Consider the following 72,089-nt stretch of genomic DNA (forward strand, 5'->3'; position numbering starts at 1 on the left):
CCCTGGACCAACTGAGACCCCAGAACTCAACCCTGAATTTATGGAACCAGAAAGCTTTAACTTTCCACATACAGTATAGCTCTGTGTGGTGTCCTTATGCCCTCTAGTGTTCAACACAAGTACGTGCATTTATTTCACAGATCTCTGACTGTTAACTCCTCTTGTTTTTCACCCAGTGCTGGTGTTGGATATTTCCCACCAGGAAGCAATAAATCACTCACAAACATCAATAACAGCAGTAAAGGGTCATTGTCCATTCATTCACCTGCAGGTTTGGTGATGTGTATAAAGAGAACAGCTTCATAACTCATCATCACATCACACATCTACCTGATACCTGACATAAGACCTACATTGCTCTCTCGCTCTCTCTCTCTCTCTCTCTCTCTCTCTCTCTCTCTCTCTCTCTCTCTCTCTCTCTCTGCATTGCTATAAAACTTTACATATAATTCATTCTGTAATAAGATTGTTTTGACTTCAAATAACACCTTTTTGTTATTTATCTTTTTTGTATCAGAGGATTATCCAACAATTATCATCATCGTCAACTTCATCATGAAGTCCCTCCTCATCCTCGGTGTTCTCCTCTGTGTTACTCTCTGTGTGAGATCTGCTGCAAGTAAGACAGTTAAATTGTAACACATTGACTGTCTCTAATATTCACTTATACAGCTTAGATGCAACACATACTTGGTTCAGACACCATATGATGATGTGACAGACAAAGTCAGTCATAAATATCTGTAATTATCATAAGAAGCAAACAATACTTTTTTAACTTTTAGATGACATGCTTATTGATTTATTCTTCTGTTTTATAGCGGGCTGGTCCCATCATAACTGTGCTAAGTTGGACATCCATCTGTATGAGGAGTCCAGACTCCAGACACCTGCTGATGACGAGGAATGTGTGTTACTGTATGTGTATGACCTCTTTATTGAGCTGCAGTGACTTCCTTGACAAGTCTAAACAGTAGGTATTACCATTATTATTGTTCTCACAAAAATATGCCTTCTGTCTTGGAAGTTGAAATGATCCATTCAAATGTTGTAAAAAGATAATGTGTACAGTTGTGTTGCTAACCACACCAAAAACAATGGAATGGTATTATTTGAATGTCACTTGAAACAATAAATAATTATTTAGGCTACCATTCTGAAATGCAGTTATCATTCATGTACTATACATTTTAAACTAAAGGTGTGCCTACAGACAACCGTTTCTGTAAGTATAAACACAGGTGGACACAGTTAAACAAACAGAGACCTCACAAGACATCATACTCACACATTGACATTTTCAAATCAAGATTTCATGCTGAATCTGCCAGCCGAACAAACCAACTAAATAGATTTGCATTTGCAAAATGTGTACCGGACGGTGTGATTATACAAGCATGTTTTAACAGTAAATGAGAGATGTTCCCTTTAATAAAGTTTACCTCGTAGGTTTTGCAACAATAACAAGATCAACTGTGATGGTTTCATGCCATTTTATTAGACAATGCAATACAAAATAATCCAAGCCACTACAATGCATTTCTATTGTAAGCATATTTATATATAAAGAGCTATCAGCTGGACTATCAGACAGCGAGACAGTCAGTGTCATGGAGCAAAGTGTTCATCTTTGACATTCTTTCTGATAAAGTGCTAATACAGTAGGAGAAATAATTAAACAGTATTGATATGTGCTGTTGGCCACTGTACAGCACTAACATATGAGGTCAATTAAATAACCTGCTGAATTCAGTAGAACCACACATTTTCCAACAAGCTAAGCCCATACAGTATGTGATATGGCAGCTGAGCTATGATCATACTTTCACTGGTCAAGCGGAAGTGAGAAGTTCAAAATCTACAACACAAACAAATATCAATCCACTGCAGCATATTCTCACCCCCAAGTAGTCAGACACCTGACACCCTGTCAAGGACCCAGTTAAATTGTAGAGAGTAAAGTATAGACAAGTATAGACAAGTATAGTATAGTATAGACAAGAAACAACTGTGATAATTACTGTAAGTAAAGCAATAACTTTGTTATTCATTGGATACTGCATTGTTCACTCACTACTTTGTCCACTGCTAACACTTTCTCTGCTGCTTTTAACAGCAACTCCCCCCCTGCCTCCCCTAATTTTTCCAGCGCTTTCCTTATGAATGATCCCACTTTTTCCATTATTTCTTTTGCAACTTCCAAGGAGAAAAGGAAGGGGTTTGACAGCTCAGCTTGTGCTCTTGATTCTGCTTCAATCCTTTTCATTTCTTCTAATGGAACCACTCCTGGATGTCTTAACTGTAGCTGTCCCATCTTCTCTTGAAGAATTCTCGCCGTCTCTCCCCCTATTGCTCTCTCTGCATTTTGGAACATCTCATTGGTTTAGTGGCTTTCTCCGTTCTTCAGCACCATGGTCTTGATTTTCTCCAGCAGCTCAGTGACCTGAGAGCGATCCTTGGATTTGTTGTTGAAGACATGATAGCGTCCATCAACTTTCCTGACAATTCTTTTAGTTTTGGAGTTAATTCCAAAATCTCTTCAATCGCTTGATCTTCATCTTCAAGATCATCGCCACCAGTGAAGAGAATCATGGTGTATTTAGTCGACATTTCACCAAATAGCTGCCGAATAATTTCCACAGCTTTCTGCTCCTCTTCTGTGAATCTTCCTAGTTTGAGCACAACCAGGAACACGTGGGGACCAGGAGCAGCAAAACAAATGCACTGTTTGATTTCTTGGATGGTTTGCTCATGGGTGAACTTAGTGTCAAACAAGCCGGGCGTGTCAACAACAGAGACCTTTCTACCATTCACTTCACCTCTGACCTTCTTACAGCTCTCTGTCACAGATTGACCTCCAAGCTTGAAATTAAAAGCTTTATGACCCAGGATGGTGTTTGCACTTCTGCTTTTTCCAGTTCCCGTCTTCCCAACCATCACAATTCGAAGGTCTTCATCATTTATTATGAGAGCTAGTGGATTGAAATGATATGGTTATGTGTAGCCTAATAAACATTTGTAAAACAAACAAACAAAACAAAACATTGACATTAATTACATTTTTCATTTTCTGTTTGCCTGTTTGGATAAAAGAAAAAAAAACATACAAGTATATTTCCTGGCAAGATACATACCTACTACTCCCTTCTCGCTTCTTGAATCTGCATTCATGACTGCACTCATGACTGGTTTTAGGTTGTTTCTTACTTCAGAGAGAGAGAGAGGGGGGGGGGGGTCAATTGAGTACCATCAGGGGCGTCACAAGGGGGGGGGGGGGGGGGGGGGGTGGGACTGAGTTACTAGGGCTCGCACTGCGAGCCTGTAGATCTTCTATTTTTCATGAAAATGTATGCAAATCCTTGAATATATGTATTTCTTAAGCGAACATTTGTAACTAAAATTTTACGTCTGAGGGGGTCCCTGGAACTAAATATTTTGAGGTGGGGGTCCGTGGCCAAATATATATCATTTTGGGGGTCCTTCACATCACCACTGACATTCCTTCAAAGACTTGCACACATTTTAAAGAATTTTCTAAAATATCTATTTTTCAATAGTTAAAAGACAAAATAACGCAGTGAATCCTTGTACCCAGGGCCCAGAATTTGGTGTGATACCCCTGGTGCCATGCATCATATCTATAGATCTGTGATCTCATTATGATTTCAGTAAGAATTGACAGGTTAAATGTATTGATTTATTGGTTAGCCTATTTCTCTTCACACACAACACATCTGGCCGTAACTTTGGAATTGACTGATGTGATTCATCAAACTAGAAAAAAGCTGCAAATGTATTGAAACATGTACTTTATTTGTATACATGTAGGCTAGGTTGTAATTGGGAAAAGCAGACGAGTTATTAAATAATGTGTTGTGAATGCAGAGTGTTATATAATTAACAGAACAAAGTTATTAACCATTTACGAAACATTTGTTTGGGTCTGGCATTTACAGTAATGCCTTGACCAGGCCACTTGTGATAATAATACAAAAAAGTCTGACTTTATTTGAATCACATGTTCATATATCAGTTCATTTTATTTCAGCATCAATTCATTAATTAACATTGTTAAAAGCCTCATCTCTAATATTCTGAATCCTGAGTTATAAGTCAAGTGAATGGGCTTTATACTAATATGAAGTCATGTTGCAAGCTCTCTGTTCTACATCAAAACACCTTTACAGTGAGGCATGCACACACAGACACACACACGCACACACACACGCGCGCACGCACGCACCCACGCACGCACACACACACACACACACACACACACACACACACACACACACACACACATACACACACACACACACACACACACACACACACACACACACACACACACACACACACACACACACACACACACACACACACGCACACACACACACACACACACATAATGTGGGACACATAATCTAACATGAATACAGATGGGGAAGGTATAGCAACCTCCAAAAGTAATGAAGGTTTACCTGCACCGATATTCCAAAATGAGAAAACATTGGGACACTCCCAAACCATATGAAAGAAGGTACCAAGGAATCAATTATCCATGGCAAGGATATTAGTTATTACTTAAAGTTGTTATATTATTGTAATGACACATTATTATGTCCTGCAAATGCATTTCTTTCACCCGTTTCTTTCCCTGCTTTGCTTTTAAAAATGTTATGGAGAACAAAGCTTATTTTTGCAGAAACTAGCAAAAATAGCTGATCTACATCTACATCGCGTGAAGTTCTGAAATGGCACATCTGTATACAGTGAGGTCTCAGTATCTTACCTGTTTCAATATTGAAGTCCTAATGTAGGCTACTTCTGGAGACTTAAAGGAATTATTCAGACGGGCTATGAAGTTCCACAAATAAGGACCGCACTGGCATCCCTAGTTGTCTGTGGTCTCCATCCTTTTATAGCTTACATTTTGGGATCCCTTCAGTGGGAGGAGTCAGAGGTCTGCAGTTTCGGTGGATAAGATCTGATATACCGGTTACACCGGTAGGCCAAATGTATAATGTTTCAAAGATTGCTTTGTGAACATGCACGGTGCATCATTATCAGACTTTTAACCTTCAGCTTTTGTTTGTTGTTTGTTGAGATGAAGCAACAGTGTTGTTAAAGTTCAATATCATTTTGGATCCAAAATTGTCATATCTTGGCCTTGACTTTTATGTTGATGATGTCCTCAATAATACTTTTTTTCTAGCAAATAAACAACAAATTAGCTGAATATTTTTTTTTTATGTTTTCGTTTTAAATTATTATCACAATAATTACAGATGTTACATCAGTCTTAAGAATATGACACATTGATGAACTACCGTACTGTTGGTATGAACTACACAATATCTTCCTCATCAGAACAAATGAAATATCCATTTAAATGAGAAAGGCTTTGGATATTGTTGTGATTCCATGTGCAGGTGTGTTGTAAGTGGGCTAAACTTGACAGTCAAAACAGATACATGATAATTGAATAATGGAATGCACAATGCATTAAACATACCGGCTGAGGACAGTGTTACTTGAGGACAGGAGGGGAACAGGTTCTACCAGTTCTAGTTTTCTGGCAAGGTATCTTTAATAGTTGAAAAACGTTGTGATTAGATCAATAAGATATATCGTTGTTGTAAAGCCCTGCTTCATCACACAAGGCCGTCGCACAAAAGTAGTGAAAACAGCAGATCTACAAGCACACAACGCCTCGTGTGTGTGCTTGTAGATCGGCTGTTTTCACTAGTTTAAATCATTTTTAAAATGATGAATGCAAAACGAACGGATTTTGGACATACAAAGTTTCCACCCGACAACGATATATATATATATATATATATATATATATATATAGGGAAGCAGAAGGACCCATGCAGGTTAGATTCTGGGCTCTAGCAATGTGTCGAGATGTGCTTGAACAAGACCCTTCAGCCCCCGCAGCACCCATTCCACTTTCAAAAAAACCTTTTGGTCATTTTATCGCCTAATCAAGCTTTTAAGAACACCCTGAACAGTTTTTAATTTGCTTGATTCAATATTTAGATATTTCATATTTTCAGGTAACTTTATTTTACGATATCTCCTGCTGACAAAATGTATGGCGTTAGTAAATCACAATGACATTCAGTATTAGCTCTGTTCGCATCCAGCATTAGTCCCCCACATGTCTGCAGAAATAGAGAATGACACTGAATAAGAGTATTTTTATTGCAATATGTTGGTGATATATCCTTCAGTATCTGTGCCAGGGTTCCAGGGAGTGTGCGTCCACTAGATGGCTCTGGACAGCTTGTGAGGACTGCACAGTAAAACCAAATGTGCTGTGCTGATGTAGGCATCAAATAAGGTTGTGTTAATCAGATATTTCACGATTATACTAAGATATTTCGCCCTTTCGGCCTGGTGCAGACATTGACAGGCCTGGATGATGCTATAATTCGGGCGCTCGGGCACAGTTATGAAAATGTCCTGCTATTGTTCATATGGTTCATTTTAAGTCCTACAGTATGCTTACACAGTATAGCTAGCTGTGTGCGTGTGTGTGGGTGTGCACGTGCGTGCACATGTGCGTGCGTGCATGCGTGCGTGCGTGTGCGTGTACAATACAATTCCAATTTCGATAAGAAACATCTTCAAAATGAAAACAAAAAAAAGAGATTGATTGATTGATTGATTGATTACTTTATTAACAGTTTGCCAAAAAAGGCATGTAGCACAGGTTTATACAAAAGAATTACCCAATTATAAGGCTTGTTTCCTCTAAGGTACTGTAAGAACTTTTGAACAACAGAGATGGGAAGTAATGTAGTAGTTGAATGAGTATTTCTACTTTTACCAAAGTCAAATTTTACACAAGCAACTGTACGTTTATGTTTTGTTTTACATTTAAACCAGTTGTTCCCAAACATTTCAGCCCGTGACCCAAAAGAAAAATCTGATGTCTGCCCGGGACCCAAACTAGTGAAAATAGCACTGTGAGCTTGTATATCATATATATTTTCACTTCCGCTTAAAAGTTACATTTGTGGAACTTATGGAATTTATTTTAATTGCTTACATCTTATCTATGAAATTCTAAAAATAAACAAAAAACAATGGGGGGTTATTTACTCGTGACCCACACAAATCAGTCCGTGACCCATGCACAATTGGGTCCTGACCCACTACTTGGTATACAGTAATTTATACTTTTCTTGGCTCTCTGTTACATCAGCAACTGTAGCCCCTACTGCAGCCCCTACTTTTCCCCCAATCTGCTTGCCTTTGGTCAACCCGACCAAACCTCCAACTACTCCACCAACTAGTGTACCAACTGGGCCAAAAAGACTTCCAATAGCTGCCCCAGATGCAGCACCAGCCACAGGGCCAGCACAAGCCCCATAAGATTCACCAGTACGCCGTCCAAAACCAATGAATCTGTTTCTTCTCTCAGCTATATATCTTGCCTCTTCCTTCATTCTCTCAACATCTTCTCTCTCTTTCCTCAACTTTTCCGTCTCTCTAGCTAATCTTTCTTTTGTTTCATCTTGTTCTTTTTTCTTTTTGTCATATTCTTCCTTCAGTTTATTCTCCTTTTTACGTCTCTCTTCCTCTGCTCTCTCTTTTTCTTTACCTTGTTCTTTTTTCATTTTTTCATAATCTTCCCTCTCTTTCCTCAACTTTTCCATCTCTCTAGCTAATCTTTCTTTTGCTTCATCATGTTCTTTTATCACTTTGTCATATTTGTCCTCAATTTCTTTCTCCTTTTTACGTCTCTTCTCTTCCTTTTCTCTAAGGATTCTCTTTGTCTCTTCCTCTATTGCTCTCTCTGCCTCTTGGAACATCTCAGTGGTGTAGTGGCTTCCTCCATTATCCACCACCATGCAGTTGATTTTCTCCATCAGCTCAGTGACCTGAGAGGGATCCATGGTTTCATTGTTGAAGACATGATAGCGACCTTCACATTTGCTGATTAGTTCTTGTAATTTGGGACTTTTCAAAAAATCTCCAACTGGTTTACCCTCGAGCTGGTCTCCACCAGTGAAGAGAATCATGGTGTATTTATTTGACATTTGGCCAAATAGCTTCTCAATCATTTCCACAGATTCCTGCTCCTCTTTTGTGAATTTACCCAGTTTGATCACAGTCAGGAACACATGTGGACCAGGAGCAGCAAAACAAATGCACTGTTTGATCTCTTTACAGGTTTCATCTGTGCTAAACTCTGTGTCAAACAATCCTGGTGTGTCAACAACAGAGACCTTTCTACCAGCCACTACACCTTTAAACTTATCACAGCATGTTGTGCAAGATTCAGACGAAAACTCAGATTTAAAAGCTTCAGAACCCAAGATGGTGTTTCCAGTGGCGCTCTTTCCAGCTCCAGTCTTCCCAACCATCACGATCCGAACTTCCTCATCATTCATTATGAGAGCTGAAGGATTAAAAATGATATGAGCGTGAATGCTAAGCAGCTGAGCTTTCAAATAAACACACACACACACACACACACGCACGCACGCACGCACGCACGCACGCACGCACGCACGCACGTACGCACACACACACACACACACACACACACACACACACACACACACACACACACACACACTTGTCTTGGAAAAACTAAAGTCTTTATCAATATACCTTCATGCCCTTTTTTCTTTCTTGAATCTGCACTCATGTCTGTTTTTTTTTCTTACTCTGTTTTGAGAGAGAGAGAGAGAGAGAGAGAGAGAGAGAGAGAGGAGTATTATGTTACAGTTTTTTTTCAATTGACACAAAAAGCAAAAATTAGGCACAATTTTCACAACCTTTACTTCTGTCCCCAATCGCTTGACTCAATTTGTTACTACTTTAGATTTCCTTATCATATTAGACTCTGACTTTCCTTCTTTACCCTCTGATGTCAATTTCACATCACCTTGTTGTCAAAACACAACACACAATTTTCAGGTTTGCACACACTTCTCACATAAAATCTCAAAGCATCAATCCACAACACACAAATATTCAAATCTCTAAACTTTCGGGTCTGGCGTCAATTACACATCACCCTGTTGTCTAAAAAACACACACAATGTTCAGTTGTTGCACAACTGAACATTGAGACAGGAACCGGAGGCAGAGATGGGCACAAAATACAAAAAAATATTTTAAATACAAAGGTACAAATACCAGGATACTGACAGTATCCTGGTCAGTATTAGACCAAGTACTGACCAGTTTCTTTCAAAATATTTTTGTGTTTTTTGTGCCCATGCATCTCTGACCAGAGGCATGATGCCTAAATCTACTGTACAGTAAATCAAAACTTGTTTTGGATGCATATTTGTGTGCTGTTTTATGTTTGACTATGAAAAAGGTAGGCCTACACTGAGTCATTTTACAAAAGGAGAAATATCTTATTCTCCAGAGCCATGCATGGTCATTCTTATGGTGTGTTCCATTTCGACAATTGTGTTTTCAATTTTGCTCTTCAGTGTTCTGTACATGCTTGGTAGTGTTCAGCCAAAAGCTTATTGTGTTTATTCAATGAATGGTATGTGTGTGTCATGTGAAAATATGTCTGTGTTTACCAAATGAAAACACAAGTTCCATTTTGTGAACATGATAAGAGATTTGATGGCAAAGAGTTGTTTTGCAAAGGGATGCCAGGGTACTGTTTGGAGTTTTGAAAAAAACGTACAGTTTTGAAAAACGTGTTTTAGCAATCGAAAAAAACTGTAACAACATACGTGCATGCATTATGAGGACAATATAGCAGGTTTTTCAAATGACCACATCGGGTAGCAAGCAGACAATCAGAAGCTCAAAACGGCATATTGGGTAAAGGCAAGACCGGCCCGCGGAAGCTTCTGATTGCCAGTGATTGGCTGCTTGCCACCCCTTGTGGTCATGTGATCCAAGATGGCCATGATTTGAATATGGCTAATAGTGTCAGTTTGCTTGCCTTCAGTTCTGGGTGCCTGACACAGTGCCCTGCCAGCCTCCACCTTCTCTCTCTGACCTTGTCCGTGACCCAAGGTAGGTCCGAGGTCCACAGTAATGCATTAAGGGCCGATTCATACTCCACTTTTAGAGATAAATGTATTTCGATTCGGGGAGTCACAAAATCTCGGTGGCACTGCTTCCGCGCATCGCCACGCGCTGAAAGTGAAAGTGAATTTGGCACAGTGGCCATTGTGCAGGACTCTGCCACAGCGTGGGAACTATTGCTGCAGGTGTTCCAGCACCCCATGGGGAAGTTTTCATTGTTTTATTTAAATAAGAAAAGAACAAATCAAACATAGCAAAAATATGTTGCCTGTTGTTTTCGTTTTTTATTTATTCATTTATATATATTTTATATATATATATGTTACAGTATGTTCAAGAAACCAGTAAAAGTTGTCAAGGAGCACTCGTTTTGACGTTCACCACACACTAATCACCACCAGATGGCGACGTCAGCCACTGCTCTGCCATTCACCAGAGTGTATATAAGAGAGTTACGTCACGCTTTGAACTCGCCGCAGACCGGAAGTGTTTACTCTTTATTTACTAGCCTAGCCTAGCCTAGCCTAGCCTAGCCATTAGCTCCATTGTAGTCACTTGGACAGGGCGTTTAACGTGCGCTTGCCCAGGCCTTACGGCCTGGGCATAAATATAACGATTGCATTCACCACGGCTTCGTAACTCGCGCGGCGCTCCGCCGGCCGCGCGGCCCTGGCCCGCTCTTCGCGGCCACTCGCGCCTGCGGCGCTCGGGGGCGAAGAGCAGGACCAAGGTCCGCTGGCCTTCGCGCGGCTTGGGGCTTCGTGGACCCAGGGGGGCCTCGTAACTCGTTTGGGCTTCGTGGATACAGGGGGGCTTCGGTAGCCGCTCGCAGTGTCGTGGACAATAGAGCGGCGCACCGCCTGGAGTACGTTGTTGTGGCGACCGCTTGCTCCGCCCCGTGCCGCACCACGAGTGCTCCGCGTCTCGAATGTGCTGTTTCTCTAATATACTATGACATATATATATATATATATATATTTCCATTATAAAATGGATTAAAAAATGATAAAAAAATATTAGGCCTATTATTTTTAAGGCCTTATAGCAGAATCATGCTTAGGGCCCCCATGGGCCCAGAAACGGCTCTGCATTTGTCTTAAAGTGGAGTATGAATCGGCCTTTGAATGGCATTTCTTAGAAAGACCTCCTATAATTATGAGACACAGACTGAGCTTTTTTATTTTATTTTTTAGTGAGGACCAATTATATTAATATAGGTTTTTTATGATTAGCCTGTAGATGAGGAAACTTCAGTCTGAAATCAGGCTAATTGTTTTTACCACATTTTAATCGTGCCAATGCCGATTGTTTTTCGATAGTTCACCCAAAAAACTATTGATTACTCACCACCTTGGAGACATGAATTAACGCATTGTTTTGTTTTTCAGTTTTTGTTCTTTTCCTGTCACATTACTAAGCCAATAATTTGATGAACAACGGTAATTCCCTATGGAGACATAAAGAGCCTGCTTTGTTCTCTATGGAGACACAAAGAGTCTCCTTAAATTATTGTTTTAGGAATGCAACAAAAACCAAAACATATCCATGAATTCAATTGTCCATGGGGTGAGTAATTGATTGGGGTAAACTACCCCTTTCAAGACAATGTTATTCATGGTATTCCTGACAGACAGACAAACATGTGGTGAATCATGAATCAGGACATGCATTGATGGTATATGGTACAACTTGGCTGAGATGTATGAGAAGTCGTTTAGGCAAAAATTGAATAGTCAACTTGTATATAAGTTGACTATTCATAGAAAAGTCAACATGTATGCATAGTACATGTATGTATAGAAGTATACATACATATTATCGGTACTTCACTTGCACATGCATAGATACATACTTCACTTGTACATACAGTAGGCTACATACTTTACTTCATGTGACTCACCTGAAGACAGGAAAAGGAGGCCTGATGATGAGACGATCCTGCTGATTGTTGTGGTGGTTCTTTAACTGTGTTTGGAGAGCAGGGAGAGATCAGTGGGATAAGTAATTAAAGGAAGTTAGAGAGTAATGGTAGCTACAATAGATACAGTATAAATACATAGATAGACCCTCATGCAGAAATATGGAGATAACAGGTTCTGCCCGACAGTATACAGTACAGTACGGTATGTGGCCCTCTGGAGTGAGCATGGAAATACTGTATAGTCGGCCTCTCTATTATCAAAGTTGCCCACTCCATTGATGCCATTTTAAGAGCAGCAGTTTTGCCACACATCTGTAGAGATGGGTATGGCTGCAGGCATGGAGACACCTCCCTCAGCAGATCTTTCTTGTCAGATCTTTCGTCTCAGAACGGAAGTACCGCTGCAGCTTGCTGGTCGGTAGACCCAACTACTTGACTCTACTGCCCCCTAGTGCTTCGGTGACGTGTGCAGACGTTGTAGTGACTTGACAGGGCGTTTATCGTGCGCTTGCCCAGGCCTTACGGCCTGGGCATAAATATAACGATTGCATTCACCACGGCTTCGTAACTCGCGCGGCGCTCCGCCGGCCGCGCGGCCCTGGCCCGCTCTTCGCGGCCACTCGCGCCTGCGGCGCTCGGGGGCGAAGAGCAGGACCAAGGTCCGCTGGCCTTCGCTCCGCTTGCAGTGTCGTGGACACTCGAGCGGCTCCGCCTGGCGCTAAGGCTGCCACTGGGAGCAGTAAGATTGTTGACCCTGTAGACTTGCCGTTGTACCTGAGACGAAAGATCTGACAAGAAAGATCTGCTGAGGGAGGTGTCTCCATGCCTGCAGCCATACACTCTTGCATCTGTATGATACTGAAATGGCCCCTCCTTGACACACAAGGATGTAAAAAATGACCAAATGTGCTCACACGTCACACGTCACACTTTTTCCCTGCTTATATCTCCGCACCCGTTGACCCGATCCATGCCAGATTTTACACACACACTCCTTGCCTGCCAAACTACAACCTCCAAGGACCCCCGGAGCCCCAGGGACCCCCAGGTCCCTGGGGTACCCCCAGATGTAAAAAATGACCAAATGTGCAAAATTGACCAAATGACCACCCCAACGGGGCTGCTCACGGGGAATTCCCGGGGACCACCGACTCCTGGTGCTCCAGAACGGATGCAAAAGTGGTGGCGCCCCCAGTGGAGGACCCCCTGCCACTGCAGCGCACATAAAATGCCGTAACTCGGGCTAGGAGCATCCGGGAGAGCCGGGGCCGGTACCTATTCGTCCGCCAAGGCAACGCGGAGACCCCACCCCTCATTTCTCACATGGCCCTATTGTAGCGCCACCTTCAGGCCGATTTTTAAAACACATTTTCGGACACTGCTCCTACAGTTTTTGCCCTCAAATCACGAATATCACTACACAGCATGTCTACACTCATGTCATCAACATGGATCAGGAAGATTTTGGAAAAACAAATGCCCTATTTTTGGAGATAAGCCACCTACGGTCGCTTATCTCCCGATTAGGGAGTCTTACTGGTTTAATTTAATATTTTTTCTTTACTTTTATGCAATGTAACACTTTTAGATTTGTGTCAAATATGGTTTCTTACATATAAAATCTATACTATAATTTTGCGAATGTCTGTCTGAGTGAGTGAGTGTCTGTCTGTATGAAACAGCGTTTCTCCTCGGTGGCTGGAGCAATTGATCTGAAATCGCATCACCATCAGCATATGAACACACCTGACATAACTGTGAAGCCCGTTTGTCACTTTCACAAATCGTATGCTGTATAATAGCATTTTTATGGTGTATCTATATCTATTTACACTGAAAAAAATGATCCTGATGTCCAGTAGATGTAACATAATTAAATATTTTAAAAGTTACAATAACAAATCAAGTTTGTTCGTTTACATAATATGTCCAGTATTATGTGAATTACCACTTGTTGAAAATACAAGAAAGGGTGCATTTATTCCTCAAATATATTTATTTACTTAAAACCAACCAATCTTGTTCAGTACACAAACTCAACTAATACAATGTTGTAATATCTACAGCCAAACTAACAATCAAAACATATTAATTTCTAAGGCCAAATGAACGTTTGTATAATTTACGACCCTGAAACACGTGATCTCCAACTGCTTCTCAAGAAGTCACGCCCCTTCCAAAAAGTTTGGACTGGAGAGAAGAATGAGAGGACTGCGCGATCGCCATTACACCTCGACAGAGCTACTGCATGCGTTTTATAACTACAAGGTAAGGATTAAATTAGCTTACAAGCTTTGCATTTGATTGAGGTTCAGTTCCGCGAGTGTTTTTAGGATAGTTTTTTTCTGGAAACAGCGGTGGCATGTTCTAGCTATTAGAAGAAAAGTCAACGCAAGCGAGCAGCTTGTAGTCGAGTCAAATGATTGCACCGCGGCTGAATTTGGTTCTATAACCAGGCATAGTGTCGACAAGAGTCGTCTAAATGTCATTGTTTTGCTGTGGGTATAACGTTGAATTGTTTTTGACGAGGGTAAGTTAATTACTTTGTAGTTTTTGCGCCTAAATCCCATGCCTTGTGTTATGTAAGTGTGACTTATAATGTCACGCAGCGTGGGTGTGTATTCTTTTTTTTCGTGTCTTAAAAACGATTTCTTCGTGGAATGTAATGGTCTGTGAGTTTAACCAAAGATTTGGGAAGTGTATGATATACTGTTGTGTGTGTGGAAAAGACTGGACACGCACGTGTTTCAAAGTCAGTCAGAACATGCACTAACTTCATTCTCTTGTCACAATACTTCCTTGTCTAGCCCGCGCTTTGCACGTAATGTCAGCATCCCATAATAACTACACAAACACTAACACAGCGTGACCCACGTTATTAGAACAATACATTTAAGCAGGGGTAAAAGTGAGTGTCTGTAGTGCTTGTATTGCGACCACTTTCACCCCAGAATTATAGATTTACCTCTGTGGGAGGCATGCATACTGTTTGTAGGCTATTGGGCTTCAAATGTACTAATTCATGGGTTGCATTTGTAGTCCTACAGGCCATGTTGAGGACCAACACAGGTATAGATATTGGCATATTTTTAGAACATGGGTTCTATGCCATTCAGACAAATTGAAACACCTGTGTTGCTCAACATGGGTGTGAAGGACAACGTTGGAAAGCCTTGAATATGCTGGTTAGGGGGTTGAGGATATGTATTTCTAATTGATTGTATTCTCTATTCTCATCCATTGATAACTAACTATGTATGATGTCATTTTAAAACATGTGTTTATGTTCATATTTCTGATAATTGTAAAAGCATTTAACCCACTTAGAACGGGTACACATTCTTGTGTATCATTATTTTATGCTTTAACTATTGTAAAATAGCAGATACAGGCTCACAGTGTGGCACCGACTGCCACGCTGCGAGCTTGTAGATCTGCTATTTTTGAAAAATTGTAAAAATTTGAATTTTGACCCGGTTCCATAAGTGTCTTTTGAATCCTTCTAAGGTTTTTTGAAAAACCTATGTTTCTATGTCAGCAATCTGGCCAGCCATCGTCAAAGAAAAGGTCCTTTTCACTTAAATGGAGCTCAGTTAGTCTGTTCTTGAGAGACTTGTTAGTGGTGCTCAAACCTTTTCATTTGAAGCCATCCTAGTTTAGTGCACCCTTTTCTCACCCTTGTGTTGAAATCTTTGCCCAGAATGGCCAGTCATGAGGTTTAACGAAGTATGTATGATTTTACTCTGTCCACCCAGATCGCTGAAGCCCACCCGGTCTCCCTGTGGTCCCCTTAGAGACAGCCAGGGCACCACCCATCCAGTCGCAGTCCACGGTCACCAGAGACGGGTACAACAGAAGCCTAGCACACGTACTCTAACACAACCGTTTGACTTTAATGTAGGGCTGTCACGAAATTACATCTGTTTGGCTTTTAGGCTTTGAAGTTGCACATAACCTAAATATAAAAAGAAATTACTGACATATTTGACAACTTCAAAAAGAACATTGATAGTGGAAATGGCTGATCAGTTTAACGCTGACTGCTGACTCTGTTCTAATGGAACCCAAGGGACCTTTTGGGTTCATTGGTTCCATTTGAACACTGTCAGAGTTACAGACTTGTATGGAACAATTTAGACCCCCTAAAGGAACACACAGAGTCCTCAGTGGAATCCTCTTTGAGAACCACTTTCTGTGTTCAAAACTCTTTGCCCAGATGTCATGAGGTTTAACAAAGTATGTATGATTTTACTCTGTCCACCCAGATCGCTGAAGCCCACCCGGTCTCCTGTGGTCCCCTTAGAGACAGCCAGGGCACCACCCATCAGTCGCAGTCCGCGGTCACCAGACAGGTACAACAGAAGCCTAGCACACGTACTCTAACACAACCGTTTGACTTTAATGTAGGGCTGTCACGAAATTACATCTGTTTGGCTTTTAGGCTTTGAAGTTGCACATAACCTAAATATAAAAAGAAATTACTGACATATTTGACAACTTCCAAAAGAACATTGATAGTGGAAATGGCTGATCAGTTTAACGCTGACTGCTGACTCTGTTCTAATGGAACCCAAGGGACCTTTTGGGTTCATTTGGTTCCATTTGAACACTGTCAGAGTTACAGACTTGTATGGAACAATTTAGACCCCTAAAGGAACCACAGAGTCCTCAGTGGGAATCCTCTTTGCAAAACTCTTTGCCCAGATGTCATGAGGTTTAACAAAGTATGTATGATTTTACTCTGTCCACCCAGATCGCTGAAGCCACCCGGTCTCCCTGTGGTCCCCTTAGAGACAGCCAGGGCACCACCCATCCAGTCGCAGTCGCGGTCACCAGACAGGTACAACAGAAGCCTAGCACACGTACTCTAACACAACCGTTTGACTTTAATGTAGGGCTGTCACGAAATTACATCTGTTTGGCTTTTAGGCTTTGAAGTTGCACATAACCTAAATATAAAAAGAAATTACTGACATATTTGACAACTTCAAAAGAACATTGATAGTGGAAATGGCTGATCAGTTTAACGCTGACTGCTGACTCTGTTCTAATGGAACCAAGGGACCTTTTGGGTTCATTTGGTTCCTATGTCTTGCTTGTTTTCCTTGGCCAGTTTCTAATTGATTTGTCTTTCTCCATCTTCAGATCGAGGAAGAGTTCCGGAGGATCACCCTCAAACCTCTGCAGTCAACATTCTTGAGGAACTTGGACCTATACACACCAAAGCTACTGAGTCTTTTCAGGAGTAAGGGGGGAGCTGTTGGAAAGAAACTCGGCGGACACTTGAGGTGTTGGATAGGGCAAGTACTTGCAATAGTGTAGTGGTTATTTGTATCATGTATTTATGGTGTCTGCACTTCTGGGTTCTGATGTCAGTACTCTGGTTCTGATGTCTGTACATTCTCATTTCATGTGTTTGTAGGACCACAGCATTGAGTCTCGCAGGGAAACGGTTATCAGAGGCCTCATTCTGTTCCTTGGGGAGAAGACGGAGGAGTTGTTCAAGGACTACAGGGTAAAAAAAAACTCGATGGTTTAAAGGCCTAGCCCAGCGATACTCAAACTCAGGCCCGCGGACAACTCCTGCAGCACAATTTTGACTGGCCCACCCTTTAATGTCCTTGAAGTCACGCATCAACAAGCTTTAAACTGAGCAGATTGGACCTTGCGTTCCAGAAATAATGGCAAAACAGAACGATATCAACCCAGACAAATAGCTGACAAATTACATTAGTTTGTTTAGTGTTTGTGTGGAATATGCTAATTGCACAGAATTATTAAAAAGAGAAAATGTTGCAAATTACTTTGATTACAAATTGTGTCACTGACAGAATATAAATGAAAGCCATAAAATAATGCACATTGCACTTGTCTTAAGTTATGTGGAAGTAAAGCTATCAAGTTTGTCATTTTATCAACTGGCCCGTGGCCCCTTGACACTTTTGTAATTCTCATAGCAAATAAGACCAGGTTAAAAATGTATGTTTGCTCCCTTAACCCTCAAAGTCCAGGAACGTGCCTGAGTTGTTAGATTTGAACCACTTTAACCATTATTTTATGCTTTAACTATTGAAAAATAGAAGATATACAAGCTCAGATATACAAGATTGTAATCTGCTATTTTTGAAAAATCGGGAAAATGTGTGCGAGTCTTTGAATATCTTTGACCCGATCTTTGACCCAACTTCTAAAACCTTCCTCTAAATCAGTGGTGCTCAAACCTTTTCTTGTCAAGGACCCCCAAAATTACAGGTATTTGGCCGCAGACTCCCATCTCAAAATATGTTGTTCCAGTGACCCCCAGAAGCAAATTTGAGTTACAAATGTTCGCTTTTAAATAGATATATTCAAAAATCTTGATATACAAGCTCACAGTGCGGTACAGAGTGCCGCGCTGCGAGCTTGTAGATCTGCTATTTTTCAATAGTTAAAGCATTAAATAATTCTAGGCCTAAATGGGTTAAAGGAGTAGTTCACTCCCAAAATGACTTTTTTTCTATTGATTACTGAGCCCTATGTCTAGGCTGAAGTGTCGCATGTAGCTCTTATTGGCCAACCATGATAGATCCAGACACCAGGCACAAGCCAACGCTCATTCACCTCGCAGGCCTGGCTCTTGTCACTCTCCATTATTTAAAGACATTTGAAATAAGTGAAAATAGGGCAAGTTAAGTCAAAACCAAAACTTCTACCAAGTTTAAGTGTGCTTTAAATGCCATTACAGTGATGACCCTTTGCTCTTTGGACTGTACACAACAGTACTCTTTTTCTTTTTCTTACTTCTTTGTAACTTGTAACCTTAAACTGCTGTGCTGCCTCTGAGCAACTGAATTTCCCCCTTGTCTGTCTGTCTGTCTGTCTGTCTGTCTGTCTGTCTGTCTGTCTGTCTGTCTGTCTGTCTGTCTGTGATGACAAGTGCTCCTTCATATTAGCACATTCTCACGGTTGTCTCTATTTCACAAGTATTCGATGACAACGATGCTGCCGAGGTCCGGGAGGCCGTCGATAAGATGATTCTGAAGATCTTTGTTGTCAGCCGGGGCGCAGACGGTAGAGACAAATCGGCGGGTATCGCCATCGAGGGAGCAGAGGTCCTCTTCGTCAATGACGTGACAACGGCGTGCACATGCCTGATGGGCCTCATGTACGCGTTGGAACTCAGTTACCCGAAGCAGTTGAAGTTCACGTTCGAGGTCTTCCAGAAGATCTTTCTGGAGCTGGACGCAAAGAAGAATGTGTCTTCCAAGGTCTATGATTTAAATCTCAAATTAAAGGACTAGGCCAGCCGTCAGGGCTATAGTTCCAAATCTATTTCTAAGTGTTCTTAAGGTCAGTAGGGCCTAATTTTTTCATGGAGGCTAGCCCTCAGGGCTAGTTCCAACATTTCATTGCTAAAGGTCAGTAGGGCCTATTGTTTTCTCATCTTCTAAAGGTCAGTAGGGCCTAATTTTTTCTTGGAGGCTTGCCCCCAGGGCTAGTTCCAACATATCCACATGCATCTAAAGGTCAGTAGGGCCTAATTTTTTTCATGGAGGCTAGCCTGAAGGCTGACTCCATTACCTCATTGACCAATATTTTATCATTTTAAGGCAGCTGTTGCTTGTTCTAAAAAAAAATGCAGATATCAGCCAATGCAACTTTTCCATTTGCATTACAGTTGCACAATCTCTATTTTATTTTTATTAATTTGTGGCTGCACTTTAAGTTTGAATATAATTGTTTGTTCCTATATTTTATTGTTTATGCACTCGTTGCACTGATGTGTAAAGCATCTCAAATATATATTTTCACTTGAATGTATTTTTTTTTTTTTTTGCTTTAACAAAGCAGAGTTCTGCACTGTATAGCTGTCCTGATGGTTCGGAATAAATGTTATTAAACCTGACTCATTCTGGTGGTGTTCATAAGACAATATAAGCATTTACAGTATTTTCAGAAATGGCATATAATTACAATTTAAAAAAATAAGTTATTCTTTAAAATGTATATTAATATAAAATTAATTCATTTTATTATACTTGTAGATTTTACTTGAATATTCTTGTAGAATTTACGAATGCAGACTTTACTTGAAATTTCTTGTATTATTTACTGTGACTTAAACATTGTAGAATTTACTGGACAATTCTAATGGATTTTACTGCCTTAAAATTTACTTGAAAACTCTTGTAGATTTTACTGGAGAAGATAAGTTGGCTACTTAAACAAATTAAGTATTTGATACAAGACATATTCTAGTATAATTTACATAATTCAGTGATGCAATTGGTTGCATGGATTTTTTTTTGTAAATGGGAAGAGACATTTTTCTCAGTGTAGCCTACAGTACCTTTTGTGACCACACATGTTAAGGGAGGGGCGCTGTTGTTCAGGCCATGCACAATCACACACAAACCCACACACACACACACACACACACACACGGGGGGGGGGGGGGGGAGTGTGTGTGCAGGCGGGCGGGCGGGCGGGGGGGGGGGGGGGGGGGGGGGGGGGGGTTAGCCATTAAACGAAACGGGTATTTCTTACATTGATGCTCCTACATATTATCATGCAAGCACCAGTTAAAGTTACTTTCCATCCCTCATATACTGTATGCACAGTGCACATCCCATAACCCACACACTGCACATCATTTTGGAGCTCATATCTTTGAACGGGTAAGGGCTAGTGTTTATTGATTTATTATCACTGTACAGTGAGATTACAATGAAAAGGGTATGCAGGATACAGGATCTTGCTAGTTGTTTGGTATTCACCACTTCATAGGACAATGATGAAACACATCAAACATATGATTTTGTGAATGTCTGTGAATTGATCTGAAATCGCATCACCATTAGCATATGAACACACCTGATATAACTGTGAAGCCCGTTTGTCACTTTCACAAATCATATGCTGTATATTAGCATTTTATGGTGTATCTATATCTATTCTGCATCTAGCATGAGGCATATCTATTCTGCATCTAGCATGAGGCAACATGTTTAACCAGCTCTGTGTGTGTGTGTGTGTGTGTGTGTGTGTGTGTGTGTGTGTGTGTGTGTGTGTGTGTGTGTGTGTGTGTGTGTGTGTGTGTGTGTGTGCAGGCGGGTGGGCGGGCGGGCGGGGTGGGGGGGTTGGGGGGGGAGGGGTGTCTGGCCCTGTTACAGATGTTGTCCAAAAATCATGCAGATCGGTACACAGTATCTCTATAGCCATTAAACGAAACGGGTATTTATTACATTGATGCTCCTACATATTATCATGCAAGCACCAGTTAAAGTTACTTTCCATCCCTCATATACTGTGTGCACAGTGCACATCCCATAACCCACACACTGCACATCATTTCAGAGCTCATATCTTTGAACGGGTAAGAGCTAGTTGCTTTAAGTTTTACATATGGATTCAAGGCAGACTTGTTTCAAAATAATATACATTTATTTTGTCATTGCTATCAGGCAAAAAGCCTCCGTATGTCCATGTTCAACTTTTTGTGTTTGTTTGTAAATTAATGTCTCCATCATACAACAGACACAGAATTAGCAAAAAGCTGTCTAGAACAGTGTTTTCCAAACTTTTCAGGTTGAGACCCAGAAGAGAGATTAGACGTTTGCCCGGGACCCAAACTAGTGAAAACAGCAGAACTACAAGCACACAAGAGTTTGTAGATCGTCTCTTTTCACTACTTATTAATTGTTGTTATTTTGTATTTATGTCATTTCTTAGATCTGTTTGATTGTTTGTTTTATTGTAGATCTCTCCCTCTGAGTGTGTGTGTGTGTGTGTGTGTGTGTGTGTGTGTGTGTGTGTGTGTGTGTGTGTGTGTGTGTCTATGAATACCTACAGTAGCGTTAGCACTGCTCAATTATGGACACAGGGCTAGCAGCATCACTTATAGGCTACTTGCCACCATCTTCTTTGTTGCTGTCAAAGCCAGCAAAAGAATATGCGTCTGTGTATATGCATAGCTGGGACACAACATTTTAAATGAATACAGATGGGGAAGGTGTAATGAAAGCGATATAAACTATATTCCAAAATGGGGAAACTTCCAGACAATCACAAACCATATGAAAGAAGGTACCAAGGAATCAATTATCCATGGCAAGGATATTAGTTACGGTATTAATTATAGTGGTTATATTATTGTTATAAGACATTATGAATATGTTCATGTCCATATACAGATTATGATGCATATAAGTTTACCGTACAGGTGTGTACTGTGTAAGGTGTAAGGTGTCTGTCAGTATCTACCTTTCAGTGTTGAAATCCTGATGTAGGTCTGGAGAGACAGAGGAAGGATAAAGACAGGCTATGAAGTTTCACCAAAAAGGACCAGCTGCTCACTGACTCTGGTTGTCTGTTGTCTCCATCCTTTTATGGCTTACATTTTGGGATCCCTTCAGTGGGAGGAGGCAGAGATCTGCCATTTCCTAAGAAACGAAACTTAAGAAGTCAGAGCATTTCTTATAAATGCTGTCAGTGGATAAGATCTGATACCAGTTACACCGGTGGGCCAAATGTAGAACGTTTCAAAGATTACTTTGAAGCTTGGGGGAGGGGTTGGAAAAACAAACAAAAGAAGAAAACTGTTGCTTACAGTATAAAGTGAAAGTATGCAGCTGCCTGCCTTGGTACTATGGTAACACAATGTTTAATGTTCCATATTACACACAAGGCCACTTGAGTCAAAGTTTGTTCAATTGGAAAAACAAACACTGTATGATTTTAAGACCAGTGTGGTTGTCTTGATGTTGTCTTGCAGTTGTGTGAATGTGTTGGTGGTGCATCGCCTTTATTTTGTGTTTTGTGGAGTCCACATATGGCATATGTGGACTCCAAAAAAACAAGGCTCCAAACAAGGCTAAAACAAGGCTCCAAACAAACTAATTAGGCTTCTGCTTAACATTCCATCTCGGGCTCACCTTACCGCTAGTCACTTTCTAAGCGTGGGGTGGCTCACGGTAGTTGGCAGAGAACAACTGGTGTACAAGATACACTTGACTACACCTCTAGGATATTCACAATGGCAACACCAGAGGCAGCTCCACAGATCACGTCCAACCCAGATTTGGCAAAAAAAAATGCGTTCTGAACTTCTCTGCTAAAATGTGGAACACCCTACCGAAGGCCTTAAAGGAGTGTAAATCCCTACCTTTAAACAGCACTGAAAAGCCACTTAGAGGCGACTGTTACTAGAAACTGGTAAAAGAAAACAAAGCCTTTCCTTAACTCCCCCTGACCTTTCTATTGTAACCATTTATTTTGCATTGTGTTTTAACACTTTTTCTTCTGCATAGAAGTGTGTTTTATTTGTCTGTCATTCTATGTTATGAGTTAAAAAAGGACCCTCATTTAATCAAGCCCAAAATATTTTTTGAGGTATCCTTTTAGTTGACCTTGTACCAGTGAACTCTGCTGTCATGAAACTGTATATATGCAAACTCTAATAAAGTCTTCAATCAATCAATCAATCAATCACTCAATCAATCAATCAATCAATCAATCAATGTTGATGTACTGTTGGCGAATCTTTGCCCGAATGTTTGCCTATTTTTGCTGAATCGCCTTATATGGATGCTCATAGGGTTCATGTGGTTAGAAATGTCTACCTCCTCCATCCTGTATGAGAGCAGGGCTACAAGCCAAGCACAAACATTTCCTGCTGCCTCAGATGCACCCGCTTGATGTGCTTGAAGTTAATAAAGTGTTAAACTATATGCATGGAAAATACTAAGCAACTGAATGGCAAGGAAATGTCATCAGAAACTATTTGTATTGCCTGGACCAAGGGTCTTTTATTTCCTCTATGAAAAGGGAGAGGGCTATACACCAACCTAAGTAATTTCCATCTGGTGTACTGTCATTGGTCTCAGTTGACAACAGCAATATACTGTATACATGTTTGGCCTATATAGGCAGGGCCGTTTTTAGCTATAGGCGGACTAGGCGGTCGCCTAGAGCGCCAGCCTAGAGGGGGCGCCGTGGGGGCGCCGAAATGGAGGGAGTGGACCCAAACCAGCCCAAAACCGACCCAAAACCGACTAAATTCACGGCAAAACCCGCAAAAAAGCGCGCGCGGTAGTGGGGGGCGCATTCGAGAGAGCTCGCCTAGAGCGCCGATTAGGCGCGCTACGGCCCTGTATATAGGCAAGGAAAGGCAATGCAAATGTATTTGTATACTAGCACCTTTCAACAGAAAGGCAATTCAATGTGCTTTACATTTCTACATTGCAATGATATATATATATATATATATATATATATATATATATATATATATACATACAATTACAGTGCAGAAGAGAAAGAATACAAAAAAAGAAGAATAACTCAATAAAAGGCAGCGGCAAACAGAAAGGTATTTTGTTATGATCTAAAAGAAATAAGAATCTATTACTTCTATGACTTTTGTCTACAACTTACAATTTAGGCATTTAGCAGACACTTTTAATCCAAAGCTCACAGTAAGCAGGTAATACATCAGTACAATAAGCAAAGTAATATGTCTAGAAAAAATATCTGTGACCGACATTTTTTATCTGTATCTTACCATCCACTTGAATGGAAACAGATATTTTTCATCTGTTTATCTGGCCCAGTGGGAATGGGCCTTTACAGGGACAAGGACGGAATGGTTGGCAGCGCTCAAATGGGGACAAAGACAGACAGATACAGAGACATTTGCAAGTGTGATTCGTGTCACGGCAACCACACTCGCAATTTCCAATTGCAATAAAATTTAAACAGGACAAGGTACATTAAGACATTTAGGCTAAAAGGATAACACAAAAAAATTCTACTACAAAGTTACTTTCTTTAAATCATCCTAATATGTGCACATGCACCCCATATTCTAAATTATGCACATATGTTCGAACAGGTAAGGACTTTAAAAAGTTGATGGGGCCAACCTTTGACATCAGTCATCTTTGACGTCAGTTGTCGACTATGACATAGATCTGACACATTTATGGCATGTCTATGACTGATGATCCCACATTTTGGCACAGTTTCAGCCCAGCTCGAGCGCAATTGATTAGATATAAAGTTAAATACATTACTATAGAAAACTACTGTGCAGTTATACACAGTCAGAGTACTTCAACTACACTGGCCTCCAAGGCCAGCATATGACATCAGTACTACAATGTTAAATTGATGAGGGATATCTGGGATATCCATACACATGGACATTCATAAAAGGGACAGACAGACAGACAGACAGACAGACAGACAGACAGACAGACAGACAGACAGACAGACAGACAGTTAAAGAATTAACATTTGTGATTTAATTGATACACCTAAATTCACACTAGAGGTCTTCGGACCTGCCCGAGATCCGAAATTACCCGCGATCCGAACCGCCCCGAGCCGGGTAACGGGGCCGTTTTCGAGCTTTTACCGCGGGGCGGGCCGGGGCCGGGGCCGTCTGCCCCGGTTCCCCGGGTATCTCCTGTTACCCGAGTGGAGCCGAGACAGGCCGAGATTGAAGTGAAAGCGAACGCAACAACTGCACCAAATAGATAACGCCACACGATGGCACTAAAGATGCAGCATGTAATCTGTTGCATTGGTTGTGAGAACTGAGAAGTATAACTCACTCAGTCACAACAACACTGACTGTATCAGTTGGATTGTTATTATTATCAAAGATATTAACGTAACGTTTTGGTTAACGGTTTACAATGGAGTTGTCATTGCGTGTTGTCATGCTCTGCAGAGCAAAATGGACACTCAAAGCAGAAAGATATAATGAACAACACATGCGACAGAAAACGATAGCATTAGCATTGGCTAGCCAAAGAAGAAGGAATAAAAACATGGATTTATTTGTATTTACAAACTATCCGCATTGACTTACTGGTCTGGGAAAAGATCATCTTTTGGTGAGAGGCACAGCGCCGCTGACAGCAACAGCAGCACCGTGGCGACGTTAGGTAAGAAATATGTCTGATACAACTCTTAATATAATAACGTTGGCATTCTTTCATTTCGGGGCGACAGGTTCGGGTCTCGGATCTCCCGTTCTGCTCGGGTTTCGGATCCAATTTTTCTAATAACAGGCGGGGCCGTTCGGATCGGATCCATCACGTCTCGGGGCTGATCGGGTAACGGTTCTCAAATTCCAAATGATAGACGGGGCCATATGGGTCCGGGTCCATTTCCCCCGGGTCCTTTTGGGTTCGGGTAGTTCAAATTGGACCCGTGAAGACCTCTAATTCACACTGGCATGGGCCTCCCTTGACTCAAAAGACAGACATGTAAAAGTATGTACCATATGGCAGTGGCACTGCAGGTGAAAGCGGACTGGGATCGTCCTGCCGAAGTAGGCCTACTGTGAAATGGAAGTGAAAATCCCCCGATGGGGGCCTTGGGCACTGTTGTAGATTAGAACACAGGAGATGGAGAACATAGGACCCTGGGAACGTAGTGACACCTCACAGAACAGATGGACAAGACGGCTGCCATTAAACAAACAAACAAACAAACAAACAACACCACACAAACAACAGGCTCATTTTATGTTACATTATTTTCGTCCTTACCCCTTATCCCTAAACTCTTTTGCAATTTTTTACTATTTTGAAAGATATATATTTTTTTAATATTTCAAATAGCTGACCTACAAGCTCACAACGTGTCGATGTACATTGGCTATTTGAAGTATTTTAAAATGTTTTTTCAAAATAGTAAAAACGGCAAAGAAGTTTAGGGGTTTAGGGTTTAGCATGGATGAAAATATGAACTTTGGTGTATAAAAAGGAAAAAAGGAGGGAACCAATTATAGAGCCTGGGGGACCCGAGTCGACCAAGTATATAGTGTTAAAGTCATTAGGAAACAGGAAACAGGCTTATACCAGACATCATTCTCCCATCTTTGACATTGACTAGTGCACTGGATATCAACATTGGGTCCTGTCACGCATCACAGCGTGACAGTTCCCACCCCGTAACAATGGTAGAACAGACACACGTGCCGCTTGAACGGGTCCAAAATCATGTAGGCAAAGGTCTGCTCCTGGTCTCGTCTCGCCGGGTAACAGCGGCCGGACGCGTCGTGAGCGCAGACTTTGAGCACCGTGGAAGCGACGCCGATTTCCTTGGTGTCCGGGTCCTTCTTCACGCTCACGAGGTCTTTGTAGATGAGCTTTGCCGTGTCAATGTAGGGAGAGATGAGGTCTTCGTACTGGCACAGCTCCCCTCCCAGACACAGGTGCTTGAAGAGGCGGAAGAGGAACTCGGCGCGCTCCTCTCGCCCGACAATGTGGTAATTTTCGCTGTCCTCGTCCTCAAGCATCCACCTGAGCTCGTCGTAGTCGGGGTAGACCTCGTGGTAGTACTTGAGCACGTGTCCAGAGGACCTCACGTTCTCGCTGGCGTAGAGCGGGTCGAACAGCTCCGTGGACACCTTGGTGCACGGCACCGTCTCCACCTCCACGGACACCACAGGGCCGTCGAGGGGAACCCAGGCTCCGGCCTCCATCTTCTTCAGGCTGGCCACCACGATGGGGTCTTTGAAAAAGTCCCCCGCGAAGTCTTTGCTGTTGTAAGGGTAGAACCTCTGGTCAAAGCTGTAGCACTGAGCCGATATCCTCCCCAACATGGACCATTTCAGGAATAATTGTAAAGTGTCTTTGTCTTGTAGGAAGGAGAAGGTCTTTTCTAGAGGAGTGAAGGAGAACTTTTGCTCAAATGTGCACGTCACTTCGGCCATTTGTAGTATTGTTACTTTGTTTCAAAAAGGTCTAAAGTACAACAGAAGTTAAATACCAGGGAAGAGAGCATTCCTCGACTCAGACCTTATCGCCAGGATCAACTAAGCTTATAGCTTATCACCAGCATGACTCACACCATCCTTCCTAGACGATTTTGACATCTTGTTACTAATCTGTCGGTAGATAATGCCGGTCTTATATAAGGGTCATTTGTGTACGGTGTGATGTCATACTGATGTCAGCAGTGTGATGTCATACTGATGCGGAGATATGAGCAGGGCAAAGGTGTGACGTGTGACGTGTGACCGACGGACGGACGGACGGACGGACGGCCGGTGGAGGTTTTGATACTAAACTGCGACCTGACGGTCGCAATAAAATGCTTGCAGCCAGGTATCCACAAAGTCTTACATTGTCATGGCTTTGTCATGGCTTCCCTTGTATTTCACCAACACCATGTCTCACCATGGCAACGGATGCCAAAGACTGATGACATCACCAGCTGTAAACATTGCAGGTCATGTGACCTGCTGCAGTCCAATGGTCCAATCAGTGGGGGTGGGAGGGGGTATCTTCCTCACAAAGCTCGGATCAAGTGACACATACAATAGAAACAAACTGTGTCACACACCAGTAGGCAGAAGGCAGCAAGTGAACCAAATGATGGGGTAACATATATACACATAACAATGTCAGATAGGCCGTATGTCAGAATATACCACTCTGTTCAATGTTTTGGTTTCATGTCAACCCCATGCAGTCTGCCAAATATGAACAAAATGAACTTGCTTTGTTGGGATTCAACTTACTTAATAAGTAACTGATTAAAGGACTACTTTAGCCTATATGACATTCCAGTCGTTTGTGTCCCATTTCACGCAAATATCCATTTTAGCTGTTTTATGTGTCACTCGCTCATGCAAGTGAGTGTATTGAAATGTTGCAGTGGCATGATCCACAGACAGTGGTAAGTGTGGGCTTGCTTTAGCTATAGCCTACCCAATGTCTATTTATTCTTTATTCCTCCACCTTTTTGGCATCCTAATACTTCCACATTCTTTGAGCTAGAAATGTATATTAGTGCTTGGGCTTGAGCTGATTCCATCTGAGGAGGGATGTGTACATTTTCTACTGTACATAATATACTTTGTGCTTTTTTTCAGCGAGCCCGCATGCAGTTTCTGAATGGGCCCAGGTCTAAAGGTCAGGTGGCCCTCCAGAACCCTGGACCAACTGAGACCCCAGAACTCAACCCTGAATTTATGGAACCAGAAAGCTTTAACTTTCCACATACAGTATGCTTTGTGTGGTGTCCTTATGTCCTCTAGTGTTCAACACAAGTACGTGCATTTATTTCACAGATCTCTGAAGCCATGGCAGAGAAAGGCTCTAACTGTTAACTCCTCTTGTTTTCACCCAGTGCTGATGTTGGATATTTCCCACCAGGAAGCAATAAATCACTCACAAACATCAATAACAGCAGTAAAGGGTCATTGTCCATTCATTCACCTGCAGGTTTGGTGATGTGTATAAAGAGAACAGCTTCATAACTCATCATCACATCACACATCTACCTGATACCTGACATAAGACCTACATTGCGCTCTCTCTCTCTCTCTCTCTCTCTCTCTCTCTCTCTCTCTCTCTCTCTCTCTCTCTCTCTCTCTCTCTCTCTCTCTCTATCTCTCTCTCTCTCTCTCTCTCTGCATTGCTATAACACTTTACATATAATTCATTCTGTAATAAGATTGTTTTGACTTCAAATAACACCTTTTTGTTATTTATCTTTTTTGTATCAGAGGATTATCCAACAATTATCATCATCGTCAACTTCATCATGAAGTCTCTCCTCATCCTCGGTGTTCTCCTCTGTGTTGCTCTCTGTGTGAGATCTGCAGCAAGTAAGACAGTTACAGTAAATTGTAACACATTGACTGTCTCTAATATTCACTTATACAGCTTAGATGCAACACATACTTGGTTCAGACACCATATGATGATGTGACAGACATGGTCAGTCATAAATATCTGTAATTATCATAAGAAGCAAACAATACTTTTTTAACTTTTAGATGACATGCTTATTGATTTATTCTTCTGTTTTATAGCGGACTGGTCCCATCATAACTGTGCTAAGTTGGACATCCATCTGTATGAGGAGTCCAGACTCCAGACACCTGCTGATGATGAGGAATGTGTGTTACTGTATGTGTATGACTTCTTTATTGAGCTGCAGTGACTTCCTTGACAAGTCTAAACAGTAGGTATTACCATTATTATTGTTCTCACAAAAATATGCCTTCTGTCTTGGAAGATGATCCATTCAAATGTTGTAAAAAGATAATGTGTACAGTTGTGTTGCTAACCACACCAAAAACATTGGAATGGTATTATTTGAATGTCACTTGAAACAATAAATAATTATTTAGGCTACCATTCTGAAATGCAGTTATCATTCATGTACTATACATTTTAAACTAAAGGTGTGCCTACAGACAACAGTTTCTGTAAGTATAAACACAGGTGGACACAGGTAAACAAACAGAGACCTCACAAGACATCATATTCACACATTGACATTTTCAAAACAAGATTTCATGCTGAATCTGCCAGCCGAACAAACCAACTAAATAGATTTGCATTTGCAAAATGTGTACCGGACGGTGTGATTATACAAGTATGTTTTAACAGTAAAATGAGAGACGTTCCATTTAATAAAGTTTACCTCGTAGGTTTTGCAACAATAACAAGATCAACTGTGATGGTTTCATGCCATTTTATTAGACAATGCAATACAAAATAATCCAAGCCACTACAATGCATTTCTATTGTAAGCATAGGTAAAGAGCTATCAGCAGGACTATCAGCGAGACAGTCAGTGTCATGGAGCAAAGTGTTCATCTTTGACATTCTTTCTGATAAAGTGCTAATACAGTAGGAGAAATAATTAAACAGTATTGATATGTGCTGTTGGCCACTGTACAGCACTAACATATGAGGTCAATTAAATAACCTGCTGAATTCAGTAGAATATGGCAGCTGAGCTATGATGGATTGGATGGATTTCTTCATTTGGATATATCTTGCTGAAGCTTTGTTATTCATTGGATACTGCATTGTTCACTCACTACTTTGTCCACTGCTGCTGTTAACACTTTCTCTGCTGCTTTTAACAGCAACTCCCCCCCTGCCTCCCCTAATTTTTCCAGCGCTTTCCCTATGAATGATCCCACTTTTTCCATTATTTCTTTTGCAACTTCCAAGGAGAAAAGGAAGGGGTTTGACAGCTCAGCTTGTGCTCTTGATTCTGCTTCAATCCTTTTCATTTCTTCTAATGGAACCACTCCTGGATGTCTTAACTGTAGCTGTCCCATCTTCTCTTGAAGAATTCTCGCCGTCTCTCCCCCTATTGCTCTCTCTGCATTTTGGAACATCTCATTGGTGTCATACCCGAGGGAAGTAGGGGTGCTGGAGGTGCGGCCGCACCCCCTCCCCCAGGTCCCACCGCACCCCCTACCGCCCCTCCCCAAGGGGGTTGGGAGGAAAATAAAAATAAATATTCATATAATAAGAAAATTGCACCAGTGGCATGTAGGGGCTATTGGCTGCTACTTCTATTTCCAGGACAATTTCAAAATAAACATGTTGAATGATCGATTGTATAGATGAAAACGTTAAAATAAAGACTTTTGTTTTGAAATGCGCTTCTGTGCAGAGAGGAAATAGCTTTCACAGGACGCCCCTTTAACGGTCGGCCACCTCTCTCTCGTCCGTGCGCACCGTGCGTCATCATGGACTCGTAGTGAGATAAACAACACGGGCATAAAAGGAATATAAACAGAACACCAAGACAAGACCATGTAGGCTATGAAGGCATTAAACATCGTCCTCTGCTCCTCTCATCCTCATACCTGGTGAGTCGTGGCTTAGAGTTAGAGTAATGATGGATGCTAATGCTGCTGGCTAATGGCTACACTGTTTGGGCTAGTGGCTATGGTGAAGCAGAACCACTGTTTCCAAACACTGTCTCCCGAGCGAGAAAGCCTGGTGGGCGAGGTTACTGGTGTCGGGACCGATGCGTGGGTCGCGTCGTCACGGACACATTGTATGGGTCCTGAAAATAGCCGATCTAGAAGTTCACAACGCAGCGCGAAGGCGGCGAAGCGACTAGTCGTGAGCTTGTAGATCTGCTATTTTCACTACTCTACTATTGGGTCCCCTAACGTTTAGTTTCTCTTGGTTCACGGGCTAAAACGTTTGGGAACCATCATGCTTGCTGTAGTAGACAGTAATGTAAAGTAACTATGTAGATTAACTGAAAAGCTTTTGGAACTGAATGATTATAATATATGAAACTGGTGTTGTCTGTCTGTTGGTATCAAGAAATCCATCTACTATAGACTGGCTGGTGCATGTGGAGAGGTAAAGGGAAAGTGTAGTGTGCCGTTCCCGATTGTGTTACATTTAGCAAAAAAATAAACTGCAGAAAGCGATAATTTTCGGCGCGCGCTGTACGCGCGCGTCACGTGCACGCGTGCATGAGGAGCGCGTGACAGCACCCCCTACGGTAAAATAGTTCCCGCGGCTATGATTGGTGTAGTGGCTTTCTCCGTTCTTCAGCACCATGGTCTTGATTTTCTCCAGCAGCTCAGTGACCTGAGAGCGATCCTTGGATTTGTTGTTGAAGACATGATAGCGTCCATCAACTTTCCTGACCAATTCTTTTAGTTTTGGAGTTAATTCCAAAATCTCTTCAATCGTCTGATCTTCGTCTTCAAGATCATCGCCACCAGTGAAGAGAATCATGGTGTATTTAGTCGACATTTCACCAAATAGCTGCCGAATAATTTCCACAGCTTTCTGCTCCTCTTCTGTGAATCTTCCTAGTTTGAGCACAACCAGGAACACGTGGGGACCAGGAGCAGCAAAACAAATGCACTGTTTGATTTCTTGGATGGTTTGCTCATGGGTGAACTTGGTGTCAAACAAGCCGGGCGTGTCAACAACAGAGACCTTTCTACCATTCACTTCACCTCTGACCTTCTTACAGCTCTCTGTCACAGATTGACCTCCAAGCTTGAAATTAAAAGCTTTATGACCCAGGATGGTGTTTGCACTTCTGCTTTTTCCAGTTCCCGTCTTCCCAACCATCACAATTCGAAGGTCTTCATCATTTATTATGAGAGCTAGTGGATTGAAATGATATGGTTATGTGTAGCCTAATAAACATTTGTAAAACAAACAAACAAAACAAAACATTGACATTAATTACATTTTTCATTTTCTGTTTGCCTGTTTGGATAAAAGAAAAAAAAACATAAAAGTATATTTCCTAGCAAGATACATACCTACTACTCCCTTCTCGCTTCTTGAATCTGCATTCATGACTGCACTCATGACTGGTTTTAGGTTGTTTCTTACTTCAGAGAGAGAGAGGGGGGGGGGGGGGCAATTGAGTACCATCAGGGGCGTCACAAGGGGGGGGGGGGGGGGGGGGGGAGTGGGACTGAGTTACTAGGGCTCGCACTGCGAGCCTGTAGATCTTCAATTTTTCATGAAAATGTATGCAAATCCTTGAATATATGTATTTCTTAAGCGAACATTTGTAACTAAAATGTTACGTCTGAGGGGGTCCCTGGAACTAAATATTTTGAGTTGGGGGTCCGTGGCCAAATATATATCATTTTGGGGGTCCTTCACATCACCACTGACATTCCTTCAAAGACTTGCACACATTTTAACGAATTTTCAAAAATATCTATTTTTCAATAGTTAAAAGACAAAATAACGCAGTGAATCCTTGTACCCAGGGCCCAGAATTTGGTGTGATACCCCTGGTGCCATGCATCATATCTATAGATCTGTGATCTCATTATGATTTCAGTAAGAATTGACAGGTTAAATGTATTGATTTATTGGTTAGCCTATTTCTCTTCACACACAACACATCTGGCCGTAACTTTGGAATTGACTGATTCATCAAACTAGAAAAAAGCTGCAAGTGTATTGAAACATGTACTTTATTTGTATACATGTAGGCTAGGTTAATTGGGAAAAGCAGACGAGTCATTAAATAATGTGTTGTGAATGCAGTGTTATATAATTAACAGAACAAAGTTATTAACCATTTACCACACATTTGCTTGGGTCTGGCATTTAATGCCTTGACCAGGCCACTTGTGATAATAATACAAAAAAGTCTGACTTTATTTGAATCACTTGTTCATATATCAGTTCATTTTATTTCAGCATCAATTCATTCATTAACATTGTTAAAAGCCTCATCTCTAATATACTGAATCCTGAGTTATAGGTCAAGTGAATGGGCTTTATACTAATATGAAGTCATGTTGCAAGCTCTCTCTGTCCTACATCAAAACACCTTTACCGTGAGGCATGCACACACACACACACACACACACACACACACACACACACACACACACACACACACACACACACACACACACACACACACACACACAAACGCACACGCGCGCGCGCGCGCACACACACACACACACACACACACACACACACACACACACACACACACACACACACACAAACACACACACACACACACAATGTGGGACACATAATTTAACATGAACACAGATGGGGAATGTGTACTATATCAACCTCCAAAAGTAATGAAGGTTTACTCTGCACCGATATTCCAAAATGAGGAAACATTGGGACACTCCCAAACCATATGAAAGAAGGTACCAAGGAATCAATTATCCATGGCAAGGATATTAGTTATTACTTAAAGTTGTTATATTATTGTAATGACACATTATTATGTCCTGCAAATGCATTTCTTGCACAGAGGCGTCAATTGGGTATGGCAAGCTATGGCGGCTGCCATACCTTTGCTACAGAGGGGAAATAATAAAATGTTCTTTTCATGGTGCCTGTTGCTAAGGTATGGCAACATGACTGGTGTCTTAAGACACCAGTCATGTTGCCATACCTTAGCCTTTTCTGAACTGACGCCGCTGTTCTTGCACCGGTTTCTTTCACTGCTTTGCTTTTCTAATTTTTATGGAGAACAGAGCTTATTTTTTCAGAAACTAGCAAAAATAGCTGATCTACAATCTGCATTTTCTGCAAATCCCCTGAAAATCTTACCAATGGCAGGACGCGTGAAGTTTATAAATGGCACATCTGTATACAGTGAGCTCTCAGTATCTTACCTGTTTCAATATTGAAGTCCTAATGTAGGCTAGTTCTGGAGACATAAAGGAATTATTCAGACGGGCTATGAAGTTCCACAAACAAGGACCTCACTGGCCTCCTTAGTTGTCTGTGGTCTCCATCCTTTTATAGCTTACATTTTGGGATCCCTTCAGTGGGAGGAGTCAGAGGTCTGCAGTTTCGGTGGATAAGATCTGATATACCGGTTACACCGGTAGGCCAAATGTATAATGTTTCAAAGATTGCTTTGTGAACATGCACGGTGCATCATTATCAGACTTTTAACCTTCAGCTTTTGTTTGTTGTTTGTTGAGATGAAGCAACAGTGTTGTTAAAGTTCAATATCATTTTGGATCCAAAATTGTCATATCTTGGCCTTGACTTTTATGTTGATGATGTCCTCAATAATACTTTTTTTTCTAGCAAATAAACAACAAATTAGCCGAATATTTTTTTTTTATGTTTTCGTTTTAAATTATTATCACAATAATTACAGATGTTACATCAGTCTTAATATTCCAAGAATATGACATATTGATGAACTACCGTACTGTTGGTATGAACTACACAATATCTTCCTCATCAGAACAAATTAAATATCCCTTTAAATGAGAAAGGCTTTGGATATTGTTGTGATTCCATGTGCAGGTGTGTTGTAAGTGGGCTAAACTTGACAGTCAAAACAGATACATGATAATTGAATAATGGAATGCACAATGCATTAAACATACCGGCTGAGGACAGTGTTACTTGAGGACAGGAGGGGAACAGGTTCTACCAGTTCTAGTTTTCTGGCAAGGTATCTTTAATAGTTGAAAAACGTTGTGATTAGATCAATAAGAGCTATATATCATTGTTGTAAAGCCCTGCTTCATCACACAAGGTCGTCGCACAAAAGTAGTGAAAACAGCAGATCTACAAGCACACAACGCCTCGTGTGTGTGCTTGTAGATCGGCTGTTTTCACTAGTTTAAATCATTTTTAAAATGATGAATGCAAAACGAACGGATTTTGGACATACAAAGTTTCCACCCGACAACGATATATATATATATAAATATATATATATATATATATATATATATATATATATATAGGGAAGCAGAAGGACCCATGCAGGTTAGATTCTGGGCTCTAGCAATGTGTCGAGATGTGCCTGAACAAGACCCTTCAGCCCCTGCAGCACCCATTGCACTTGTTATATTTCATTAAAGGGATATTCCACTTTCAAAAAAACCTTTTGGTCATTTTATCGCCTAATCAAGCTTTTAAGAACACCCTGAACAGTTTTTAATTTGCTTGATTCAATATTTAGATATTTCATATTTTCATGTAACTTTATTTTACGATATCTCCTATATGTGTCCTGCTATTGTTCATATGGCTCATTTTAAGTCCTACAGTATGCTTACACAGTATAGCTAGCTGTGTGCGTGGGTGTGCGCGTGCGTGCACATGTGCGTGCATGCATGCGTGCGTGCGTGTGCGTGTACAATACAATTCCAATTTCGATAAGAAACATCTTCAAAATGAAAAAAAAAAAAAAAAAGAGATTGATTGATTGATTACTTTATTAACAGTTTGCCAAAAAAGGCATGTACCGGTAGCACAGGTTTATACAAAAGAATTACCCAATTATAAGGCTTGTTTCCTCTAAGGTACTGTAAGAACTTTTGAACAACAGAGATGGGAAGTAATGTAGTAGTTGAATGAGTATTTCTACTTTTACCAAAGTCAAATTTTACACAAGCAACTGTACGTTTATGTTTTGTTTTACATTTAAACCAGTTGTTCCCAAACATTTCAGCCCGTGACCCAAAAGAAAAATCTGATGTCTGCCCGGGACCCAAACTAGTGAAAATAGCACTGTGAGCTTGTATATCATGTATATTTTCACTTCCGCTTAAAAGTTACATTTGTGGAACTTATGGAATTTATTTTAATTGCTTACATCTTATCTATGACTATGAAATTCTAAAAATAAACAAAAAACAATGGGGGGTTATTTACTCGTGACCCACACAAATCAGTCCGTGACCCATGCACAATTGGGTCCTGACTCCTGACCCACTACTTGGTTTACAGTAATTTATGCTTTTCTTGGCTCTCTGTTACATCAGCAACTGTAGCCCCTACTGCAGCCCCTACTTCTCCCCCAATCTGCTTGCCTTTGGTCAACCCGACCAAACCTCCAACTACTCCACCAACTAGTGTACCAACTGGGCCAAAAAAACTTCCAATAGCTGACCCAGATGCAGCGCCAGCCACAGGGCCAGCAAAAGCCCCAACAGCTTCACCAGTACGCCGTCCAAAACCAATGAATCTGTTTCTTCTCTCAGCTATATATCTTGCCTCTTCCTTCATTCTCTCAACATCTTCTCTCTCTTTCCTCAACTTTTCCGTCTCTCTAGCTAATCTTTCTTTTGTTTCATCTTGTTCTTTTTTCTTTTTGTCATATTCTTCCTTCAGTTTATTCTCCTTTTTACGTCTCTCTTCCTCTGCTCTCTCTTTTTCTTTACCTTGTTCTTTTTTCATTTTTTCACAATCTTCCCTCTCTTTCCTCAACTTTTCCATCTCTCTGGCTAATCTTTCTTTTGCTTCATCATGTTCTTTTTTCACTTTTTCATATTTGTCCTCAATTTCTTTCTCCTTTTTACGTCTCTTCTCTTCCTTTTCTCTAAGGATTCTCTGTGTCTCTTCCTCTATTGCTCTCTCTGCCTCTTGGAACATCTCAGTGGTGTAGTGGCTTCCTCCATTATCCACCACCATGCTGTTGATTTTCTCCATCAGCACAGTGACCTGAGAGGGATCTGTGGTTTTGTTGTTGAAGACATGATAGCGACCTTCACATTTGCTGATTAGTTCTTGTAATTTGGAACTTTTCAAAAAATCTCCAACTGGTTTACCCTCGAGCAGGTCTCCACCAGTGAAGAGAATCATGGTGTATTTATTTGACATTTGGCCAAATAGCTTCTCAATCATTTCCACAGATTCCTGCTCCTCTTTTGTGAATTTACCCAGTTTGATCACAGTCAGGAACACATGTGGACCAGGAGCAGCAAAACAAATGCACTGTTTGATCTCTTTACAGGTTTCATCTGTGCTAAACTCTGTGTCAAACAATCCTGGTGTGTCAACAACAGAGACCTTTCTACCAGCCACTACACCTTTAAACTTATCACAGCATGTTGTGCAAGATTCAGATGAAAACTCAGATTTAAAAGCTTCAGAACCCAAGATGGTGTTTCCAGTGGCGCTCTTTCCAGCTCCAGTCTTCCCAACCATCACAATCCGAACTTCTTCATCATTCATTATGAGAGCTGGAGGATTAAAAATGATATGAGCATAAATGCTAAGCAGCTGAGCTTTCAAATAAAGAAACACGCACGCACGCACGCACGCACGCACGCACGCACGCACGCACGCACGCACACACACACACACACACACACACACACACACACACACACACACACACACACAAATATTGCTTGTCTTGGAAAAACTAAAGTCTCTGTCAATATACCTTCTGGCCCTTTCTTCTTGTTTCTTGTATCTGCACTCATGTCTGCTTTGTTTTTTTCGTACTCTGTTTTCAGAGAGAAAGAAAGAGATAGAGAGAGAGCGAGAGAGGGGGGGGTATGTTAACAACATACTGTATGTGCATGCATTAGGAGGACAATATAGCAGGTTTTTCCATCACATAATCAAATGAGCTGCGATGGACTCCTTAGGCAGGGGAGTCATGCTATGCATTGTTACGTCTTTTGTACAGGTATACATAAGACTAGCGATTCCTTTTGCCAGAGTGTATATAGCCCACTGGTTCCCAAGCACTGGGTCGGGATATATTTTTATGAGTCCCTTATTTTTTTCGTTTCCTGAATTTTCTCTTTAATTATTATTATTTCAAAACATTTTCAAAACACATTTTCATGATTAAAAAGTAATATTTATGAAATTGTAATTTCATGAATAAATAGCCGATCTACAAGCTCTACAAGCTGTAAGATTTTAGATCCTCTATTTTCACTAGTTTGGGTCCTGTGCAAATGTCTTCTCTTTTGGGTCACAGGCTAAAACGTTTGGGAACCACTGGCCAACTCGGGACTCCTGGACCACTGCACACTCCTATCTGACATCAGGTTCTTGAGCTCTACAATGTTGTTAAACTGTTGCGCCGCAGTGCATTTAGGTGGTGTGCTTCTTGCCCCTCCTGGCTTTGCCCTGGGTTGGCTCCAATAGAGTTAATGTGATTGCCTCTAGTTCTATTCTGGGTGCCTGATGCAGCCCTGCCAGCCTCAACCTTCTCTCTCTCTGACCTTGTCTGTGACCCGAGGTAGGTCCCCATAGACGTCCACAGTAATGCTATAAAGGCCGATTCATACTCCACTTTCAGAGACAATTTTATTTTGGTTTAGTTCGGGGAGTGACACATTTTTTTTTAAATTACTATTATTTTCATTCGTTTTAGTGAGGACCAATTATATGAATACAGGTTTTTATTATTATCCTGTAGATGAGGACGCTTCAGTCTGAAAGTGTGGCCACTTATTTTTACCACTTTTTAGTGGTGCCAATGTCAATTCATTTTTGGATAGTTCACCCAAAAAACTGTTGATTACTCACCACTTTAGAGAATTAATATATTGTTTTTCTTTATTTTTCCTGTCACATTACTAAGCCAATAATTTGATGACCAGCAGTAATTCCCTATGAAGACACAAAGAGCCTGCTTTGTTCTCTAAGGAGACACAAAGAGTCTCCTTAAATTATTGGTTTAGGAATGCAACAAAAACATATCCATGAATTCAATTGTCCATGATGGGGTGAGTAATTGATAGGGGGAAAAACATAATGTTGGGGGTAAACTACCCCTTTCAATACAATGTTATTCATGGTATTCCTGACAGACAGACAAACATGTGGTGAATCATGACTATTGCAGGACATTTGACATGGATTGATGATGATGATGTATGGTACAACTTGGCTGAGATGTATGAGAAGTCGTTTAGTCAACTTGTATACAAGTAAGTTGACTATTCATAGAATAGTCAACATGTATGTACCTGTACATTGTATAGTATACATACACGTACAGTATACTTCTCTTGCACATCCATACATTATACATATCGGTACTTCACTTGCACATGCATACATACATACTTCACTTGTACATACATAATTTACTTTAACAGCTTCTCATAGAGATGCAGTCATTCACCTGAAGACAGGAAAAGGAGGCCTGATTGTTGTGGTGGTTCTTTAACTGTGTTTGGAGAGCAGGGAGAGATCAGTGGGATACCGGTAAGTAATTAAAGGAAGTTAGAGAGTAATGGTAACTACAATATATACAGTATAAATACATAGAACATACATGGGCAACTGTATGGCGGCCCGTGGGCCACATGCGGCCCTCAACCTTACTTGAAGGACAACTTTAGTTTTTTACAACAAGGGTTCATATTTTAGATCGTAAATAAATAATAAAAAAGATGAGTGTTAAAATTATTTCATTTACTTCTTTCTATTGTTTTAGAGATTCTTATTTCAGTGGTTGGGGGCATGCCTACATGTGGCTAAATACTGTATGTCATTTTTTGTTTGTTTAGCACGGTAAATGTGATAAAACAATAGAACGAAGCAAATTAAAACATTTTAACACTCACTTTTTCTTTTCTCTAATTACAAACTAAAATATGAACCCTTGTAAAAGTTGTCCTTTAATGCTTAATGCAGGTTAATATCGGAGTACAGATACCGGTATATTGATTTCAGCTGTTACAATTCCAAACATGCAAACATGACCCCCTCCAATTACTTCAGTCTATATTAGTAGCAACTAGCAATTCAACAATAGCTGATCTGTTAATTTGAGACTTTTTATTTTACGTTTACCTATAATCACATGCCCAAAATAGCTAGGGCATGGGCGTGGATTGAGTGTAGAAAATAATGCAGAAAATAAAATAACTGAATTTGAGGTTAATGCAAACACTAGAGGATGGAAACAGACATCAGCTGGGTCCCCAAATGACACACCAGTGTTGAGAATTAGGCAAATTGTGGTGATTTCAATTGAAATGTGTGTTACAGATGAAAATGTATTGATTTATTATCACTGTACAGTACAGTGAGGTTACATTGAAAAGGGTATACTTACATAAAATACTTGAATGCAGGACCTTGCTAGTTGTTTGGTATTCACCACTTCATAGGACACTGATGAAACACATAGCATTAAGTTATACACATGGATTCAAGGCAGACTTGTTTCACAATAATATTTAAAAGCAAATACGCAAAAAGTTTTAGACATTTAAACTTAATTAATAAATTATTGGCAAGATATTATTTTTGTGACCGATAAAGGAATTAGTTCAATACCATACTTGTTCAACACTTTCAGATGAATTTCTATTTTGAATTGGAAAATGACTTCAAAATGCCAACTATGGACAATTGAATGAATTGGTATTATCACCCATTAAAGAGGTTAAGTCACACATTTCCATAATTACATTACAAGAGGTGTCAGTATCTTACCTGCTTCAATATTGAAATCCTGATGTAGGTCTGGAGAGACAGAGGAATAAAGACAAGCTACAAAGCTGCATCAAGTGAGGACACATCTCTGGTGTCCATCATTTTATAGAGCACAGTCTGTCGTTCCTTTGATAGGGGGAGTCAGAGATCTACGTATGTTTGACAAGAAGTGGGACCATTTCTTGTAAAGGGTGTGAGCGAATCATGTGACCTGATGAAGCAAAGTGTGTGTGTCTCTGTGTGTGTGTGTGTGTGTGTGTGTGTGCGTGCGTGCGTGCGTGCGTGCGTGCGTGCGTGCGTGCGTGCGTGTGTGTGTGTGCGTGCATGCGTGTGTGAGTTCATGCGTGCGTGCGTGTGTGTGTGCGTGCACTCATGTGCGTTTGTGTAATGACACAGGAATAAAAGTGAAAGTTCAATGACTGCCATCAATCTGCTAAATCACAAAGAGAACAATCTGTCATACTGATAACAAATATACCGGTATGCTTGTTTTCAAAGTCCATAACATTATACCGCTCGTTAATTAGTAGGCCTTCACAACGAAACCAAACGATAGAGATATTAAACTCTTATCTGAGAAGATTAACAAGATTAAGAAACACCTATGTATACAGGCCCTAGAGTCAGAGTATTAAAGTTCCTGTCTACCACCATGGAGACTTGGGGTTTGAAGGAAGTAAATTGTATGTCTATTGTCTAAATCAGTTTGCTTTTGTTTTTCAAAGGGTTTTATACAAATTTCCAGAATGACAACAGTTGTAACTAGAACTGCACTCTGTCGAGGTGCCAACTTGCACCTTACACTCAAGCAAGCCACACATGGCCTACTTGTGCGCAGGCAGAGCGCGCCATGAGGTGTGTGCTGCTGGCCTCATGTCCCTAATGTCTTCGCCCGTTAATGAAGACATTCTGGGAAAACTGCAAGTGTGGTTGCACTGATGTGAGTTGTGAGGAATCCAATGGGAAATGAATTCTGTCTTACCATTAATGCATGACCAAAAGCTTTACAACCCGGTTAACATCACCCAAAAGGTTTACAAAAAACAGATTCACTTTGCTGGCAAAAGAATCTCAGACCGATTACAATAGTGTGTTGCCTATAGCAATTAGCAACGACACTAATAATGTAGGTATTACAACTCATAGGGCTATATTTTGATTGTCTTAAAGCTCCACTGACACGCCCCGAAATTATCATAGTATTATACAGTAGGTCACATGGTCTATCTGAAAACACCATAAATCTATGGAAAACACTCAGAATCAAAATATCCCATCGCCCGCAGCGCAGCCCCCTCCACTCTCTAATGCGGCCGGGCCGGGGAGCTCATTGAATCCATAGGAGGAGACGCTGCCGGTCGGGGAGGAGGAGGAGAAGAGAGACAGACAGATAGTTTCAGAACCGCTGTTAAAAGGGTTTCTCCTCGGTCAGAAACAGCCTGTCTTTGCTCTCCCCGTTTTCTTCGAGTGTGTGTGTGTGTGTGTGTGTGTGTGTGTGTGTGTGTGTGTGTGTGTGTGTGTGTGTGTGTGTGTGTGTGTGTGTGTGTGTGTGTGTGTGTGTGTGTGGCTGGCTAATTAATTTGATTGGCTTATCACGCATTCCCACAATGACATCAAAAAAATATAAACTTGTTGTTATAGATGATTTCTTAAGGTGACAGTAACCCTTAAGGTGACATAGTCCCTTTAAGTACCAGCTCTTATGCCTTAACTTAAATGCCTGTCCATACTGTCTCAGACCACCAAACTTTTCGTCAGAAAGGCCCGGATCAACTACAAAATTACGTCACTCGCATCTTCTGAAAAGCATTACCCAGAGTTAGGGTTCGGAAAGCTGCACGTCGGAAAGTCGGAAATCACAGACGAAAAGATTGATGGTCGGAGACAGTATGGACAGGTCTTTAAGTTAATGCATAAGAGCTGGTATTTAAGACAATCAAAATACAGCCCATATCATGACGTCCTTGTGAAAGGAAGGGGTGGACAGGGGGTGGATGCAATGCAATGCTGGAGGAATATAGTATTTTTTTGTTTTAAGGAAAATATAAGTATTTCACTTGTGTTGACATGTTTAACATACCGGTAGATAGTCAACTATATTCCTTATGGTAACACATTACTTAAAGATGCTTTATAATCACATTTATGCATTATACAGTTTACTTGTTTTCCACCTTACTAAAGATCAGACTTAAACAGATTCTTCTAGTTAGTTAACACAATGTGTCATCATTGCCTCCGCCAGGCTGACACAAAATTCACATCATTAGTGCCAAAACCGAACATGTTCGGTTTTTTAAAACGTATTACATATGCCAAAACCGAACATGTTCGGTTTTTGAAAAAAAAAAAAAAAAAAAAAAAATTGAAATTTTTTTTAAAAAAAAATTTTTTTTGGACCCCATCAAATCTAGTGAACATGATTTCAATCGCGATTTTGCATGTTCCACCCCCATACAACCCCATCTAACATACAGGGCAGCCATGTTTGTTTACATAACATGTAAAACATAATGGCGATTATCTCAAGAATGCCTGAACGGATTTCCAATCGGATTTTTTTGTTTGAAAGCTGTGAACAAACTGCACAAATCCACTCCAATGCAATCCAGGATTGCATTGGATTTTTTAGAGCTCATTCTTCTCTGTTTTTTTCCCATGCATGAGGTGTGCAAGGTTTAATCATGGCTAAGTTCACGAAAATAAGGCTTCTAAAATGCTTGGTAGCCAATAGCTAACTTCAAGCTAACTTCATCCTCTTCCTGTACATGCACAAAGGAAAGTGTTCAGGCAAGTCATGGCTGCAGGGCTTCTGCATATACCAGCATATCTCTATGGGATTTTCTATGGCACCTGGGGCGCCCTCTAGTGGTGAACGGGTGGCACTAAAAGAGTTAAAACAACAAAAAATTACAACAATGACAGCACAATAAAAAAAACTAGAAGATTTGCAATTTGTGAAATTGTGGGCGTGGTTTCCCTGTGGTTCAAATCATATTTGAGTTTTGGGAAGTGAATTTCCATTATTTTGGGGGCTATGTTTGTTTACCTGTAAGTGTACAAACATATGTTAAAATTGTTAAAAAGCCAAGCAGGGCCTTGGCAAGTTAGGGCCTGGTTTTGATGCATTGGGATCTCCATATAATTATGGGCATAAGGGGGTACCCTAACATGTATATATAGTTGATGATGTCATAAATGTCATGCGTAATTATTTATGGCATGCACGTCCAAAAAAACAAAACACAAACACATTTGATGCTCATATTAACCATAGGAAGTATTGCGTTTGTTTTTATTTGCACATGCAAGCCATACATTCCATAGGGATAGACCACAAATTACATTTATGACATCATCAACTTGCGATGGGCATTTCCCCTATTGAGTGAAAGATTAGCTATTTCTAGAAGAAATAAAATAATGAAGGTGTTTTTAATTTTACATTGTATTTATAGAGGACAATTATAATGTAATAAGGCATATTTGTCGTATAGCCAGGGATCCCTTTAAAGTCAGTGGGGAAAATGTATTCACTAATAAATTAATATCAATTAAACAATATACAACTTTTCTCTTAGCGAAATGCATGCGGACGATTCCCGATGAAGCCGGTCAATTTGACATAACTAGCCCTTACCCGTTCAAAGATATGAGCTCCGAAAAGATGTGCAGTGTGTGGGTTATGGGATATGTGCACTATATGAGGGATGGAAAGTAACTTTAACTGGTGCTTGCATGATGTAGGAGCATCAATGTAAGAAATACCCGTTTCGTTTAATGGCTACAGAGATACTGTGTACCCCCCCCCCCCCCCACCAACACACACACACACACACACACACACACACACACACACACACACACACACACACACACACACACACACACACACACACAGAGCTGGTTAAACATGTTGCCTCATGCTAGATGCAGAATAGATATGCCTCATGCTAGATGCAGAATAGATAGTAGATACACCATAAAAATGCTAATATACAGCATATGATTTGCGAAAGTGACAAACAGGCTTCACAGTCATGTCAGGTGTGTTCATATGCTAATGGTGATGCGATTTCAGATCAATTGCTCCAGCCACTGAGGAGAAACGCTGTTACAGACAGACAGACAGACAGACAGACAGACAGACATTCGGAAAATTATATGTTCGATGGCACGAGGAGTGTGGGAGGAGTAGGCGGACAAACTTTTGGTTACTCTAGAAACAGAGAATAATAAATAAAGTTTCCCCAGGACTATAGTCTGCTTGCCCTGCTGGGCAACCACACTAATAAAAATAAATTAACAGTACAATAAGAATGAATTACAATACATTTACAGTACAATAAGAATGAATGGGCAGAGCCAGAGCTCTACTGTATGTCTGACAAGAAGTGGGACCATTTCTTGTAAATGCTGGGACTGTATACGTGACCTAATAATACAAAGTTAATTCTGGACCACAAATAGATCGAAGATAACAGCAAAGGAGGAGATATAACACCTGAGAGTTTACTGGTGCCACGACGGACCAGGAAGGCTTGCATGTAACACCATGTATGGGCACAAAGATCTACCCTTTGGCTACACTTCATTGACTAAGGGCCCTGCCTTTGTACTGTTGGGGAGAACTTGATAGATAATAATAAATAAATAATGAAGGCGAGACCACAATTAGAAGAGAAAGAATACGAAAAAAAGAAGACAAAGTCAAAAAGATTCTTTGGGCTGTTTGTCTTGAAAGCAGCACCCCAGATTCCACTATATATACTGGTGTATTCACTTCCTACCCCAGTGGGGAACCTAAGAAAATTATGCCCAAAGGAATTGTGTACAGAGAGGCTAAGATGTGAGAACATTCCACTGTTATACCGGGAGCTTGACCAACAGAGACATGCCTCCATATCCAGAAAAAGTAACTGAGAGACAAACCGATTGATTGATCGATCGATCGATCAATACTTTATTAGTCAGAAATATAAACAGAATAAGGTACAGTCATATTGTCATCCATACCTTTCCCCTTTTCCCTAAACTTCTTTTTACTATTCTGAAAACATTTTGAAATACTTAAAATAGCCAATCTACATCGACACGTTGTGAGCTTGTAGATCAGCTATTTGAACTATTTAAAAATGTTTTTAAAAATAGTAAACAAAAAGGCAAAGAAGTTTAGGGATACCTTTATCCCTAAACTTATAAGGTAAGGCATGACGAAAATACGGCCCTTAGGCTGAAAGGATAAAAAGTCCTGGGGATTTGTTTCCATTGTGGCCCAATATATTCAATTCACCAACATACAACAAGTTACGGCTGAGTCTCTGACGAGGTCGCTACAATATACTATACTGTTACGACCTCCAGTCTACAGAGGATGACATTTGACAGGAATTCCCGTGGGTCCCGTGGGATTCCCGCAGGACAGGAGTCAAATTTGTATTAATGCCAGGATCGGGACGGGACAGGAATGAAAATCAACAGGAGTGGGCAGGAGCGGGAATCATCCCAGACCAGTTCATCAAATCGCAGAAATAAATTGCACAGGAAAGTGAGGTCTTTGAACTGCGAACTTTATAAAATTATACATTATATAATGATAAACATGATATCAAATATAATATGGATCAAAATAGAAAAACATCAGCGCGATTTTATTTTTTTATTTTTTTTCGGGAGCGGGATGTGAACGGGAGTGATTTTGACCAGGAGCGGGGTGGGACCAGGAGTCATTGTACAGGAGTGGGACAGGACGGGATTAATCTTTTTACTCTGGCCCGGGACAGGATTTTTTTCTGCGGGAGTGGGACGGGACAGGAGTAAAAATCCACTCCCGTGTCATCCTCTACGGTTAGGGGAAGTAACATGAAATGGAAAATTACAATGAATTATAAAACTGAATATATATATATATATATATATATATATATGTTATAAACAAAAGTCCTACCTAACAGAATCAAATTACCTAAACTTAACTCAAATCAAATGGCAGAACTGAGGTGGTCATAAAGTCTTTCTCAAAGCTTTCAGCAGCAGATTAAGGTTTGGTTTGGGTGAGAGGACAGGGGGACTGACCGATTCCCTGCTTCCGTCCTCTGAAAAGACTGGGTCTTGGATGATAGTGGATCGGTGTGGTCCCAGCCAATACATCGCTTGCATCATCAGAGCCAACCATATTTTGGAGATGGCCAATTTCTCACAGCAGCTGGCGGTTGATCACCGTCTCACCAGACAGATTTCAATGTGACAATTAACAAGCTCTGTCTCCACCTCACCAATGCTCCACCTCAGAACAGACATAACACAGGATAATGCAATGCAAAGACACACAGCATATAGTGTGTGTGTGTGTGTGTGTGTGTGTGTGTGTGTGTGTGTGTGTGTGCGTGCGTGCGTGCGTGCGTGCGTGCGTGCGTGCGTGCGTGCGTGCGTGCGTGCGTGCGTGCGTGCGTGCTTGCGGGGCCAATCAGATGGGAATAAATGGGCATACTGTATGTCCGATAAGCTTGAGGATTGGTGCATTGATGAGTTTCACATGACATTTCGGCCAACCAGACTATAAATGGGTCAATCTCCATAACTGGTCAAGTTTCATATGACATCATAATATCTTACCAAAAACAGGCAGAGCAGGCGAAAACCTCAAGTTAAATACATATAGTTATACAGTTATACCCAATAGTGCAGTACCAAACAACTACACTGGCCTCCAAGTCCAATGACATCAGTCAGATGCACAGTCAGGCAGTTAAAGACATTTGTGAAGAAATACAGACATGCAAAAGTATGTACCATGACACTGCAGGAGAAAACAGACTGGGATCGTCCTGTCAAAGAAGGCCTACTGTGAAAATATTAGAATCAGAAAACTCAATTATGGGGGCCTGGGGCACTGTTATGTAGATTAGAACACTGCATGGGAACGTAGTGACACCTCACAGAACGGATGGACAAGACGCCTGCCATTAAACAAACAAACAAACAAACAAACAAACAAACAACACAAACAACAGGCTCATTTTATACATATGTTACAACATTATTTTAGAGGAGAATTCTCAGAGGAGATACAGTATGGGGCTCTATTTTCGTCCTTACCCCTTATCCCTAAACTCTTTTGCCATATTTCACTATTTTGAAAGACATTTTTTTTAAATATTTCAAATAGCTGAGCTACAAGCTCACAACTTGTCGCTGTACATCGGCTATTTGAAGTATTTTAAAATGTTTTTCAAAATAGTAAAAAAAAGGCAAAGAAGTTTAGGGGTTTAGGGTTTAGCATGGATGAAAATATGACCTTTGGTGTATAAAAAGGAAAAAAGGAGGGAACCAAGTATAGAGCCTGGGGGACCCGAGTCAACCAAGTATATAGTGTTAAAGTCGTTAGGAAACAGGAAACAGGCATCATTCTCCCATCTTTTACATTGACTAGCTAGTGCACATTGGGTCTGGTGACCGTCAGGAGTCTAAATGAACCATTATCGGTCTGAGCAGAGTTAAATTAACACTGAGGAGTTTGCAATATAGAATCGGCACTATTGGTTTGAGAATCCCTGGCCTTGCGGTCCTGTCACGCATCACAGCGTGACAGTTCCCACCCCGTAACAATGGTAGAACAGACACACGTGCCGCTTGAACGGGTCCACAATCATGTAGGCAAAGGTCTGCTCCTGGTCTCGTCTCGCCGGGTAACAGCGGCCGGACGCGTCGTGAGCGCAGACTTTGAGCACTGTGGAAGCGACGCCGATCTCCTTGGTGTCCGGGTCCTTCTTCACGCTCACAAGGTCTTTGTAGATGAGCTTTGCCGTGTCAATGTAGGGAGAGATGATGTCTTCGTACTGGCACAGCTCCCCTCCCAGACACAGGTGCTTGAAGAGGCGGAAGAGGAACTCCGCACGCTCCTCTCGCCCGACGACGTGGTAGTTTTCGCTGTCCTCGTCCTCAAGCATCCGCCTGAGCTCGTCGTAGTCGGGGTAGACCTCGTGGTAGCACTTGAGGACGTGTCCAGAGGCCCTCACGATCTCGCTGGCATAGAGCGGGTCGAACAGCTCCGTGGACACCTTGGTGCACGGCACCGTCTCCACCTCCACGGACACCACGGGGCCGTCCAGAGGAACCCAGGCTCTGGCCTCTATCTTCCTCAGGCTGGCCACCACGCTGGGGTCTTTGAAAAAGTCCCGCGCGAAGTCTTTGCTGTTGTAAGGGTAGAACCTCTGGTCAAAGCTGTAGCACTGGGCCGATATCCTCCCCAACATGGACCATTTCAGAAATAATTGTAAAGTGTCTTTGTCTTGTAGGAAGGAGAATGTCTTTTCTAGAGGAGTGAAGGAGAACTTTTGCTCAAATGTGCACGTCACTTCGGCCATTTGTAGTATTGTTTATAGTAAAGTGAAGTCAAATATAAAATGCTTGCAGCCAGGTATCCACAAAGTTTTAAATTGTCATGGCTTTGTCGTGGCTTCCCTTGTATTTCACCAACACAAAGTCTCACCATGGCAACGGATGCCAAAGACCGATGACATCACCAGCTGTAAACATTGCAGGTCATGTGACCTGCTGCAGTCCAATGGTCCAATCAGTGGGAGGCCTCCTCCCTCCCGCTGTGTTGTGTTGGGATCAAGTGACATACAATAGAAACAAACTGTGTCACACAACAGTCATTCTGGCTAGCCATTGTCACGAAAAGGGACCGCCCACTTGTCCCTTTTCTGTGATCATTGACTCTTGTCTCGAGATTGCACAGCAGTAGGCAGAAGGCAGCAAGTGAACCAAATGATGGGGTAACATATATACACATAGCAATGTGAGATAGGCTTACTGTAGATGCATGCTTCCAGAAGTATGTCAGAATATACCAATGTTTTGGTTTCATGTCAACCCCATGCAGTCTGCCAAATATGAACAAAATGAACTTGCTTTGTTGGGATTCAACTTACTTAATAAGTAACTGATTAAAGGACTACTTTAGCCTATATGACATTCCAGTCGTTTGTGTCCCATTTCACGCAAATATCCATTTTAGCTGTTTTAAGTGTCACTCGCTCATGCAAGTGAGTGTATTGAAATGTTGCAGTGGCATGATCCACAGACAGTGGTAAGTGTGGGCTCGCTTAAGCCATAGCCTACCCAATGTATATTTATTCTTTATTCCTCCACCTTTTTGGCATCCTAATACTTACACATTCTTTGAGCTAGAAATGTATATTAGTGCTTGGGCTTGAGCTGATTCAATCTGAGGAGGGATGTGTACATTTTATACTGTACATAATATACTTTGTGCTTGTTTTCAGCGAGCCCATGCAGTTTCTGAATGGGCCCAGGTCTAAAGGTCAGGTGGCCCTCCAGAACCCTGGACCAACTGAGACCCCAGAACTCAACCCTGAATTTCAGGAACCAGACAGCTTTAACTTTCCACATACAGTATAGCTCTGTGTGGCGTCCTTGTGCCCTCTAGTGTTCAACACAAGTACGTGCATTTATTTCACAGATTTCTCTCTCTCTCTAGCTCTCACTCTCTCTCTCTCTCTCTCTCTCTCTCTCTCTCTCTCTCTCTCTCTCGGCATTTGCATCTGCATTGCTATACAACTTTACATCTATAATTCATTTTGCAATAACATTGTTTTGTCATCAAATAACAGCTTTTTGTTATTTATCTTATCTTATTAAGATTATACAACAATTATCATTATCATCTTCATCATGAAATCTCTCCTCATCCTCTGTGTTCTCCTCTGTGTTGCTCTCTGTGTGAGATCTGCTGCAAGTAAGACACTTACATTGTAAAACATTGAAATCCTGTCTGCATGCTCCTATGCCTCTAATATTCACTTACAGCTTAGATGCAACACATGCTTGGTTCAGACACCATAATGATGTGACAGACAAAGTCAGTCATAAATATATGTAAGACTTATTACTAGTAAGACGCCTCAGGGCGACATGTGACCTCAGGTCGCACCAATTATTGGTCATCTGGCCAGTGATCGGACCAGTTACCCATATATGGAGACCCCTGGTACCCATATATGGATATCCATATATATATATATATATATATATGGAAATATGCTGTGCCATCAACAAAGAGACGTTTAAAGCATTTAAACATTCCATAATATGAGCCATTGAAATATTTAAAATATTGTTTTCTTGTTTATTGGCAGCGAGGAGGACACACCTTGCATTGCATCGTGAGGCGTTGGGTGCTTGAAGATCTTTGTAGATCTTTGTAGATCTGCTATTTTCACTACCTTCGTGCAACACTCTTGTATGATGGAGTAGGGCTTAAAAAACACATTTGAAACTTGGAGATACGAGGTTTCTGCCAGACAATGACAATATATTATGTTCACAGTGCCTATAGTCATGTTGCTGGCATTTCTCCCATTGAAAACACTTCAAAAATGATTAAGGGAAAGACAAAACAGCTTCTAATCAAACCATGAGTCTTCAATGTTTTCCAGGCTAAGGACCTCTCAGCTGAGAGAGAGATGAGGCAAGGACCCCAACTTCATTGTATAACAAGTGTCACAGATTAAACTTTTGGATAGATTTCATAGACTTTTTTGACAGCAATATCATCAGTGTACTCTGTATTTTGGATTCATGTCCATGCGTATTTTCTGGCATTTAACCACTTCAGCCCTTGCAAACTTGACCTTTCATCCTGTACGTGGTCTTAACATTTCTCCTCTACGTACCAAAACTCTTTGCCTTTTATCTACAAGCTCATAACGCCTCGCAGCTCAAGAGGCGCTTGCAGATCTGCTATTTTTGGTTAAAGTTCTCCTCAGAATAGGGATGCTATAGGCCAGGGTTTAAGCAAGGGGACTGAGCATTCATTCGACGACCCGTTGGTCCGACCAGGTTAACATTCACCAGGTTATGTAAAAAAAAAAAAAAAAAAGTTCCTATCACACAAAGATTTGGCAGCCCCCCTGTAGTAACTCTGAGGACCAGGACGCCCTGTTGAATACCCCTGCTCTAACCTATTGAGTGGAATCACACAACTCTGATAAACACAGATTATCCATCTTTCCAGCAGAGGAAAGAACACACCACACCAGTCTACCAGTCTTCCAAACCATTTTATACCCTGCCACCTGTTGTCTTTAGCCAATCAGGGATGGTCTCTGGAATTAGTGTTTCTTTGTCCCAGGTGGCATCAATCCACCCTCATTTGGAGCAAAATGGAACATAGCTGGATTGTGACAACAGATTTTTTTTCCAAGGTAGCCTAAACATTATCTTCCTTGGAACTGACGGACATTACAACCACTTTCTTGGTCCAGCAATTCCACCTGGCAAAGGTGACACACTGGACAAACATGGAACTGGAATGGAATACACTGATGTAGAGTGAGAGCTGGATAGACAAGCTTATGAATAAACTATCTTTGAATGATTGTGTAAAATGAGATAAGACATAAACAGATCGGGTGTTAGCTATTTTTGATATAGGGATGTTTAAGTAAAAGTAAACTGCAATATAGACCTACTCTGTTACAAGTAAAAGTCTGGAATAGAACATTTGTTTGAGTAAAAATACAAAAGTATTGGCATCACGAAGTAAAGCACCAAAAGTAAAAGTACAACATTTTTGAAGATGGCAGATCTAGAAGATCACAATACGTCGCATTGCAACATGCTGTGAGCTTGTATATCACCTATTTTCAAATAGCCAAGGTAATAAAGTAGGGCTAAAGTGGTTTATGTATGTTTTATAATATTATAATTTATATACCAGTAACTGAAGTTTTCAAATAATTTTATGGATCCAAGATGTAGTGGAGTAGAGCCCCTGCCCCAGCCCCTTTCTTTCTTTAAAACCTTGAAAAATGGTCACCATTTACATAATTAACTTCAAGTTTACTGATACAAATGTATTTTAATATGAATGTCTCTGAATGTACTTCACTAAAGTAGACACGCTGAAATGATGACACCAGTAAACACATGGATTATTTTTCAGCCACTTTTATTGTTGAGACACAGTACCCCATGGTTCTTCAACAGAGGGTCCGGGACCCCTAGGGGGTCCTCAGAGTTACTACAGGGGGTCCTCCAAATCTTGGAGTGATAGAAAAAAAAATCTCCTTTTTTATAATAACCACTTGAACCCTAACATCCATATTCTGAGAACTTGAGCCGAAAATAGCCGATCTACAAGCTCACAACGCCTCGCAGCGGCAAAGAGGTTTGGTGTATAGGGGAAAAAGAGCAGACTAAGCACAGAGTGAAAGGTCAAGTTTATTAATTATTGACGGTTCAAGTGGTTAAATATCTGAAAACACAAATTGACATGAATCCAATATACACTGACGATTTTGCTGTCAAACAATGAAACTATATGGAATCTATGAAAAGGTTGTGGGGGTCCCTGCTTCATCTCTCTCTCTCAACTAAGGGGTCCTTGGCCTGAAATCGTCGAAGACCCCTGCAGTACCCAATCAACTTTTATAGTAGCAGGCTGAATCACACATTCCACTCAACAACAGTTCATGTACGTACACAAACAGAAGGAAAACCACTAGAACATGCATGGTCACACCACTGAGGGTACCAGTTTGTTACCACACAGTTTCCATTTGTACCCTCATCTGGCTGACTGCTGTGCCACCCGTTGTAGCCCACTTTGGTGCCGTCGGACCACAGAAATCTGCCCTCCACGTAGAGGTCGTTCAGCCCGATCCAGGTCATCCCGGGCGATTGGTCCATGCTGCGGATCAGGTCCAGGATGAACTTGTCCTCCTCCTCACTGTGGATGGATGCCAGGTAGGCACCTATATAATAGGGGTGTAAAGATATAGTAACTGCAAAAAAAAAAATTAACCCATTTAGGCCTAGGATTATTGAATGCTTTAACCAGTGAAAAATAGCAGATATACAAGCTCACAGCGCGGCACAGAGTGCCGCGCTGCGAGCTTGTAGATCTGCTATTTTTGAAAAAGTCGTGATAATGTGTGCAAATCTTTGACTATACTGTATGTATTTTCAAAGCAAACGTTTGTAAGTTTTCGCTTCTGGGTGGTCCCTGGAACTAGATATTTTGAGATGGGGGTCCGTGGCCAAATAAATATAATTTTGGTTGTCCTTCACATGAAAAAGTTTGAGAACCACTGACATAGTAGTCTCTCAAGAACAGACTAACTGAGCTCCAGTTAAGTGAAAAGGACCTTTTCTTTGACGATGGCTCGCCAGATTGCTGACATAGAAACATAGGTTTTTCAAAAAACCTTAGAAGGATTCAAAAGACACTTATAGAATCGAGTCAAAATTCTAATTTTCACGATTTTTCAAAAATTGCAGATCTACAAGCTCACAGCTCTGAGCTTGTATATCTGCTATTTTTCAATAGTTAAAGCATAAAATAATGATACACAATAATGTGTACCCGTTCTGAATGGGCAAAATCGAGGTATATCGAAATGAAAACAGCTAAAATCGAATCCTATCGTTTGACTTTGTATCGCATCGAATCGGCAGTGCAAATAATCGATTGTATACCTACTTGTGCATTGTATTTAGCATTTTTAAGAAGAAAAAATTAAAAGGAGGGGTTTAATTACTTTCCCTTTCTTTATATAGCTATAGTACACTGGTCTATTGATAAATGTGTGTAATCTCTGGGTTCATGTCAAGGTGCAGGTTTGTCCATAATGTGTTCAAATACAATGTCCATGTATTTGCCAGATAATCACTGTGTTTACTTATTTATATCCATAATAATACATGTTTCCCTTAAAAACCTGCACCATCCACACTTTTCACACAGATTTCATTTACTCCTTTCTATTGTTTTAGAGATTTTAATGATCTTGATTTCAGTGGTTGGGGGCATGCATACAAGTGGCTAAATATGTATTTTTTAGACACAATAAACCCATTCCCAAGATGCACCGCAATCTTTCACGGGCAGATGTGACTCATGGGGGCTAGTAATGTTACTGTAAATAAATCGCTGACTTATTGTGTTCTAAAAATACATATTTAGCCACTTGTACAACCACTGAAATCAAAATCACATCTATCTACCTACCATGAGACAGGCAGGTCTTCTCTGCTTCGTGCCAGGTCACACGTGCAGGCATGAACCTGTAGCAGCGATGGCCAAAGCTCCACCAGAACTGAGGACAGTTTCCACGCTCCAGCTGGACATAACCTGGGGGACTGGCGTGCACTGCACCCACACACACACACACACACACACACACACACACACACACACACACACACACAGGGGGTAAAGAAAAACTGAAAAGAAAACATGTCTAAGATATCTACATACCGGTATAGCATACTGTAAAGATAAATAAATATAAAAAATTGAAGTTTTTCAGAAAACAGGATTTAGATTAAAGGTGTTTTTAGAATCGACCTCAGTCCTAAATGGGTTAAAGAACAGTTATATTAATCTACCTAGTGCCATGAGGCCCAGCCAGCACAGGAGTTGAGGAACCAGCAGCATGGCAGCCCGAGGTGGTCTCTGAGTCACTGGAGCCTGAATGGGGGTCTTATAGAAGGGTGTGTGTGGAGCCTGGGTCAGGTTGGGTCAGTGGAGTCTGGGTCAGGGTCTTCCAGAAGGGTAGTGTGTTCCGGACTGTGTCTTTTTATCCTCTCTACATGAGGGTGTATTCAGAGTTGGCCTCGTCTGATTGGCCTGATGATGCATTAGCAGCTGTGGAGTTCACATATTCATTCTGCCAAAAGAAAATCCACACACACACACACACACACCTCAAACAGAGAGAGAGAGAGAGAGAGAGAGAGAGAGAGAGAGAGAGAGAGAGAGCGTGTTGAAGGGGGGGGGGCATATGATGCTTTTGAAGAATACGTTCCTCTACTGGAGTTTACCGTATTCATGTCACTTTTAATGCATAATAAGCATAAACAAACACATTAACATACTTATATTATGGAGAGCCAGTGTAAGTCAATGGGTTGAATGGGACAATGTAGTCATAGAGACAGACTGTATGAGAGCACGTAGGTATCAACAGTACAGTCACACGACATGGCTGCTCATTCCATTTCATGGAAGTTTAAGTATTGAAAATTACTCCAGTAAATAAAATGAACAAAACTCAAGATTGTACTTAAATTACGGTACTTATGAACATGTACTTAGTTACTTCTCAACACTGACTAGGATAACATCAAATATAAAAGCAAAAAAAAACAAAAAACAAACAGAAGAAGCAGATATTTACAGTGTAAAAGGGGAGGTGAGAATGGGCTTCTATTCACAAGTTACGAGTAGCAGCCGCCTGTAGGTGACCTTTCAGACCAATTCTGAAGGAGGTTAGGGATTTACACTCCTTTAGGCTTGCGGGAGGGCGTTCCACATGTTAGGGGTATAGCAGGAGAACGAATTTGAGCCTTTTTTAGAGCCAAATCTGGTTTGAACGGGATTAGTGGAGCTGCCTCTGGTGTTGTAGTTGTGGAATCCTTGATGTTTAAGAGGTAGTTTGTCAGGTACATGGGAGGTGTAGTGTAGGCTATCTTGTACACCTGGGGCCAGTTGCACCACCAGAACGTAAGTTCTGCCCTAAGTTAGGGAGTAAAGTCCTTACTAGAGGCTTAGTAACTACTAGTTCGTTTGTAACTAAGTGAGTTACTAACAGGTGTTGCACCACGACTGCTTAAGGCATAACGTAACTAGTAATGCGTAGACTGTTCCTAAAGTAATGTATAGTCGCATAAAATGACGTCATAGCTCCCGAATCCAATGAAAACAAACTGTTAGTTACAGCAATAACCTTAAAGTAATAATCGTTCACGTTTTGATATAGGCCTACTGTAAACCATTCTCTTTTTATTATCCCAATTGCGGGTATATTTAAAAAAGAGGGGGTAAAAAATCAGACATACTGTACAAGGTTTCCACCCGAACATTATTGTTCAGCCATATCGTGTGACTGTACTGTATACTCTCATACAATCTGTCTCTATGATGACTACATTGTCCCATTCAACTTACACTGGCTCTCCATAATATAAGTACGTCAATGTGTTTGTTTATGCTTATTGTGCATTAAATGTGACATGAATACAGTAAACTCCAGTTGAGGAATGTATTCTCAAAAGCACCACACCCCCACCCCCCCTCCACACGCTGTCTCTCTGTTTGAGGTGTGTGTGTGTGTGTGTGTGTGTGTGTGTGTGTGTGTGTGTGTGTGCGTGTGCGTGTGCGTGTGCGTGTGTGTGTGTGTGTGTGTGTGTGTGTGTGTGTGTGCGTGTGCATGCATGGAAAAAGGTTGGCAGAATGAATGTGTGAACTCCACAGCTGCTAATGCATCATCAGGCCAATCAAACGATGCCAACTCTGAATACACCCTCATGTAGAGAGGATAAAAAGAAACAGAGACAGAAACACACTACCCTTCTGGAAGACCCTGGCCCAGACTCCATTGACCCAACCTCAACTGACCCAACCTCCACTGACCCAGACCCTGCCAGAAGACCCCCACTCAGGCTCAAGTGACTCAGAGACCACCTCAGGCTGACATGCTGCTGGTTCCTCAACTCCTGTGCTGGCTGGGCCTCATGGCACTAGGTAGATTATAAGTGTTGTTTATCCCATTCTAAAAACACCTTTAATCTAAATCCTGTTTTCTGAAAAACTTCAAATATTTATATTTATACTTACAGTATGCTATATGTAGATATCTTAGATTTTTATTTTGGCATGTTTTCTTTTCTGCGCGCGCTCGCGCGCGTGTGTGTGTGTGTGTGTGTGTGTGTGTGTGTGTGTGTGTGTGTGTGTGTGTGTGTGTGTGTGTGTGTGTACAGTGCACGCCAGTCCCTCTGCTGTGGTCAAGCTGGAGCGTGGAAACTGTCCACAGTTCTGGTGGAGCTTCGGCCATCGCTGCTACAGGTTCATGCCTGCAGATGTGACCTGGCACGAAGCAGAGAAGACATGCCTGTCTCATGGTAGGTACCGTAGACAGATGGACGGAAAATGTTTGTGTTTTTTTACTGACAAAAACTAAATAAAAAACGAATCTGTGATGACTAAAACTAAGACTAAATTGAAAATGTTGTCAACAAAATAAAAAGTAGACTAAAATGTTAGGGAGGGACTAGTGAAGAAGAGAGTAATTTTATGTTTGGTTGCTCTCAGGTGTTGCGTGCTGAAAATAGCCGATCTACAGGCTCCTAGATCAGCTATTTTCAGCACGCAATCAAGTGTAAAATCAGTCATTACGATGCCATCAAGGCCGCCCAAAATACATTTTAGTTGACTAAATCAACTGCAGATTTAGTCGCCATAAAATCTTATGATATTTAGTCAACTAAAATTAGACTAAAACTAAAACTTTTCAGGTGACTAAATTATGACTAAAAGTAAATTAAATTTTATTCAAAAGACTATGACTAAAACGAAATCAAAATTTGCTGTCAAAAACAACGCTGGTTGTGTCTAGTGGAAAAAAAGGCAAAAAATAAATAAATAGAATCAACAATACAGAGCAGACGTAAACGTTGGTAAAAAACAAATAATATAAAGTGTCCAGAACAGTCAATGCTAGTGTGTCACGTCATAACACAAATACTTATACTTATACAGGTGCCTACCTGGCATCCATCCACAGTGTGGAGGAGGACAACTTCGTGGAGGACCTGATCCACAACATGGACCCATCGCCCAGTTTCACCTGGATCGGGCTGAACGACCTCTACGTGGACGGTAGATGGCTGTGGTCTGACGGCACCAAAGTGGGCTACACCGGGTGGCGCAGTAGTCAGCCGAATGAGGGTACAAGTGCAAACTGTGTAGTAACAAACTGTGTGTCTCAGTGGTGTGACGAGCCATGCTCTACTAGATACCCTTCTGTCTGTGTACGTACATAAACTCTTGTTGAGTGGAATGTGTGATTCAGACCACTGACTATAGTAGAAGTTGAATGGGTATACTGTGTCTCAACAATAAAACTGTCTGAAAAAATAATCCTTTACTGGTGCCAGTGTATCTCCATATTGAAGTACATTCAGGGACATTCATAATATTAAACTAAATATGTATCGGTGGACATGAAGTATAGGCTGGTCATTTATGTAATGGTATCCCACTGACACATTTGTCAAGGTTTTAAAGAAAGAAAGAAAAACGCCATAACATTTATTACATTTGAATGCTACATTACATTGAACATTAATACTTTCTTTGTGGTTCTCAACCTGCGGCTCAGTACCCCTAGTGGGGTCCACAGATTGGGGGGACAGTGAAGTGACAATTTAAGGACTTGCAAGACCTTTTTACTTACACTGGCCAGATTGTCCAATAACTGAGCTAATTTGTATGGAAAGGCCCTCTGTTTGTCTTGTCATGGTCACAGTGGTGGATAAAGTAGTCAACTCTAGTACTTCAGTAAAAGTACTCGAGCATAAGTGTGAGTATAAGTGTACAGTCTATATACTCACTGGTTCCTAAACCTTTTAGCTTGTGACACATAAGATAAATGTTACCCTGTCTCCCTGGGACACAAACTGCTGAAAATAGCTGATCCATATAACATGTCACTTTGTGAGCTTGACTATTTTCACTACTTCTTAAAGCACCTTGCACCATGCAGTGGTGTAAAGTAACTAAGTACATTTACGTAAGTACTGTAATTAAGTAAAATCTTGAGGTATTTGTACTTTATTTGAGTATTTACAATGTCCAATACTTTTAATTCTACTCCACTGCACCTTGGATCCTAATATTGTACTTTTACTCCACTACAATTATTTGAAAACTTTACTAGTTACTTTGTAGATATAAAATATGTAGGCCTATTGTATTATCTATCTATAAATGCGAGAAGTCTCTGCGTGTCTGCGTGTATGTAATCCGCGTATCTCGAGAACCGTTCGTCCCACCGGCTTCAGATTCGGCACGCACGTTCGCCGCCGCGGCGCGGAGTGCAGTGCCCGGCCTCGACCCGACCCGACGCGCGTTTTCTCCGAAACGGCGCAAAACGTTCGGAATCTCGCTGACTCATTGTGACATCATTTCATAAAAGGCTCTGACATCGCGTACGCAACATGAGTCAACACAAAATGCCATGGTTATGTATCTCCATATATGGGCATATGGGCAGATCTCCATATGGGCTACATATATGGGCATATGGGCACTGCTGACTCATATGGGCAGATTGTTGACATCAGGCTGTTCCGGAGGAAATCGGCGCAAGCGCTGACTCATTGTGACATCATTTCATAAAAGGCTCTGACATCGTGTACGCAACATGAGTCAACACAAAATGACATCAGGCTGTTCCGGAGGAAATCGGCGCAAGCGCTGACTCATTGTGACATCATTTCATAAAAGGCTCTGACATCGTGTACGCAACATGAGTCAACACAAAATGCCATGCACAGACAGATACTCCATATATGGGCATAAAATGGACGCAGATAGACAGATATCTCCATATATGGGCAACATGAGTCAACACAAAATGCCATGGTTATGTATCTCCATATATGGGCATATGGGCAGATCTCCATATGGGCTACATATATGGGCATATGGGCACTGCTGACTCATATGGGCAGATTGTTGACATCAGGCTGTTCCGGAGGAAATCGGCGCAAGCGCTGACTCATTGTGACATCATTTCATAAAAGGCTCTGACATCGCGTACGCAACATGAGTCAACACAAAATGACATCAGGCTGTTCCGGAGGAAATCGGCGCAAGCGCTGACTCATTGTGACATCATTTCATAAAAGGCTCTGACATCGCGTACGCAACATGAGTCAACACAAAATGCCATGCACAGACAGATACTCCATATATGGGCATAAAATGGACGCAGATAGACAGATATCTCCATATATGGGCATAAAATGGACCCAGAACTATAACTGCAGTGCTCTCCATATATGGACATAAAATGGACGCCGACAGACAGACAGACAGATACAGATATCTCCATATATGGGCATAAATGGACACAGGCAGACAGATGGTCAAAACGGGTCCTATGAAAACAGGTATAATGGGGTTTGCATTAAAGGGCGGGGCATTCATTCCCTATTTACATTGTTCCGAGTTGGCCAGGTCGCCGACTAGACAGCTTCTAGTTATAAATAATACATAAACCACTTTAGCCCTACTTTATGCCTTAGCTATTTTAAGGGGAGACATGGCACGTGAAAACACGTAAAAATTCAATTCAATTGTATTCCTTAAAACATGGCGATTTATTTATTTTTTATTTTATTTTTTTATGCCTGTTGACACTATTTTATGATTTATGGAGTGATAAAAAGAGATATCTAAAATCCCCTCTGTAATTCTTTTTGTAATATGTCAAGAAAAGGAAACAATAGTTTTGAATCTTCTATTGTCCAATCTTCAGATTTATGTACCTGAAAAGTATGCAAATTGGGCATTATTAGCGGATATAATGCCTAATTTGCATATCTAAACATATCATTTCAGAAAACTTGTAATTAAAAAATTCTTAGTCTTGATGTAAGTAATCAACTGGAAAAGTTTCATTGTGCTAGCTATTAGTTATTTTTTTTTACCCTATTCACCTGTAGTGTCTCGCCTTAAAATAGCACCGTCAGGACCTGGACCAATCAGTGACGTCTCGATAGGGGCCAGGTCAAGTCAAACCATGACTAGTCAGATCTGGCCTAGAATATCACCTGATTTCAACCAACATCCAACGAAAACGGACATCCTGGATTAATGAGAGAGTGTCCGATAGATGCCAGATAAATATAATAACTAGTCAGATATGTTCCAGAATATAATCTTACTGGTATATGCTCATATTTCAACTAACATTACAAACAATAACAATAATCCTGTCAAACCAAAAAGTCCATATGACGTCCTGGTAATGGCTGCGTTTCCCAAAGCGATTTTGAGTGCTCGTAAGCTCAGGCATGGTCGTAGAGACCAAAATCGTTCTTCGCAGTCTGCGCAGGCACCTGTCAATCAAGAGCAACGAGGGCTTTCAGGAAACCGGTCGTCTCGTACAATGGAACCAAATGGCTGTGATGACGGTTGAATGCACACTTATACGAATGGGCATTCGTAAGGAGGATTTTAGAAGCAAACACCTTTCCCGCAAGTTTCCCACGGGTGCTGCAGACGTGTCTGTACAATGGTTTTTGTAAGGGTGTGCCGGGGCGCCCGTAAGCACCATTCATAGAAAACTGAGCACTATATAACTAAGTATAACCATGAAAGTATATTTTAAAAAGCTATCTAAGTCTTGTGGATGATAGAGTAGGCTATTCTACACACCTGCTATACAAAATAAACAAGTGAACTATATATTTAGGCTATATAATAAATAAATAAAAAATACAAAGGTGAACTATATGTTTTATGTTATGCGTGTCGCTTGCTTTGATATGGCTATTGAGAAATAGCGCACCACAACACACACTTACATAAAAAAAGAACAAGCTTATAGGCTGTCTCATTTGTTAAGTGGGTCCGTGGACCAGTTGGGGTCCAATGTTCCCAACTAAAATGCATGCAGCGATGCGTGGAAGCGGTGATAGAACTCGGATCATCCCGTCGCTAGTCCAACATACAACCCCCCTTGCCAACACGACTCAGCGAGAACCAGTCCGCTCAGACAGTCGGCTGGAGCCAGGCACTCATCATCCTACACTCTGAGAGTTAGCCTACAAATTGGAACCATTGGGTTCCTAACTTGCAAACTTCCAAACTAAAATATAGGATAACAGCCCTGCCTCTTTAGCCCCTCGTGCGTCGTGCCAACACTGAGGTAAAGAGGCGCAGGGCTGTTATATTTTAGTTTGGACGTTTGAAGTTAGGAACCAAATGGTTCCTAAATGCAACTCACATTTTGAGAGTGTAGGATGATGATCGCCTGGCTTCAGCCCACTCTCTGAGCGGACTGGTTCTCCAGCGCTGAGTCTGAAATCAGGCTAGGAAGATGAGGGTCCATTGGTTCATATAACTAAATGTAGCCCTATAATTGTTACAGCCAAGACGGGGCGGACAACAGCCTTAGTAACTGAACACAGGCTTATTAGCATGACGAGTTGTGAGTCGGACTAATGACTGAGAGCCTCGGGTTCGACTCCCGCTTCAGCAGATCGCTATAAACGATAGACTACAGAGCTCATTTTGAGAACCAATACTCTAGTCTACAATACTGTAGGCCTAGCCTATAAAATAAAAAATATATATATTTAAGACGGGCAGTTAAGTCAATTTGTGCAGTCAGTTATAGGTCTACCAACAGGCAACAGCGCTTTGCAGCTTTGCATGTAGTTTCAAATTAAAACAAGGGGTTTGTGCCGTCAGTTAGCCTACCAACATCGCTAAAAGTGTGTTCATTTTCAGTGTTGTATGTTTTATTGATGGGCCGGGCCGATACAATCACACAAGCCGCTGAAATTCATTTCGGAGCGCAGCTGCTGACGTCCTATCAATCGAAGCCCAGAGCCATTAAGGAGAGTTTCAGGGAGAGTTGCATCATCTCCGTTCACATGGGGCCAGAGTTGGCAGAACTCTCTAATACAAGGCTCTGGCCAGCCTACTGGCGTGCGAAGGCTGTTTTACGAGAGGCGCTTACAAGCGCGTTTGAGAAACGCCATAATCGTAAGGACCGCAGCCGATGGATAGCACCGCTCCAATAGGGTCAAATACTGACAGATACAGAGATATTTGCAAGTGTGACTCGCCTCAAGGCAACCACACTTGCAATTTCCAATTGTATCTTTCTAGTCATTAGTGTGGTTGCCAGTAGGGCAACCATACTATTGTTCTAGACACAAACATTGTGTAAATAATATAGCCAATCAGGAAGCAGCAAAAATTATTCAACTTAGCCAATTTCCAAGTTCCATGCTAGCCCACACTGTTCCGTAGGAACAGTATTTCTAGTTACGTATTATTTCAGCTGCTGTCAATTTGCAGAAATGTCAGTGTTGTGCAATACAACAACACTACGGTACTTGTTATCCTTCTCAAAGGAACTGTGGGGGAGTGTCCTATGAAAGGCACAAAAGGAAAGGAATTTCCTTTACAGGGTCTTTTTAATATTGCTCTTTTTAGAACTTATATTTGACAATGGAAGTGTACTTTTTAGGCTCCATATTTTGGGTTGAAACTTAACCTAATAACCAAATATAGAGATTCTAAGATATGATGCTACTGACTTCATAGTAGTGATGTCATAGATGACTGACTTCATAGACTGTATACTAGTAAGACGCCTCAGGGTGACATGAGGGAGAGGTTGCGCCAATTCTTGGCTATCTGGCCAGTGATGTATATCGGACCAGCTACCCAATCTCAACAGTGCCTGTTGAGACGGGCATTACCTTAATATTGATGACATCGGGACAAGGACGGGACAAGGACGTAATTAGAATTACCAAATATAGGCATTCCCAGATATGCCCTTAATATTGATGACATCGGGACAGGAATCTCCATATATGGGCATAGAACGGACAAGGACGTAATTCGTTTGCAAGTGTGATCTGGGAATGCCCATATATGGGCATGTCAGAACACTGACCATATATGGGCATTCCCAGATTTGGAGTAGAAAGGAGGAGGCTCGCACACCGTCTTATGCTCCCAAATAGAGTATTTTTTATTGCAACGTTTCGACCCTCAGTGGGTCTTCGTCAGGCATGGCGACATACAGAGAATGTGAATGCTATATACAAGCTCAACAAGTGGTGAGTAGCAAAGCACAGCTGATCACAATGTTAATCAAAGTAACCCCACCCCCCTCTCATTACCACGGTAACAGGCTGCAATGACCAATACAAGCCTCTGTAGGGTAAAATACATATCAAGTTGTATCATTGATTGATTGATTGAAGAATTTATTAGAAGTTTGCAATAGAAAAAAGTACAGTTTCATGACAGTACAAATCACTGGTACAAGGTCAACTAAAAGGAGATCCTAGAAAGCCGAGGCTTATTTCCACAGGAACCACACTTTAAGTATCTCATATAACATTGAAAGACAGACGGATAGAACATAGTACTTTATCTAGGATAATATCAGTTTCAAAAGCATAACATCAAGTACAAAGGCAGAAAAAAGAATAATAAAAAAGGGGGGGGGGGCAAGGGGGCTTAGTCTATTTACAAGTCACGGGTAGCAGCTGTCTGAAGGTGACTTTTCATACCAATTTTGAAGGAGGCTAGGGATTTGCTCTCCTTTAGGGCTTGAGGAAGGGCGTTCCACATGTTGATGGTATAGCAGGAGAACGAGTTAGAGCCTTGTTTAGTGTTAAATCTACGTTGATGATGATTAGTGGAGCTGCCTCTGGTGTTGTGGTCGTGAACATCCTTGACCTTTAAGAAGTAGTTTGTCAGGTACATGGGAATCTTGGAGGTGTAGTGTATCTTGTACACCAGGCCCATTGCAAGATGCTGTACTCTGTCAGCTACTTTGAGCCATCCCACGCTTTCGTGGTGATGATCGGTAAGGTGGGTCAGAGGAGGGAGACCAAGCACAACCCTAATTAGTTTGTTTTGGGCTGTTTGAAGCTTTAACTTTAAGGCGGCTGGGGCGTCGCGATACCAGACAAGGACTCCGTAATCAATGAGGGGCCCAATAAGAGCTCCTCCTAGTGTCTTTCGGGATTTAGTATTGATCAGCGGGGCAACCCTTTGCAAGAAGCGAATTCGTTGGTTGACTTTATTGATTACCTTGGTGGTCATTTTTTCACTGGATAGGTTAGCCTCCAGGATGCAACCCAGGTAGCAGATGTAGTTTTTTCTTTCTATCACAGGGACTTTCATCAGGGACTATGGGGTTACACAGGGGGACAAAATCTCCAAAATGCAGAGTGATAAAATAAATAAACTGCAAGCAAAATAAAACAAACATTGTGTTGAGTGACTCAAAGTCTACAAAATGTCACCATTCAATTAATAAAAGTACAGCATATAGCAATATATAAATGTAAATGTAAGTAATAACAGGATACAAATCCCTTCTATGCCCATACATAAAATATATGGGCATAGAAGGGATGTGCGTGAGGTCAGAGCAGCAAACCCATTCTGATATCACAGTGACATCACGGTGACATCAGAACATGATTTCAGACTGATGTCACAGTGACAAGGGAACCAAAAGACTTTAAAAATGTGTACTGACTGACTGAACAAACAGACAGACAGACAGACAGACGGAGACAAGCTGCGACATTTCTCATGGTATACTGCGACCTTCGGTTGCAATAAACAGTAGCGCACACAAAAGAGGTGGACAGCAAAGTCAGGTGGACAGCGAAGTCAATCTAAAAGTAGTTTGAATATTGTTTGGATTGTCAAATGATGAACTGTACAGTGAAGCTCCGAGTAGCCCCATATAATGGCCCTTTTCACGCTGCTATAGCAGTGGGACACAAAGTGTACTCCTTTGGAGGTTGCTTTAGGAAACATGGGAAACTTCCAGAAGATAAGCTCAATGTGTACATCTTCAACACAGTGTCTCTGAGATGGATGAAGTTGCCTCCAGTGTCAACTACAGGAGGGAAACGTCCCCTTGAGGCTCCCTGCATGCGCATGCACCACACTGTTGTGCTGATTGGAGATGTCTTCTACTTATGGGGTGGACAAGGTATGGATAAAGAGCTTTGCAACAACATACTTTATGCATTTGATGTCAACACCCACAGATGGCTCAATGCTGAGGTTTCTGGGACCGTTCCAGAAGCAAGGCGGCATCACTCAGCCTGTGTCTTGGGGAAAGACATGTATGTCTATGGAGGATTTAACCAGCTACCTGCATTTACTAATGACATCTACAAGTTGGACACCGCCTCAATGGTCTGGTCTTTAGTTAACACCAGAGGCCCTCTGCCTCCTGCTTCAGCAGGTCACTCTGCCACCATCATCGGTACAAAGATGTTTGTATTTGGTGGAACAGGGGACCAGATGGATGTCTACAACAACACCAGTGTGTTTGACACAGAGACCAACTGCTGGCTCAGCACTGCTTCTGTACAGCTTCTTCCAGAAGGACGTGCGTGTCATTCAGCCTTTGCCTACAATGGAGAGCTGTACATATTTGGTGGTTTGAAGGGGCGTGAGAATGACACTTATTGTATCATAAATGATCTGTGTAAATTCAGCCCAGAGACCTTCTCCTGGAAGGAGGTTAAGCCAAAAGTGAATGACACATTTTGGATGGTAGGAGGCTGCTGTTGCATGATGGGAGATTGTGTCATCATCTATGGAGGTTTCAAAGAAGACTTCACGCCCAATAATAACCTGTACGTCTTAGACTTTCATCCTAGTCTTAAGACATTATGCAAGCTCGCAGTTATTCAGCACGGTCTGGAGCAGTCAGAACTCCCACATAACATCAGATGGGAACTGGCAGCCATGACCCGCCGGTCATGGCTTAACACACTAACTGCCAGGATCAAACATAGACTAATGTCCCTCGCTGCCAGGCTATTTCGATCGTGTGTTTGTGAAAGCTGCAGTTGAAGAAAAAAAAAGGTTCATACCTGCAACCAGACCGTAGCTAGAAGCTAATGGGTTGCCCATGCGCTAATTAATAGTGGACGGACCGAAAGGATGGAAATCTCTGTCAGTCCTAGTCCGTGTTATGCCCATATATGATCCCTGATGACATCAATATTAAGCCCATATCTTGGAATGCCCATATAAGGACATACTCTGTCAGTCTCATGTGGTCTATGATGTCAGACATCTATGATGTCTGTCATCTCCATATTTGGGAAAAGCTACGTTTTTAATTAAAGTCAATGGAGAAAATGAATTCACAAATACCCTTGTATAGATTAAATTAAACTATATAATATATAACTTATCTCTTAGCTAAATTCATCCCAGTTGATTTGACATATGGCCCAAGTGTGTGCCACCAAAACTGTGGGAGGAGTAGCGTGGCAAAGTAAAGTTTATCGAGAAAATGTATTGATGGACGGATGGATGGAAATGCATTCGGACGTACTATAGTCTGGTTGCCCTGCAATCAGGTGCCAAGTGGCAGCTATAGCTAATGGAGAATCCTTAGCTCCTTTCGGAACCTCTCACTCCACTGCTACGCAGCTCCGAGATGAAGTTCCTCCCCGTCGTATCCCAGAATCTCCTTGCTGGGTGGACGATCCGCCATTAGCGATCACTTCTTACCTTTGGTGAACATTTTATCCAAAAAGTGAAGGTTTTCTGTTGATCTTTAATTGTTTTACCTCTTTATCGTGGAAGAAGATCGAAGCAACGGGTTGAAATAAAGAGTTTATATGGCTCATTTTGTCAGCCGGTTCTGTGTTTTCCCCGTTGTGTGTATACCACGTGACCAGGGGAGGCAGTAATGTTTTCCTATGCGGCCGCAACTTCCGGAATGTCTAAAAAAACATGGGATCAGGCATGCGCGCAGGGGGTAGGGGGGGACGGGGGGATTAACACCTCCACTTTTTTTGGGTGGGGGGGATATCCCCTCCAGTGTTCAGGTCCAAGAAAAAGCCGCAAATATGATCGATTATACTGTACACACTGAGTAGTTCTCATTTCAAGGCGTATTACTGCCCTCTAGAGGCACAGTCCCACCAGTGCAGTCACAGTGCAGTCGGCAGCTCAGCTCAGCTGTTCTGAATGAGTTTAATTAATGCAACGCGATAGTGACAAGCAGGCAGGCAGTGGCAGGAGGAGACCGTCATTGCAGGTGCTGGACCTGCTGCTGGTGTGTGTAGGCTAGTCTCACATCATTCTCAGTCAAAATGAAACGGTCAAAAAACCAAAAAAATGATAACGTCGTTCTTTAAATCAAGCAACAATGTAAGTACCTTTGAACAGATGCATAATGGAAATGCAATTTCCTTTTGTCAACACATTTTAAGTTACGTTTCCTCTTGTTACTGTGGTTCAATAAAAAGATCTAATATAGACTTAATGAATTCATGTGTATTTCATTTTAAAAATGCCTTGAAATCTGCGTAAAACAACTGTGTAATTCAGCTCAAGTGGAGGGGATATGTCCCCCCCTCCTCGGGGCAAAAGTGGGGGGGATATCACCAAAAGTGGGGGGGATACCCCAAAATTTTTCGCGCGCGCTATGCACGCGCACATACCTCCCAGATGTGTCCCCTTCACTTTTAAAATGCCTCCTGCGCCCCTGGGATCAGGCAACCACGCTAATAACTAGAAAATACTGTTCATACGAAACTTAAAAATAAACTTGGTCTATAAAGATTTGGGAGAACATACTGGTCTCGCCTTTCAGCGAGCCCAAATATTTCATGTGGGTGTTGTTGTTATTTATATCAGGTCGCACTTGTTGGTGGAGAACGCTGCTCCTCATTGGCTAAAGGCCCTGCCATTGTACTGTTGGTCTTTTTGTTTATTATTTCTTGGGTTTGAGATATTTCCAACTAGGAAGCAGTGTTGATTTTGACAGGAACCTTTGATTTAGTTTTAGTCATTGTCTCTTGAGTAATTCCAGTTACTTTTAGTCATATTTTAGTCATCTGAGATGTTTTACTTTTAGTTTACTTTTAGTTGACTAAATATCAAGGTTTTAGTCGTATTGATTGAAAACGTATTAGAAGTTTGCATGGGAAAAGTTGTTTCATGACCGACCATACAGTTCACTGGTACAAGGTCAACTAAAAGGATACATACAAAAAAAGCCTATGGATTGTTTCAATTGAGGATATAACATTGAATGACAGACAGATAGAACAGAGAATTATGCCAAAGATATCATAAAGAAAAAAGAAAAACAGTTGTAAATGGAAAATAAATGGTATTTACAATAGAAAGGAAGGGATTTACACTCCTTTGAGGCCTTTGGTAGGCTGTTCCACATTTTAGTGGCATAGCAGAACGCACAACCCTTTTTTTGTCAAATCTGGATGATCTGGTGATCTGTGGAGCTGCCTCTGGTGTTGTAGTTGTGAACATCCTTGATGTTTTGGAAGTATTTTGTCAGGTACATGGGTATCTTAGTGGTGTAGTGTATCTTGTACACCAGGCCCATTGCAAGATGCGATACTCTGTCAGCTACTGTGAGCCACCTCACACTTAAAAAGTGATTAGCAGTGAGGTGAGCCTGGGAATCTAAATCTGCAATTGATTTAGCCGACTAAAATGTATTTTGGCCGGCTGTGATGGCGTTGAAATCATGAAAATATCTCAGAAAATAGCAGATCTCCAAGCTCAATGCCACTGTCTGGAAGAAAAAGTATCAATGGAGGGTTTAGGGAATTGCCACCTCCGGTTCCACCTCCTGGTTACACAAGGGACAGGTGGTCCTCTTCATGCCTCTCAGCCAGGGGTCCAGACACCCACTGTGGTAGGCATGAGAGCATGGCAGCACCCTGAGCTCGTCCCCTTCCTCGTACTCTGTGAGGCAGATGGAGCACACGTCGTAGGGGTCCCCTGTCTGGTACTCGTGGAATTGTTTCTTTCGCAGCTCCCGTCTCCTCCGGCCGTCTGCCAACAGCTCCAGATGAGTTCTGAGGAGCACGAAGATGACCAGGTACAGCACCAGGACGGAGAGAGCCGCCCACACGGACCCTAATAACCACCCAAACGTCGACGCCCAAATTGACCCTAGCATGGCAAACATTAGCATGGCAAACATTAAAAGGTTTTCGTTTTGGGTTAACAGTCGGGTTTGGCTTGACTTCTTCAACCGACACTCAAACGCAGCATTCCACAGGATTACAGAGGAGTACAGGCACGCGGGTGAGAGGACAGAGTCCCAAACGCAAAGGCTCATCATGCACAAGTAACCTAGGAGTCCCAACGTTAACCCTAGCACTGACACTTCTGGGCTTAACGCTGACATGCGGTCTAAAGCGATGGCCGAGCTTGCAAACCCCAAGGCGCTGAAGCCAACGCCTAACATGCAGAAGAAGCGGACAATCTCACCGAGGACAGCGAAAGTATTCTGAAGGGCGTCTGGCGTCAGGACAACATGGCCGCTCTTGTCACCAGTATAGAGGCGTTTCAGAGAATGGCCGGTCTCCGCACTCACAAACATGGAAGGGATGTGTATCTCCGTCCATGTGCCGACGTCCCAGGTGTATCCCATGCTGACCCGAGCGCCAGACGACGTAGAGTTGACGTCGTGAACGACGGCGGCCCTGTACCCGGCCATCTGGGCGTTGAGGACCTGGACGTGGAAGCTGCAGTCGTCGGAGCGCTCGACGAGGGCGATGAATTCATCATGTTCGCGAGGGGGCGGAGCTACGGGATCACACGCGTTCTCCGGCTGTGCGGCGACGAGGAAGCCCTTCTGTCCATCTCGAGGTGGGAGGCCGCCAAAAAGCGATGAGAGTCCGTTGAAGTTCCTATGTCCACCGTCGACTGAGTAGGCGGCGATGTCGCCCCCTACGGGCGACTGCGTGGCGAGGGCGGCGAGGAGTAGGAGGGAAACGATGATGTTCCGTTTGGTCAACAGCATATTAGCTTTATTCTGTACTACTCAGTGAGGAACAACTTCATGAGCCTTGTCCTGTAGACCCAGTTTATATCAGCGGTGCAACAGCGAGCTAAAAATGGGATATTACGACTGTGGTTGCCACTATATTGTCTGGATAGCCAAATTGTCATGTGAAGCTCGACCAATCCTCAAGGTTGCACCACTCCTTCATTGAACTCAATGGACTTTTTTCATTTTCCTATTTATATATTCTGGATTGTATACCCAGAATAAAAACTAGTAAGACGCCTCAGGGCG

The 72,089-nt window shown here is 41.6% G+C and overlaps 7 protein-coding genes across 7 annotated transcripts; all 7 read right to left on the minus strand.

Moving 5' to 3' along the window:
- Positions 1-2,383: 2,383 nt before the first annotated feature.
- On the minus strand, positions 2,384-3,171 carry LOC308282080 (GTPase IMAP family member 9-like; the record flags this gene model as incomplete). Its single annotated transcript, XM_080722424.1, is given in 3 exon segments — positions 2,384-2,505; positions 2,508-2,972; positions 3,135-3,171. Coding segments are annotated over 3 exon segments (624 nt in total).
- Positions 3,172-6,132: 2,961 nt separating this feature from the next.
- Positions 6,133-8,408, minus strand: LOC308282081 (GTPase IMAP family member 7-like; the record flags this gene model as incomplete). The annotated part of the gene is made up of 2 exons (XM_080722425.1): positions 6,133-6,170; positions 7,616-8,408. 2 exons carry the CDS (start codon positions 8,406-8,408, stop codon positions 6,133-6,135), a joined length of 831 nt encoding a protein of 276 aa, XP_080578551.1.
- An 18,456-nt stretch (positions 8,409-26,864) lies between these two features.
- Positions 26,865-27,653, minus strand: LOC308282083 (cilia- and flagella-associated protein 300-like; the record flags this gene model as incomplete). Its single annotated transcript, XM_080722427.1, has 1 exon — positions 26,865-27,653. The coding sequence occupies one exon, from the start codon at positions 27,651-27,653 to the stop codon at positions 26,865-26,867; it is 789 nt and encodes a 262-aa protein (XP_080578553.1).
- A 1,796-nt stretch (positions 27,654-29,449) lies between these two features.
- LOC308282084 (GTPase IMAP family member 8-like) lies at positions 29,450-38,166 on the minus strand (the record flags this gene model as incomplete). The annotated part of the gene is made up of 4 exons (XM_080722428.1): positions 29,450-29,546; positions 30,152-30,159; positions 32,221-32,840; positions 37,512-38,166. The coding sequence occupies 4 exons, from the start codon at positions 38,164-38,166 to the stop codon at positions 29,450-29,452; spliced, it is 1,380 nt and encodes a 459-aa protein (XP_080578554.1).
- A 10,817-nt stretch (positions 38,167-48,983) lies between these two features.
- LOC308282085 (cilia- and flagella-associated protein 300-like) lies at positions 48,984-49,772 on the minus strand (the record flags this gene model as incomplete). Its single annotated transcript, XM_080722429.1, has 1 exon — positions 48,984-49,772. One exon carries the CDS (start codon positions 49,770-49,772, stop codon positions 48,984-48,986), a length of 789 nt encoding a protein of 262 aa, XP_080578555.1.
- A 3,858-nt stretch (positions 49,773-53,630) lies between these two features.
- Positions 53,631-55,936, minus strand: LOC308281495 (C-type lectin domain family 19 member A-like). The gene is made up of 3 exons (XM_080721713.1): positions 55,825-55,936; positions 55,445-55,585; positions 53,631-54,188 (listed from the first exon to the last, which is right to left on the minus strand). Exons 1-3 carry the CDS (start codon positions 55,871-55,873, stop codon positions 53,905-53,907), a joined length of 474 nt encoding a protein of 157 aa, XP_080577839.1. The 5' UTR covers positions 55,874-55,936; the 3' UTR covers positions 53,631-53,904.
- A 14,665-nt stretch (positions 55,937-70,601) lies between these two features.
- Positions 70,602-71,813, minus strand: LOC308282086 (E3 ubiquitin-protein ligase RNF13-like; the record flags this gene model as incomplete). The annotated part of the gene is made up of 2 exons (XM_080722430.1): positions 70,602-70,921; positions 71,279-71,813. 2 exons carry the CDS (start codon positions 71,811-71,813, stop codon positions 70,602-70,604), a joined length of 855 nt encoding a protein of 284 aa, XP_080578556.1.
- Positions 71,814-72,089: the final 276 nt, after the last annotated feature.

This window comes from Nannobrachium achirus (assembly GCF_963921795.1).
Source record: "Nannobrachium achirus genome assembly, chromosome: 3".
NCBI lineage: Eukaryota > Metazoa > Chordata > Actinopteri > Myctophiformes > Myctophidae > Nannobrachium > Nannobrachium achirus.

Bases quoted from the DNA above. Each gene is read 5' to 3' on its own strand.
- LOC308281495 (XM_080721713.1), bottom strand. From the start codon at position 55,873: ATGCTGCTGGTTCCTCAACTCCTGTGCTGGCTGGGCCTCATGGCACTA. The intron at 55,586-55,824 runs GTAGATTAATAT...GTGTGGGTGCAG, and splicing joins GCTGGGCCTCATGGCACTAG to TGCACGCCAGTCCCCCAGGT. The intron at 54,189-55,444 runs GTAGGTAGATAG...CCTATTATATAG, and splicing joins GAAGACCTGCCTGTCTCATG to GTGCCTACCTGGCATCCATC.